We start from the raw sequence: 72,089 nt of genomic DNA, 5'->3' as shown, positions 1-72,089 counted from the left end.
GTTGTAGAGAAGTTTCTGGGTGTGTGACATATAACAAAATGTCGTCTGCAAAGAGACTTAAATACTTTTTTGTTAACTACTATGCCTTGAATTTGGGCATTATTTCGTATAGCTTCAGCTAGTGGCTCTATGGCGATTGCGAAAAGAATTGGTGAAAGGGGACAGCCTTGACGCGTGCCCCGCTTGAGGTCTATATAACCTGATAGCATGTTGTTGATTTTAATTTTGGCTTTTGGCCCCACATATAATGCCATCATGACCTGCATGAAATTGTTGCCAAAGTTCATCCTGCTGAGAAGCGTTTGTAAAAAAGAAATTTCTAACGAATCAAAGGCTTTTTCAATGTCCAGTGATAAAAACACTGCTTGTGAGTGTTGGTTATTGCAAAGAGCTATTATATTTAAAGCCTTATATATATTATCTGACAGGTCTCTATTAGGTATGAAACCTACTTGGTCTGAGTGGATGTAGCTACCTATAAATGAACTAAGACGTCTGGCCAAAATAGATGTGAAGATTTTGTAGTCTACATTCAGTAGAGAGATCGGCCTGTAAGAGCCTGGGTTAGATGTGTTTTTTCCTGGCTTTGGAATTACAGTTATTGCTGCTTCCACCCAGGATGGTGGGAGAGTCCCTGACTCTGAGATGCTGTTACATGCTTCCAAAAGAGGCGGGGTTACAGAGGTGGCAAATTTCTTATAGAATTCCGCTGGGTACCCATCTGGGCCTGATGCCTTATTATTTTTAAGATTTTTAATAGAAGCTGTGATTTCAGAGGTCGTAATTGGGCTGTCCATTAATTGGCGGTGTGCGTCTGTAAGTGTTTTAATTCCTTTATGGTTTTGAATATATTCCAAGATTTTTTGTTTGTCAGGATTGTTGGAGGAATATAGTTTAGAATAGAAGGTTTTAAATGCTTGAAGAATTTCAGCTGTTTTAGTGTAAGTTTTCCCATTTGTATCTTGTATGATTCTGATATGTTTATTAATTTTTTTTTCTTTTACTTTCCAGGAGATATTGCGCAATGTCCTGGGAGAGTGATTCCAATATTTTTGTTTTATAAAAAGGAGATTTTTTTGGATTTTATGGGTTTCTAAAGACTCTAATAATTTACGTTCATTAAGAAGTTGCCTATAGATTTTTTTGCCTCCTTTTTCTTTGTGCTGACGTTCTAAGACTTTGATTTTATCCTGAACACTCTGTTTCTGAGTATTTTTCTGCTTAATTAAAAAAGCTGACAAAGCTATTAACTGGCCCCTTAAGACTGCTTTTAATGCATCCCAAATCATCAAGGTGGAGGTTGACTCTGTTTGATTTTCTGTGAGATATTGTTTGATATGCTGCTCTATAATCTTAACGTTGTTTTCATTAAATAACAGATTCTTATTGAGTGTCCAGTGTCTTTCCTTTAAGCCCTCTGAATCTACTGTTAATGCACATTTAACCCAGGCATGATCCGAATATTCTATATTTCCAATTGTAGCTTGTTGTATGTGATCAATTAAATTGTTGGATACTAAGATGTAATCAATTCTTGTGTATGTGTGATGGCGTGATGAAAAATATGTATAGTCTTTAGTGTTTCCATTTTTCTCTCTCCAGATATCTATTAGGTGAAATTGTTCAAATATTGTTGGTAATTTGGTATCATATTTAGATTTTTTAGCTTTTTTATTGCTGCAGAAATTAGATTTGTCCAATTTGTAATTAGCTATGTAATTCAAATCTCCTCCAATTACCACCGAACCTTCTTGGAATTTTTTAAGTTTTTGCATCACTTCCTCTATAAAGCCCAATTGATTAGAGTTGGGAGCATATAATGAAGCCAAAGTGTACATATTACCGTTAAGATGCCCCTTAACAAATAGATATCTTCCCCTTGGATCTCTCATTACAGCCTTCAGTGAGAATTGCACCTTTTTTGACAGTAAAATTGCCACCCCTCTAGATTTAGAAGACCCTTTTGCATGAAATTGGCCTAACATCCAAGAGGCTTTAAGTTCTGCCTCATGTACTGCATGAAGATGTGTTTCTTGCAGTATTGCAATATCTATATTAAGCTTTGCTAATTTAGACAAAATTCTTTTTCGTTTGATCATATTATTAAGACCACGCACATTTTGGGAAAGTATGTTCACTCCATCTTGAAGAGGCATTGTAACTTAGCACCGATATACTTAATTATATATAGATCAACACTCCAGTATATATAATCAAACAAACTTATAAACCTCCTTCTTCTGCTATATTTATCGATGAATAATACCAACCTTATAATAATATGTATATATTAATCAACTACCACTTAATGATTTGTATATAGAATTATTGAGTATTAAATCACAAAACAGCAATCTTTTTAAAGGTATTATCAATTTTGTTTGTTTGTTTGTTTTTTGTTTGTTTGTTTTTTGTTTGTTTGTTTTTTGTTTTTTTGTTTAGACTAATATGCCAATACTATAATAATACACAAACTTTCGTGATAACCCTATATCAATATCTAACCTGCTTATTATTGCAACTGACTAAGTCAAATTCCTAATACAACTACTTATCAATATTTCTAAGATTTAGTGCAATAAATTCTAAACTTACTAATAGATTATCTTAAGCAACTTTTGTCTAGAGTTCTACCTTACCCTATAATGAGCTGATTTTTTTTATTTAATTTTTTATTTATTTTATATATTTTTTTGTATTTATTTTTGTGTATATAATAAAGTTCACAAATGAACTTAAAACACTACAATTCAAATCTAATACACTTACTAAATTCTATATTGTCTAACTCTTAATAAATTTTACTATCTCTACAATCTACTATTTACTATTGTATATACTAATGATCAACTTGAATATAATTGCTAAACAGTCCTCAGTGGCCCCAATAGATCTTGATCTTGGGACCACCATGAATTTACACTAGAAAGGACTGTCTAAACTATGTAGGGCTGTTGGAGAACCTTTATCGTTCCAACCCCACCCTCCTGCCTTAATTCCTGAAAGACATAAAAGCTTAGTCACATTCCAAAAACATGCTTTAAAGACAGGCAGTAATTAATTTTGTTTCATTGCAAGTAGTTTCCATACGTTTTTCTTTAATTTCGGACGGGAATTTTACTGTTCTTCTGTGGAGAGAATGGTAGGCTTCGTTTCCTGCTTTGTGAGGCTGGGTCTGTTTCCATTTGAGCTGTTATACCTAATGATTGGAGAATTTTAAGTCCGGTGTCCAAATCTGATGCATAGTAGAATTTGCCATTAAAATGAATTTTTAAGGTGCTGAGATTTATCCAACGGTATTCTATCTGCGCTCTTTGTAGTTCCTCAGTTACTTGCTTGTATTGTCTCCGTTTCTCCAAGATCTCCTTCGGGATGTCAGTAAATACGGCGATGTGGGTATTTTCGAGCATAAGAGATTTCTGCTTTCGGGCCAGTTCAAGGACTTTCTTTCGCATTCTCCAGTCTGAGAAAGTTGCTATAATATCTCTTGGGCCTCTCCGTTTATCCAAGTTAGGGGGACCAGCTCTGTACGCCTTCGATATTATCAAGGCTATACTGTCCAGTTGTAATAGCTCAGACAGCCAAGCAGATAAGAAGTTAGGGAGATCTACTTTGTTCGTCGCCTCCTCTTCCACCCCCCTAAATTTCAAATTATTACTGCGTACTTGGAGCTCCAAACTCGTAATTCTGCTTTGCACCCGATCATTTTCAGCTTGTAATGATTTAATGTCGTCCTGCATTACTGTGTTGAGTTCCAAAGCACGATCCGGTTTTTTTGCTACGCTGTCTATAGCCACTTTAAGTCCAGTAACTTGTTCTGTTAAAGGTTTCATCAGGGTAGACATTTGAATTAATATATTTGATTCAAGCTCTTTCAGCATTAGCTTAAGCATTGAGTTTGATACTAGAGCAATCTGTGCATCATCGCTATTTCCCGCGGTCGCCATGTTTGCTCCCGCGTCTGCTTCAGCTTCCAGAGCAGGCTCTTGCTGCGAGGCTGCAAAATACGTTTGTAAACAGTTTGCCGCCTTTTGAGATTGTTTCTTATTATTCTGGTCCTGCTTACCCTTCATAGTAGATGGATCAAAATGTTTTGGAAGGTGAGCTTATAGGCTTCATGGTGGGGTTGGGACGGAGCTCTCTCTTTAGGTGTCCATTCCTGTCGGCGCCGACGCCACGCCCTCCAGTAGCACCTTTAAGACTAACCAATTTTATTGTAGCATAAGCTTTCGAGAGTCACGTTCTCTTCGTCAGAGCTCTGCCAATAGTTTAAGATGCATCCATTTTTCCATTTCTGTAAATAACCGACTCTATTAGCATGAAAGCAAATGCCTTCTAGAAAGTTCATCTTAATTTATTTGCAGCTGAAGTTGTATTATTCTAAATATTACCCCAGGTGGTATAAAGAACTGAGTCATTATAATCAGGGAGAGTTGTCAGTTGCCTGGCCTTAGGGAAGAGGCAGCACAAATTACTTTATACAAACATGTCCCTGTTTCCTAGGAGCAGCAGACACGCTAACTTGTTCTTAGCAAAGAAAAAGAAAAAACAGTAACTCTTCTCATATTTAGTAATCAGTAAGGTCAAATGAAACTGGCAAGCCCCCAAGAGACAATTATCACCAAGTTATCAAAACTTACAGAGAAACTCAACTGATTTCCATTGATACTGAAGTATGTTTGTAGTTCCTTGTTTCTCCTCACTCCTTCCTAGCCCTAGCTGCAACAAAACAATTATGAGAAACTTGCAACATACACAAATTAACACATATTGCAGAATTCTGCTGTTTTAATGAAAAATATTGATGTTTTAAACACTATGTGCATTGCCCTAACTGTACCATGCCTTTTCATACCCCAGCTAAGTGTTCCCCATCATTCTGCTGCCACTCTTGCTATTGAGCTATGCAGAACAGAAGAGTGATTTGGTTCTAGCTTTGGGGGGGGGTAGATTTATAGAACAAATGGGGATGATGTTAAGGGCTAACAATCTGTTGTCTGGGTAGAGAAGGAAGGGAGAAATCAGGAGAGTTGGAGAAAGGTTAAGGATGCATGGGTGAGGGGAACTGAATTGCCTTCTTCGCATTACCTCACCAAACTCTACTCGCTAAATTGTTTTTCCGGCAGGAAAAGGAGCATTTAATCATTTAAAGGGCCCTTTCCTGCCACTTGCAAGGGGCGGGACCCTTTAAATGATCAGCTGACAGGCAGGGGAATCCCCCTCTGCTGCCTGCCACCTGATAGTTTAAAGGGTCCTTCCGCATACAAGGCAGGGCCCTTTAAATGGCCCAAACCTGAGATCCCAGCCCCAGCCCCTCACCCCCCAAGCCCCAGCCCCGCACCTATCTTCCCTCTGATGCTGAGGTGGTGGAGGCCTCCTTCGCTGCCCTGCAGGCCCACGCAGCAGAGGAAAAGGCTGAAAACGCCCTTTCCACCCCTCAAATGGCAGCTGCGGAAAGGGCGTTTTCGGCCTTCTCCTCTGCCCTGCAAGCCTGCAGGGCAGTGAAGGAGGCCTCCACCACCCCAGCTGCTGCCATTTGAGGGGTGGAAAGGCCATTTTCGGCCTCCTCTGCTGCCCTGTGTGACCACAGGGCAGCAGAGGAGGAGGGAAAGGGCCCTCCCACCCCTCAAATGGCAGCCACGGCGTACACCACCCTAGCATCAGATGGAAGGTAAGTGGGGGCCTGGGGCTAGGGCTTGGGAGGGTGTGAGGGGCTGGGGCTGGGGGATGGCGGCTTGGAGCTGGGCCATTTAAAGGGCCCTGCTGCTTGCAGGTCCCTTTAAACTATCAGCTGGCAGGCAGCGAAGGAGGATCCCCCTGCCGCCTGCCAGCTGATATTTTAAAGGGCCCTGACACTTGTAAGTGGCAGGAAAAGTTTAAATGGCCTTTTCTCCTGGGGAAATGGCCATTTAAACTGGCCCTTTAATATGAACCAAACGAACCAGTAGTCCAGTTCGTGGAAGTTCATGGAAACGAGCTTCCATGAACCCTGGTTCGTGAACCACAAACCGGGCTGGTTTGTAGGGTTTTTTGTTTTGTATTGAGGTTCATGCCCATCTCTAGGCAGGAGTCTGAACCCACAAGATGGCTGACTTTGTGGCATTTAATTGGCTCTTTTGTTAGTCAAAAACTGCTTGGCTGAAGAAGTGGGTCTTCAAGAGTGACTGGAAGGAGGGGAGAAAAGACGTAGCTTGATTGATACAAACAGCATGGGAAAACATAACATTTAGTTTGAGCCTTATGTAGGAAGTTCCAAGGGGAAGTGCAAGCTTTACCTTTTGACTATACAGAAAACAGCAGCTAGACTACACCCCATTAAGAAGTGATGGTACTGAATGAAGACATTTCAGATAATATATTGAAGATCCCTCATCCAATTACCTCTTAGGCTGCGTTTCTTTAATCAAGTCTTTAAACAAAGTAGTTCCAACATTTCAGGCAACTGCATCTAAAAATAATTGGCCATGACTCAAGCAGAGCTTTTGGTAGTCTTATGTCACAGCCCATCAGGAACAATTACTGGATCATTCCATCCAACCTACCACACATGTTGGACACCTATTCTCACCCTTGGGCATTAAGCAACCCACTTCTACATGAGGGTAATGCAGCACATTCCAGGAGAATGATCATATACAATACAAGCAGGTTAGTTATGTTAATGACGGACTGTTCAATAGCAGAATTCTGTTGTGCTTGAAGCCCTACCACAGACAGTATATCAATGACAGCAGCTGTGGGATGGGATTCAGGCATATGCTTTTTAGCCTGCAGCAGGAAAAAATTTTGGTGAGTAAGCTCTACAAAGAAGCTGGGAGGGAGGAGAGAGAATAAACACACATCTTAAATAGAGTTTTAGTGTAATATAAAAAAATGGCATTAAAGTTTGTTAAACAGCACAGTGCTTGGGAATTTTGCATTTACATCCTCTGACCAGAAAACTAGGAAGTAAGAACAACTTCGCTACTTACTGAGTTCCTGGGCAAAATCGTCTTGTATGTTTCACCTGAGATCACTACAGCTAAGAAGGATAGACTCCTTCATTAATGCAGAACATTTTAAAGAAGAGGCCTGGAATATTTGGGACGGCCAGGCCCCCAGAAGACCACTTTCAGCACCACTATCAGCCCAGGCTGTCAACCACAGAATTTCTCTGCTTATTGCTCTTGCTTCTCATGCAATTTGGATTGTAGGGACTGGGCCAGAGATAACACTTACTCCAGATGGTGACAGAAGATGTTATATCTGAACTGGGCAGTTTCCACCCCACCCTTCAAGCTGTCTGAGACAAACTGCAGGCACACACTCTGGCTACCCTGTTCCATCCTTTCAGATTAACAGAGTTTATTGGAAACCATTGAGAAAAGGGGAAACAAGCCCAGAATGCAGGCTGTGTACAGTCTCACCTAACTTTCTTCTCATCTAGAAGGGTCACCAGATGCAACTCCCCCACCCACACACATAACTACTTGAAGCCAAATTTATGAATTTATGATGCTGTTACCTTGACTAGAATTCAAGGGGGCTCTCTTCTTAGTAAGTATGCAAAGAATGTCAGCCCTTTTTTAAATCCTACCCTTCCTCTGAAGATCTCAGGGCAGCATACATACCCCTCTGCCTACCATTGGATTACCACAGACCTGTGAGGAATTTTAAGCTGAAACATGAGTAATGACTGGCCCAAGATCATCTTGTGAACATCAAAGCTTTGAAACTGGGTCTTCCACACTAGCACAATTTCTACTGTACTCTTGTTCCAAATAGTTTTCTCATCACAGGTTCAAGAAGGAACTGCCTTATTCTGGCAGCAGCACTCCAAGTCCTCTTCCCCAACCCATTCCCAATATTACACAGTTAATTTTTTTCTTGAGAAGAAGCAGGACATTCAAAAGGGATCAGATGTGAAGAAAAGGAAGGCTCAAATGGACAGGTGTGCCTGCGATAAACAGTGGGGAGACTTTTATACAGCCTAGGCCCAGGAAGAATTCTATTTTAATGGAGAGGAGTGAGTGGGAAATTGTGGAGGCTGGAAATCAGCTGCATCCAGAAGCCGGTAGATTTCATGACAAACTCCAACCAGCCTCTGACTTTGGGCCTCCAACCTATTTGAGTTTCACATGTACAGCTCTTTGATGTTTTTTTGTTAACTACAAGCCCAGCCCCAAGCCGCCACCCCCCAGCCCCAGCCCCTCACACCTATGTGTTATTCATGCAAGGCCATCTATTGTCTGCATACAATGAACAACTCCCCATTGGATATGTGCTTATATTGAAAGAAACCCAGCCCATGAAGCCCTTTCCCCTCAAAACTTGAAACTACATTTTTATTTAAAAACTTGGTTGCTTCACATTAAACACTGCCAACATTTTTTGCAGTGTCTTCATTATCGTGTTAGTAGCAAACAGTGAAGCAACAAATGAAATTGTAGGGAAAGAGGGAAAAGCTTAGAGAGTGGGCACCGGCATATGCTTCTTCAGAATTGTCAAGCCTTCAGTTGCCATGGTAGCATGTTCCTAAAGAAACCAAATTAGGTACTTTGTCACTAGACCGGTCCAGAGAAAGACATTAGCCATGAGGATTAAAAAGCAGGATTTTAAAAGATTGATAAGCATCCTTTTTCTAAGATCCAATTGAGTTGCTGTCATCAGTGGGAAAAAATATTCATACAGATCTAACTGCTGTACATTACTATGTTACTGATGTTTTTTAAAAAGTTTTTGTTGAGCTTTGTTACTCAAGGATGAATTATCTACATTAACGATGCTGAAAGAAAAGAGCCCAAGCAAGAACACACACTGCAGAATTCTTGTACTGCATTATCACAACCTCCAAGATTTACTAGGTTATTTGTTCTATTATCAAGCAACATTAAACATTCTACTGGATGAAGTAAGACAGAGAAAAGTAATACATATCCTGGTGCTATTGCACCAGCATAGCTAAAATCATTAGGGTATGTTCATACATGTGTTTATTTTTACTGACTATTAAGAGACAGTAGGCGCATCACTATGAAAGATGTTTCTTCACATCTGATAACCCCTCTCTCAAGACAAAATAATCAACACATTTCCAGCAAATATCTAAGACCATTTACAGTACCTTATATACTCAGGTCACTCACTTTCAAATTTTTTCTCCCCCCATGTGCAATTAGTATCATCATCATCATTTTTATTACAGTACCAAGACCAATATACAAAAATTATGTTACCAAACCACTTATCAATAAAAAGAAAAACCATCAGTTTTTTTAAAAAAACTTTTAAAATACATTTCACGCTGTTTAAAAATTAATGTACAGAATCTGGCTACTTGCCATGTGATCATGTGGTTTTTATCGGCTAAGAGCCAGCAGAGCATTGCTTTATTATGACTGGGAATGGTTATATGACTGGGAATCCTGTCTAATAGTGGAGTAATAATTTTTAAACAAACCTCTCCATAAAATGGGCAACTGAAGAACATGTGCTCTGCAGACTCCACCTCTCCCAAAGGGCATAGACATAGCCTTTCTGCATAGGGGATTTTGTTGTACCTACCCTCAACAACTGCTGATGGAGAAGCAGAACTCCTGGCCAAAGAAAATGCCCTTCTGAAATTATTTACTTCCACAGAGGCCAGATACTTGGGCTGGCTCAATAGTACCCTTATCATTTATCAGTACCCCCATTTTAGATGCACTAGAGATGTCAGATTGGCGCTCTATGTCTTCTATCCTTTGTTTAATTAACCCTTTGGCTCGTTCAGCCCCCTGAGTTAGGAGCACCTGAGGAGAGAGACCTATTTTTGTAATATACCTACACACCGCCTTAAGCCAGCTGGATTTAAATTCGTCATGGAGAATCAGAGGGAGCAAACCTTGAGGATAGAAAAAAGCTTTCAGCCACATATGAATGGATTGGATGCCCACCCTAGCTTCAAACCTCAGGTTTCCAGACTCCAGCCGAATCCAGGCGTTTGATACACCCTTGGGAACTTGTAGCACAGCTCTCAAAAATCTGGACTGTGCTCTTTCTTGCAGATTGAAACAAGAGGAGGGAGGACCTAAAAATGTTCCATATAGCATCTGTGCTAAAGATTTGGCTTTATACAGCTTTAACGCTTCTGGAACAAAATAGCCGCCCTGGGTACGAAAAAATTTTAATATGGCATTTGCCGATCTTTCCTCTTGTTGAGCAACATATTGGCTGTGCTTAACCCTTGAGCCATTTGCTGGTATAATCACAACCAAGTATTTAAAGCTATCTACTTGTTCAATCTGATGGCCATTGATAGCCCAATGTCTTTGTTTCGATCTACTCCCAAATGCTATGATTTTGGTCTTCTGATAATTGATATCCAGGAGCTCAGTTTTGCAAAACACAGCCATTTTCCCAAGGGCTCTCCTTAAGCCAACTGGGGTTCTAGATAAGAGCACTGCATCATCAACATACAGTAACACAGATATGTGCTGGTTTGCGAGTTTAGGGGGGTGAACAATTGGCATCAGAGATGGCCCTTTTTAAAGGGGGATGGTGCCTATATACACAGTGGAAGGACCAGTGAGAGCAGGAAGAGTTGCAGTGATCCAGCAGGTATACCCAGAGCCAAATTGTAGTTTTGTCAACAATTTGAAAATTGGTCCCGCTTTTGTGCAAATGTTTTTCTTTCTTCTACCTGCTCTGTTTGTAACCACATAGGGAATATCTGAGATGTTCATACACAAAGTCTGCCTCTAAGTGGCCTCGTGCACACACACACACACAATTGCAAGGCACTAGATCAAGATGTTTTGCAGTTAAATTAAGTTCACCAATGTAAAAGTTTCTGAAGAAACACAGTAGAATCATGTGGCACCTTAAAGACTAGCATTTATTGCCACATAAGCTTTTTGTGAGTCAGTGTTAACTTTGTTGGATTCATGAACTCTGTCTGGCGAAAAGGGTACTACATAGCTTTTTCAAATACTATTAACTTTGGGAAATACCCAGTTCCTACTGGATGCCACCTTACTTTGCCACCTCTTTCCTTTCAAAAGAAACAACTTGCTGCATTTTGGACAAAGATCCTAATTATAAAATGTTTGACTAGAGAAAGCAGCAGATCAGGCTCCTTAGTCTAAACTAGACTAGAAGCTGTTAGCCTCTGCAGAGGATTCAATCAGTGCTGTTGTAACAGAGATATGTTGTAATGGCTGTTTGAAAACTATCTGAATGTAGTTATGCAGAATTCAGACTCCTTATTCATTTTCTCAGCTTCCTTCATTAGTGAGGTTTTTTTTTTTTAAGGTTTGTGAGCACTGCTACAATTCCCTTTACATATCTCTACAATATATTCTAAGAGTAAATTCATTTTTGGATCAACAACAGGTCTCAAATGAAGTATGAGTACAACCACCTACAGATTACCAACTCTGCATATGCCCTAAGAATTTTTACCTTCTTAATGGTTGTACAAAGCAAGTTAAGTAATTACCTCATTTAATTTATCAATATTGAATTCCTACATTATGTTTTCTTCCTCACCATTGGAGTTGACACAGTGGCTTAGCCACCCTGTGGAATATTCTTTGCCAAGCACTACAGCACATTTGGGGAAATTTCTGCCCTGCTTTATATCAAAAGAAAATCATACCCCAGATATGACAAAAAAGCACAGGAAGGCAAATATAAATGGACTGTTTCACCCTATCCAGCAGCACTGAAAAAGGCAAACCCCATGCTGGGGATTATCATGAAAAGGACTGAAAATAAAACAGCGAATATTGTCATGTCCCTGTATAGATCTAGGGTGCAGAGTACTGCACACTGTTCTAGTCACTGCATCTCAAAAAGGATATAGAGCTGGAAAAAATACAAAAGAGGGCAACCAAAATGATTAAGGGGTTGGTGCACCCTTTCCTATGAGGAAAGTCTAAAGAATCTGAGACTTTTCAATTTAGAAAAAAAGACAAATGGAGTGGCATGGAAGAGGTCTATAAAATTTTACATCCAGTAGGACAAGTGGATAGAGAATAGTTCTCCCTCTCCCAAATACCAGCACTCAGAGGCACTAAATAAAGATGTGACTCTGTGACCAGTCCGCCTAGCTCTCTGCTGTTTCAATATCTGCTTATGATTGAAAAAAATCATAAAGATTTAACTAATGCACTTCATGTCGCAGTGTCAGCTGCCCAGCTGTTGCTGGCTGTCACCTGGGAGACTGGAACACGCCTACCATGTGAATGGAATGCCCAGTGATTAGGTACCATTGACTCTGACCTGCCCAAGCCCCGGAATGTGCAGCTCTTTTACAAGAAAGGCGCTTGAGACAACTCCCCTTGGACATTCCAATCTCCTTTCTTCCAACTGATTACAACCCCGGATAAAACTGTATCCCTCAATCTAAGACCATCAATCAGCTCTGATAAGTTTAAGTTCTTCCTGGGAACATTTAATCACAGAGCTCTAAATTCATCAGTCGCTAATTAGACAGAGTAAAAACTCACGGGAGAAATCAATCCACAATTTACACATATACCAAATGAATATTATTCAAAGTGCTCATGTGCTTCAAATTATCATATCAATTCATACCCAACTCATACAGTTTCAAGAATATTTCAAATGCCCAAACATAGGGGCTGTACATTCATAAACATAATAGAAAGGAACAAATCCGGGATGAACAGCAAAGTCCAAGAGTTTAGTCTTTCATATAAAGCAAAAATAACACTGTATCTTCTTTCTCTGTGAAGCACTGGAAGAGAGGAAAGATGAAACAAAACTCCATGCCCTATCTGGGGCCGGCTCACAATCTCAGATTTCGTAGAATCTCTTCCTCAGGGGCGTCACCATCCACTGTAAACATTAATATGGCATAAACCGATCAGGTAACCCGGACAAAGGCGGCAGTTCATTCTCTTGCACGCTAAATTCATCAGTCAGCTCCAGAGACATTTAATTAAATTTATAGTTTATCAGGCACCAGTAACAGGCAAGCTAACTCCTTTGTCCCACCCTGGCAGGCCAATCAAAGTTACTCAAACTTTTTGTCCATCCCAGGAGACAACCACTTATGTCTTTGCCTCTAGGGATGAAGTCACTCTCCAGCCTCAGGGCCCATTTTGCACTATAATTACTCGGGCTTTGCCCCAGCCAAATTGTACATGCCTACCTGGATCCAAGTGCTGTGCCCTCAGAACCCCTCTGAGCCGCTGGGGAGGCATGCTGGTCATCCAAGCCTCTCTTCCTCTGCGGACTTCTTTACTCTTCTGATATTACCCAGATCCTGCAACTATTCCCCATTTTCTTGCTGTCTTTCCTAGGACTCTTGTATGCCTGTGATTTTGATATTTTGCCTCTTGCAGTGTGTTTGAGTTGTTTTCCCTTTAAATAAAAATACTCTTTGGTTTGGAAAGCACCCATCTCGTCAGTTTCCTCAGGAGGGAACCTGTTAAAAATTGGTGGCGGATCTTGCTTGTTACCACCTCTCACAGTCTTCTCCTTATTTGCTAATTCCCCCAACTTGCAAGGAGACTCATTCCAGTAACAACTCAGGACAAAATGAAATACTTTATTCAATGAGTAATTAAATTGTGAAATTCACTGCCTCTGGAGGTAGTGATGGCCGTGACAACTGATAGTTTTAAAAGTTTAAATTTGTGGAGGATAATTCCATCAATGGTTACTCAATGTGACAACTCCATAGCCAAAGGCAGCAAACCTCTGAATACCAGTGCTAGGAGGCAACATCAGGGAAGGCCATGGCAGCCTCTATGCAATTTTTTGCCTTTCAGAACAATTGGTTGGCTGTTATGTGAAGACAGATAACAAGATGAACCACTGGTCTGATCCACCAGGACTCTTATATAAGCCTACTTTGCTATGATATTTTTAAAAAGAACACATGAATGCAATTGCATTCTATCTGGATATGAAGATATATATTTAATTGTACATCGTGGCCATCATTTTCCCACTTTATTTCTTAACAGTCTGTTGACTCAGAAGTCTTGGCCAGAACCGATCTTAAAGATCACCCTCTATTACCATCCTTGCATAGAAGCCACTGTTGCAAGAAATTTAGCAACAGCTGAAGTAATATCAGGGTCAGTATCGGCTAGTAGAGAAGATATAGTAACAAGGGAAACCTCAGAAGCTATCACTGGCTGTATTCACAGATCTCTCAAAGCAGCAGTTAACACACAAAGAAAGTGTGAGATAAGGTTTCAGTCACTGCAGACCCATATGCACGTAATCTGAGTAGGTTACTCTTCAGAATATATCTATCAGGATAACAGAAGGGAAAGCATTTAGTCTGACCAAAAGCATTTTCCCCACTGTATCTCTGGAGAATTTTAGAATTAAAAATAGTAATTGCTACATTTAAAAATGTCAGTCACTAGCCCTTTGCACTGCAGATATGAAGAAAGGTGTAGGCAAGTTTTGCCCATACTGCCTGGAAAAGAATCAAGCATGGTGGACACTGCAAGACAGCTGGAGCAAAGAAGAAATTCACTATTCAACCAATCATGTGGTGGTTCAATTTCTGTTGTGAACGTCTCTGCTTTTGCAGCAGAAAGGAGACTGGAGAATTCTCTCCACGTGGATTTAATCATTTATATATTTATACTCTGCTGTTCCCTTGTGGCACAAGGTGGCTGACGATTCAACATTTAAACACAAAGTATAATAAAGCCCCAATTACTAGCACCGCCCCCCCCCCGCAAATGCCTGTAGCTTAGACGCCCATAAAACCCCTAGTAAATAAAAAGGCCTAGCAGCACCTTCTAAGCACAGCACCCTCCCTCCCTTAAGAATCCAATTCATAGGATGGAAGTTTATAGGAAACCAAGGGCTTCAGCAGATTCCAAACAGGCTAACAGCTAGTAGGTGGCACCGTGAAGAACAAGAAGCCTGTAACTAGTAAGTACTATGCAAGCCCCCCACCCCACCCCAAATCAGTGCTCTACTATACCCAACTGTATGCATTTTCTTAATTCCAATATAGAGGGAAGAGTTGTGGAACACAACAAAAACAAGAAATTCAGAAATGAGGTAAATTTAATTTACAGTACACAATAAAATGCATGTTATCAATAACAGTACTTCTTCCTGAGTTTTTCATTGCTTTTAAAAACAGTTAACTATGGAGTGCATTACAACTGTAACAGTTTCAAAGAATTCTTTAAAACCAACATAATGGCAGGATTACATTAACTACCAGTATGTTATAACAACATGTATTTAATATACACATTTTCCACTTAAAGACCAAATGCAGAGCAGTTCTGGCAAGCAGAGTTAGAAGAATTGAGTTTTCCCCCCGGCTTATTCGTTGATCTCCTTCTTGCATAGTGGAGGCATAGGGTAAATATGGATCTTTTAAAAAAGCATTTTCTCTGTTTTTCATAATCCTCTGGCCTAAATTTTCAAAAGTTGCAAACAAATTGAAATACCAACCCTAATTTAAAAGGGAATTCAATTTATTGGGGTTAACAACTTTGGCACTTTCAGTAAAACAAGACTTCCTTGAAGATGGTCATTAGTTTGTGTTAAAAAAGACAATTGTGGAACCATGCATGTTCAGAAGCTACTGTGTTTTGAAAGATACCAGCACCACAATGGTATGATGCATTTTAAAACAATCATTTTGCTCCCGTCAGTTGGTCTTATTTGCACTGTACTGGAGCCTGCATGGCTTGAGATAGCCCAAGATTAGCCCAATCCAATTCTGTTGTGGGAAGGGCAGCCATAGCCAAGCTAAGCAAATGGGGTAGATGATAATGGGACAACATGTGTAATTTCAAACAATGAGATTAGCATATGTCCATTTTGTGGGTGCCCCCTTTCCACCTTCAACTTTAGAATGATAATGGAATGCATGTTCTAAAATCTCATTTTCCTAAACTGACCAAAATAAAAAGGCAGTGTTGGACTGGTTTATCCAGCTGTATTGTGCATCTTTTTTTCTTACTGGAACATTACTGCTTATGACAAAAGTTAAAAACTTTTGCACAACTAGAATTTCAGCACTGAACCTGAAGCAACTCCTACCAAAATAATACAATATCAAATAATTGGGTGCTCTCCAATCGTTTGTTTGTGAGATGGCAAGGACCATATTGATTGCAAATATGCAAGACACCTAGGTTCAACATTTTTGCCTATTGTAACACAATGGCATTATGGAAACAGCAATGGAAATTGCACACAAAACCAGGAAAAAGCTTATGCAAGCGACCAGGAAAAGTAGGGAAGTAGGTGTATTTAAGTGAGAGAGAATAGGTAATATGTATACATTCTGATTACAAAAGATTCGAGAACCATTTGTGTTGACATACAAAGGCCATGAGCAGAATGATAGGCACCCTAGAACTTTTCAATATATTTTCATCAGAAGCTAGCAGCAGACCAGCACATCTGCTGCACTAAGCCCTGAATGCTTTAAGCCACAACCTATTTAAAGTACCACCATGATGTACGCACCATCATAAGCTCTTTCCTATGGTGGGACTGCACTGAAGAACTGTAAAATATAAAATTCTGTCATTGCTGTTTAGACACCTGCAGTTTCCTGCATTTCTCATGTCACATGTGTGCGCCGAAACCCAGAATAAAGAGCTGTCAGATGTTACTATCACAGGGAAGAATTTTCCACAGCACTATATGTAATGGTTGGTGAACGGGTGCATTACAGAAATGTTTCAAAAGTTAAACACCTGAAGTAGAAGCAAGGTAACTGGGTGACTTGGAAATTTTCGCTACAAGAGAGACTTTGCTAAAGACAGGAAATTTGTATATATCAAAAGCCGCTTCAAAAAGTACTTTTTGCCAATGCAGTACTTAAGATGCTTTCTCCACCCGTGATGTGACCTACTCTCCCCTCCTCAAAAAAAGCATGTTCCGAGATCACACATTAGCACTGAAGCAGTTGTTCCCCAATCCATTCTGAAATCATGTTTATATACAAGTTAAGGGTAATATATATTTAATGGGCATTTCCTAACTTGTTTTAGTCACTTCCTATGCCAACCATTTAAACTCTGCTCTTACAGGAAAACTGAAGTATGTGAAGCTTTCTGGAGGATGGGCCACCACAATTGTCTGGTAGATACAAGTAACAGAATTATACAACTACTACTAGCATATTCATTCATATTTCTACTAGTCACAGGGCTGGTCACAGAAGTGTATACTCTAGTTACAGAAACTGGTGTGCAAATAAAGTTTTGTTGTGTCATTAACACAGCAGCAACAAAAAAATTCATATAATTCATCAATTTTTCAAACTTTAAAAGGACATTCCAAGAAAATTGTCCTTTAAATCACTTCATTACAAGTTTTGTTCTACAGAATCTTAACACTAATAAACCCCAGAGTGTTTTAAAATAATTGTACAAAAAGCAACTCCCCCCCTCGACCCCCCCACAAATGCTGACACTTGGAAAATGAGTATCAAAGGGCAGCAGGAGTAGCTGGTTGGAATTCACTGTTTTTTGTGGCCTGACTCATAGCTCTGCGTTTGGCAAGGCGGGACTTCGAGGGGGGAGAAAGCTTCATGGAACATATGGCCTGAGCAATACTTTCTTCCTCTTCATTGAGATGATTCTCGTGCTGGGAGAGCTGGCGGTTTAGAGCAATAGCCTCAGCTGCAAAGAGAGTCAGCTCCTTTGTGCTGCTATTCCTGTAGGTGGTGAAAAGAATGAGCAGAGTAAAAATGAAACTCTTAAAGCTAGAAAAGGGTACAAGGACTCTTCATTGTCTTGCCTAGAAATAACCAAGTGAGGCTCAGTTATTCCCAGTCACCCAAGAAATATATTGGAACAAACTACAGACACTCAAAGAAAATGCTGCTACTCAGTTCTTTCAGCTTATACAGCCCAGTGTTTTTTCCAGATATCCTCTGATAGGATGTATTCACCCTCCAATTATTTTTCCATCTAATTACAATGGGTACTTAAGAAACAGTCACCTTTGAAGAACTTGTGGTGTAGGCAGTCCTCTTTCAGAAGCATTCTATACAGAAGTGAAACATTGAAAAATAAGCTGAGGTTCTTTGCATAATAAATGTTTATCTGAAGAATAAGCAGATGATCATTATATTTCATAGCTTTCTAGTTTGAACAGCATTCCATTAACAGGTTATGCTTCAAATGAATTATAGGGTAAAACATGGAAGAATACAATGTACACTTAAATCTGCACTGACCAAGTAATAAGATAACAAAAGTAAACACAAGACTCTGAATTTCACTCATGTCACTTATACAAAGAATGTCATTGGCAACAATATACAGCCTTCCTGACATTGCTAAAGGCAGCCTTTTGATGATGAATGGGAAAAGGGATACAGAATACACATGAGTTCTTACAGGGAAGAAGAAGTGTTATTTAAAATATTTATTAGCCAACTTTCCTCCAAAGATACTCAAGGCACCTTATAATGTAAAAGAAACAACATAAGTATATTAAAAATATTTAGAAACAGAGTTAAAACACAGTTAAAATACATTCTAAAACTGTCCTAAATAAAACAGCCTTCAGCTGCCTCCTGAAACTAGAGAGGGCCAGGTGCACCTCCCTGGGGAGACTGCTCCACAATCATGGGACTGCCATCAAAAAGGCCCTCTCCTGTGTATTCACCAGTCAAGCTTCTTTGCCTGATGGCACAATCAGGAGGGCCTCTCCCTGTGATCTTAAGCCCCGGGGCAGGAATGTATGGGAGAAGATGTTCCTTCAGTTTCCCTGGTTGTAAGCCATGCAAGGCTTTAAAGGATAGAACCAGCACCTAGAATTGGACTTGGGAGTGGATCAGTAAGTCAGTGTAGTTGCCTTAATATCAGGGTCACGTTTCCAAAAGCTGGCCCTGACCAGCAGTCTAACTGCAGCGTTCTGCACCAGCTGCAGCTTCTGAACCATCTTCAATGGTGGCCCTAAGTAGAGCACACTGCAATAGTCAAGTCAAAATGTAACTAAGGCATGGGATACACTGTGGCTAAATGTGACCGAACCAAGAATGGACGCAGCTGATGCACCAGCTAAAGCAGGGCAAGTGCACTCCAAGCATTCAGGTTCTTGCATGGCATCTAGATAGGTGACCAGTACCTGATATAAGAGGGATTAGGCACTCTGCATTAAGGAATGTAGCCACGGGTGTTTTGACTCCACACAGATCGATTTGTAAAGCAGCCTGCACACTGAACTTATGCTATATAAGTAATGGCTTTGAAAGTACTACTTACCCCTTGTACCCATGGATGCTGCAGAACCTGAGCAGCACTAAGCCTCTCTTTGGCATCTCGAACAAGTAACTTGGAGATCAGATCTTTGGCGTCACTGGAGATATGAGACCAGTCCTTATCGGGAAACTCATAATTGCCTTCCTGGATACTCTCAAAGAGCTTGTTCTAACAACAACAAACATTTGGTTTCTCTTAAGTGCTGAAGGTTACGTTTAAAATTTTATTGTTTAACCAGCCTTGAAGTCCTTAATATCCACCTTCCCTCATTTAGCTGTGTAAATTCTAGAAGACAGTAACCAATTTAATTGTGGGACTGAAATTCTCCAGGTCCTGTGCAGAATATTCATTCAATCAAGCTGCTGTTAAACATGGATCAGATTCTGAGAATCCCAAACCTTTTATTCCTCATGGGCTTGCCTAAACCAACTTTCTGAGCAACTGTGAAGTGTGACAAGTTTTGAGGTCCCTTTCCTCATTACTGCACTTCATAATTTACAATAAAATAGCATAACAATCTATGCTAGTTGTAGTGGTTTCCAGCAAGCCTGCCTTGATCCTCGGGGGGCAGGGGCAGGCTGCCAGTCACCTGCTGGTGTTAAAAGGTACAATTCCAAAAGGAGTGGCAAGTGAAGCCTCACTGCCAGGGTAGAAAGCCACCACCAGCCTCTCTTAATTAAACCTTCAGCTGTGGCACTGAAAGGGAAGTTCCCAGCCCTACCAGGTTTTAAATAGGAGGCCAGCCCTTAGAGGTAGTGCAGATTGAGTTCAGAAAACAAATTTAACATGGTAGCATGTGGCAACATGGCCAAAGAACTGGAATTGGATTGAAGTCATAACTCTCAATAACTCCACACCAAATTAAGAATATGAATTTATTAAACGGCAAAAATAAATAAAATAAACACAGAAGTATGTGGAGACAAACAAAATAACAGACTATTTAAGCTAGGCTATATTCACTAGAAGTCCCTGAACTTGTTCCAGATGTTACATTCAGCAAGTTTCAGAGTCCAAAAGGGAGCTTTAGCTCTTATGTCCAGAGGTCCCGAAGACAAAAGCACAAAGGTTGCTAGCACAGGAATCCACCAGTGGTGTGGCATTCAGGATCAGGAACAAAAGCAAGAACATGTCCCCTTCTCTTCCCTCTTTCCCCTCTTGTTCCCTGATACTAAGAGGCTGGAGAAACAACTCTCTTCAAGATCAGCTACCTGCAGCCAGCTTAAACTCTTAGCCAATCAGAAGGGCCAAAACCTCCAATGACAGGCTCAGCCGTGGCCTGTCCTCACAGGTAAGGGGGGGAACTCATCACCCCACCCCATAAGGCTATGTTCTAACAAGCCAGGAGGCAGGTACCAACCTCCATCAAGCTTTGTCCTCGAAAGCTGTTTCAGCTTTGCACCTGTGGCTCAAGGCCTCTTATCTGGCTAGAATAGACAGTGCTAACCAGCCCCAATATCCTAAAAGGAAAAAGAAAGTCTCAAAAGCCTAACCCAAGGTATTTTAACTTAAAAAAACTGAATTAAGTGAATTTCACTATACTAGTAATGAACATATTGCTAGTCTGTTGTTCCAAGTGCCTATCAGGCTATCTCTAACAGCCTGATCTACCTACCCAGTACTGTTTAATCTGACTGGTGGCAGCACAAGTGTTCAGTGAGCGGTTTTTCCCAGCCCAACTAGGACCCTGTCAAGTGGAGATGGAAAAACTGAACCCAGGACCTGCTGCACACATATGTTTCTTTTAGTGTCAAGTTGTGAATTCTCCCATACCACATAATTTCCCCTTCCTTCTCCTCACCCTCAATTTTCCCAGTTCAGACGTGATTTACATATTTCCCAGCCATCATTCATAGAAGGAGATAGAGACAGCTTGCTTGGTCCCTCGTTGTCTGAAAGGAACCTATTCCGACTGCCATCTACTCAGACTAGAGAAGAGCAAGGAAAGCACATTCTGGCTTGCAGAGGAATAAGGGTCATGGGATAGTGGTGCCACATATTGTCAAAACAAGATGAGCCAGGCACCATCATATTAAACAGCCAAGGGTGTCCCACTATGTGGACCAAAAAACTCACACAATGGGGACACCCAAGAATAGGGTAAATTACGCAACCCCCACGGCATCCTAGTTTTGAAAAGAAACAGATTGCACAAAACAAAAATAGCTTGAAATCTTGCAGTGTTGTTTAGCTAATCCAGAATAACTGCTGAGATATTGCTAGGCTACCCTGTAAGAATATGGGTCATCATTTATTCCCTTTTTCAACTGGAGGTGGTGAGTTTTGTTGGAGTATAAAGAGGAGAACAGAGCCTGGTAAAGATGGAGTTATGAGAAAAATGGGAGATAGACACAGTGGGGGAGGGAAGCACAAGTAGGCAAGAAAGCAGGCAAGAACAGAGGGAGGGAAAATGGGAATCTGAATTCCTCCTCCTCTAGCAGTTCCCAACTTGTATATAAGTTCTGTCAAACTGACCTTGCTCTGTCTTTTCCCTACACTCTACTTCCCTTGTATATCTTTTAGATTGCAAGTCTGGGAAGCAAGATCCTGTATCTCGTAAATCGTATTGATGTAAGCTTCCTTGGGAGACAACTAGTGGAAGAGCAAGAGAAACATACAAATCTTCAAAACGTCAGCCTCTTGTAGGACTGATTTTCAGTAAGGAGCTGGTGTGCAATTAGTGGTGTGACATGCATATATTAGTTTAAGGTAAGAAAAAACAATGGATAAATTTTGTCCAGCTTTAAGAACACACGGAAAACAGATACTGCTCTAATAGGAGGAAGGAAGGGTGGGACTTAAGACATGTTACAAACCAACCCAACTGCAGCCTTCTTTTCAAGTTAGAGTTATATTATAGACGGCTACTAGATGGGCTTATAGAACTTGGCCAGTGCAGTTTTATTAACAAGGACACCACAATAATGTACCTGTACTACATGTCCAAATTTACTTATCTAGTTACCTGGCAAACTTTGCAGACTTCTCCTCTGTCCCAGCCACAGTCTGTGCCACAATTCCCCACAAACGGAGGATAGCCACTTAACATGATGTACAAAATCACACCCAAACTCCACAGATCACAGCGCTTGTCATAGAATGTGGCTTCATCTGTGAATACTTCCACCACCTCAGGGGCCATATACTCTGCAGAACCACACTAGTGTATGTACAAGAGAGAGATCATATTATAAAATTAAATACTCACATTCAAGTGACAAGAAAAATATTCAGTCTTGGCATCTAAGGACATCTAAATCACCGCAACAGCTGGTTTAGAGTGCACATTTATAAGCTTGGTTCTGGAAAGTTCTGTTTAAAGGTATCTATTTTAACAGAGTTTTTCAGAATTCTCAATTCAGATTATAATTATTGATTTGCCCAAAGCCTCAAAATCTCTCTGGAATACCTGTCCTTTCACACAAAATTGGTACAATATAAACTCAACATAGGAAGACCTCTGGATTATTATTTTAAACTCAAAGCCCAGAAAAACTAAGGCAAGACAGTAGGCAAGCGGCAGAGTCAATGCCTAGAATAGAACTTAATCGTCTAATTTTTTGCCTCACAGATGCAAGGCAGTTAAAGCTCTGAAATTACCAATTATTTGCTCCAAGGCTGGCAGATACATATATCAAGCATTAAGAACTGAAAAATCTGCAATGCAAATCTAATTCATACTCATAATACCATAGAAGAGCCTTATTCAAAATATTTAAGCCCACTGATTTTCCACTGATGGCAAGTTTCACACTCCTTGTAAGTAAGCATCAGATTGCCAGGGATGTGGGAGGCAAACTACTCTGCCAGTTGCTGGGCAACAGCTATTGTAAAAGCAAATGAAGGCATGGAGAATTTTAATTCTTATGTATTTCACAATACAGCATTTGAATATGCCCATGTTTTAGGCTATGCCCACATGGAACAAAATAATGTCCTTGGAGTATCATCCTCACTTAAATACAATTTCAATTACTATACTGCATTACAATTCCAAGTCTCTGTAAGTCAACATCAGTGGCTGAAGGGACCATGCAAGACTTGTGCAAGCATAATGTAGACCGTCTTTCAAACCCATGTTTCAAGTTCTGGTGCTGAAGGAACCTGAATTGAGCACCTAATGCAAGTTATCCACATTGAAGTTTAAAGGACTAGACTGCCACCTAGCATTTATTTGTTTGAGGACTCCTTGGTTTTAAGACTAGTGTGTGGTGCTGAATCAGTGAAACACATGCTAGGCATAAAACATGACACTCCAACAAGGGTAAGTGCTGTATTTAATGGGTATACCAGGGTGCTTTGAGGTACAGCATGATGCAGTTCTCCTAGCAGCAAATTAACCAGGGCTTCATATTTTGTTAATGTTAATACTTCTCAAAGTACTCAGTGACCATGCAGGAGTGATGCAAATCAAATTTCTAAAAACTGTCTGCAAAAGGAGTCTACATAATGTGAAAGGGATTTATTAGAGAGAGAAAATGAAGTTGTGCAATAGGTAACTATCTGGAAAACAGTTCAATAAGGCTTGATTTCATTTGACTGCAAGCATCTCTTCTCTCTGACTTACACCTTTGTAACACCACGGCAGAGGTGGTGATCTGGTATCTTAATATCAAGGAGCACTGCAGATATAGCACAGGGCTTCCATAACTGTAGTTAGATGACCAGAAATTGGTTACAAGATTATGTCCTTCTCCACCCTTCCAGAGCAAATATTTCTCTCTCTCTTCTTCCTCTACTGCCCAAGTTTACAACTAAGCTTGGTTTTTCCACACAGACAAAAGAAACTATGTGCAGGAGGCAGATATCTCCAAGATTACTGTTTTGTGGCCAGAATGTGGGTATGTGCAAAACTGGGAGCCACTACTTAAGGTCAGTGGATAAATCATATAATGTAATCCTAAACAGAGTTACTCCAGTCTAAGCCAACTACATAATGTGAAAAGTGTCCAAGATATGCATTAGTTTCATCTGTTAAAAGAATAACACCCTGTAAAGACTGCTAAATTCTGGGTTTTCAGTATGTACCCATTATTTTCAGGAGGAAAACTGTTAGTTGTCAAAGAACCTGGCTACATCATCTATGTAGGAACATGCAAGAGAAATGGAGGATACTTAACCAATATGTCTGAGGATCATCTTCAGAAGACAATTCTTGATAAGGACAAGAGCCCTGACTGTATGAAACTGCAAGATCTACATCATTAATGGTGTTATATGCCCAAAATTTGTGCAATACTTAGGCACAATGTTGTTTATTCCACTGAAACCCTTCCCTCCCCCTGCATTACCATAGTACACTTGGCTACATACTGGAGTAGTCAATTCAGGCGTAGTTATTGGAGTACATGCACTGTTGAGTTTCACTCCACTCCCAAGGTCAAAGTCACAAATTTTCACTGGTGACACCTGAAATGAAGAAAAATGTGCCACAATGATGAAATGTAACCCTGAAGTAAATGGGAATTTTGTAGCCCCTTAAAGACTAAAAAGTTCTTATTTTAGCAAACCTTTTCATTAACTAGAACCTGCATACAATGAAGTGGGTTCTAGTCCAAAGCTTAAGATAGAGTAAAAAAAATTAATCTACAAGGTGCCACAATCTATAAGGTGTTTTACTGTAACACAGTAACAGAGCTAGCCCCTTGCAGTTACCAGTCCAGAAACCAGCTAAACACCAATAAGGAGGAACTAAACAACGCACGAACTACCTTATCTAGAGATTCACATAGTATGTTTTCTGGCTTCAGATCTCGATGAGCAATACCTAAGGAGAAAGAAAGAGGCCCTGTCAAACTAAGGGGGAAAAACTACAACAGCATTTGCTTCCTGATAATCTCATACAAGCAGAATTATAATTAGACTGCTCATCAACTGTACCGTGTACCAAAATAATTCAGGGCACAATGAAAATTATATTAAGTAGAATCAAATACACCAAAAAATTGGGCTAATGCAACAATGTTCCTGTATTTTAAATTTACTTTTATATCCAAAGCTATCAAATTTGGGTTTGGTATTTGGTTAAAAATATCAAATTTTACCTGACTCAATAAAATTCAATATTACCAACCTTACTTTGGAATACCAATTCAGATTTCGTATTGCCAAATTCAATTTTACTGAATTTATTTGGTAAAATTCGATGGACTTTGGAAATCGCAGCTGGGCTCTTCCTTGCTGTTAGAAACACTTTCTCTCACCCTTTTTAACCAGATGGGAGGAAGGAGAAGGGGGATGAAATGAGGTAGAAGGGAGGGGGAAGGGAAGGGGGAGTGAGTGGCTAATTCTTGCAGAAGTTCTTCTTCTCTGGCCAGTGGGATTCTCAAGGAGGAGGAAAATTAGGCAGGCTTGCCTCAGAGCAGGCTCCATTTTCCTCTGGCCTGGAGAATGGGGACATTGCCTGCTTGCTGTTGCAAGGCAGGCTTGCAAAATTCCACCGCCAGCCCCCTGGATAGCCTCCATAGTTTTCCCTATACGAAATAATGGAGATTGGAGGTGGCTGGGGGCACCTTCTTGGGGGAGGGGGGCATAAAATGGCCCTCAGGGTCCAATTTCTATGAAACTTGGGTGGGGGGGGGGTCATTAGAGGACAGTTAGGAGTATGTCCCCTGCAAATCTGGTGAAATTCAGTCAAAAAATGACACACACACACCGATATATCCAAATTGAGTTTCCCATAGGAAACAATGGCCAAATTTTACTGAATCTGCTTTATATTACTGAATTGAACTGGAGAATGACTTGAGTATTCAGGGATACCAATTTTTTTCCCAGTTTGGTTTTATCAAACCTGAATTTACCAAATTTTTTCCTATGCACACCTCACATCTTCATAACAGCAGCAGCTTCAAGTGTGATAAAGCACAAGACTATTCTATACTATGAATCTTTATGGAGCTGTATGACGTTCCCTCATCCTTAGACAGCAGAAATGGCACCAGAAGCATTTTTAAAATTCAAAAATAACTGTTCATTTATTTTAGAGGAGAAAGGTCAGGTGAAATCAGGGTTTTAAAATTTCTGAGGTCCTTCAGTTGTTAACTGAATCTGAAGGTCTCCACAGGCAGTTTCCAACCACACTCGGACAGGGATCTCTTCACTCTCCAGAGCTACCTCCTTGTTTTGACTGGGTAAACAAAATCTCCTCTCCTTAGACAATCTCTCCTCTTTCTTTGGTACATTTTGGAGTCTGCACCTACTTCTCCAACTTCCTTACCAACTTTCCCCATTAGGACTCTGTCTCCCAACTCTTCACACTCGATTTCTCTCTGCTAGGACTGAAAAAAAGGCACTCCTCTTTCCAGCTCATGCTATCAGATCAAAGCTCTCTGATTCTGTGAGGGAGTAACGCTTAATGGTCCTGCAGCTGTGTGTGTACAGCAGTTCTAGGCTTTTTAAAATGTGCAGCCTGTCACAAGCTGTTTGAGGGATCTTTGCAGGCAGTTTATCTAAACATTGCTGCAGTGAAGGCACATATAGCTTACATTCCTTTGGCTACATTCAGCAAGAACACTTTCCCATCCCAATCAGCAAGAACACTTTCCCATTTATAGGCTTCAATCAAGTGGTTCACTAGCACAATTTCTCATTAATAGAAAATGGCTGCTTTCAGGTTTTACTTTCTCAGAAGCCTATAATTTGAAGCAGCAAAATGCTAAAATGTCATCTATAGCAAATGCTTCACCTTCCCGTTAATAGCCTGTGTGATGCCGCTTAATAAAAATTTTAAAACTACAGTGGAACCATAAACTTAATTAGAAATCAGAAATATTACAGAAGATTACTCTGCAAAAATTTCTGTTGTATACCCTATTCAAACAATTTTAGCAGCCACATCTAAACTACTTTCTGCTAGGGATATTTGTCATTGCTTATAATTTCTTCACTTGAGGAAGCAGAACTGAATGCTCCCAATGGACAGTTTTAAAACTAGCAAGCCACTAGATTCCAAAGCAACTACATTAGCAACACTTGCTATTGTTCAGTTATTTCATGGGGCAACACCTCCTTACCTCCAATTTCTTCAAGCTCGCTACACATTCAATAGTCAATATGGGCTATGTCTTCGGAAAATCTTTTTCTATCCCACCCCCCTAACCTGTCCAGATTGTCCTTCACTATAAACCATTCAGTAATGCTTTTTCCACAAATTAATTTCTGTAACAGGCAAGCTAGCTGAGATCCTCAAATTTTATGACCTCAAAAGTAATATTAATTTTGATGTACGCTAAACAGTTGTCGTTAAGAGTGGTAATAATAACATTCAATAACGTTCGATTTATATACCACCCTTTAGGACAACTTAATGCCCACTCAGAGCGGTTTACAAAATATGCTATTATTATCCCCACAACAAACACCCTGTGAGGTGTGTGGGTCTGAGAGAACTCCCAGAAGCTATGACTCACCCAAGGTCACCCAGCTGGCTTCAAGTGGAGGAGTGGGGAATTAAACACAGTTCTCCAGATTAGAGCCCCACACTCTTAACCACTACACTGAACTGGCTCAAATTGGTACCAGAGAACACTACTGAAAGTAAATAAATTATTACAAGGAACAGCTCAGAAGTAAATACCATACCAACTACTCAAAGTGGTAACATGTTTGATCAATAAAGAGTTGTTGCTCATTAAAATGAATTTTCCTTTAGCTTGTACTAGTTAAGTATAAAAATGCCCACAGAACTCAACTTCTGATTATGCAAAATAAAAAAGTTTATGTCTATCTTGGGGGTGACATAACTGCCTTATGGAAATAGGTTTTCCTATAACCCAACGTCAACTAGTTATCTTAGAATCAGCTGCCACAAAATAGAGAATGGCTTTGCGGACTAATCTGTATCTCTAGTTCTAAACATGGCCCTACAGCACAGATCAAAATATCCACACAATGAAGCCAGGATAGACATGGGAAAAGCAGAAAACCTAAATTTTTTAAAAAAAATAATATAGTGGGAGATTAAAAAACAAACTAAAGAAAATAAATGCAACAGAAATCTTGTGAAAATATGTCATTAATCTTAGCTGCCAGTGGGGCATTTGCAAGGCAAGCCTTTATAACACTGCAAGCCAGATGACTGGAAAGGATATTAAAGAAAGGATATTAAAGCTCTGAACCCTCCCCCTGAGTCATCTGGTCAGTAGGGAGAGGTGGACACCCCCATCAGCTCCCACCCTACAGGAAAGGTTGGGGAGAGTCAAAAAACTAAGAGAGGAGGAATCAGGGGCTAGCAGGGGGGTGAGATTTTCCCTCTCTCCTTAGTCCCCACAGGTCTTAACTTCTCTAGCTACCCACAGGTGGTAGAGAGCAGCATCTGTTAGGCCAGTCCCAGCAGGTGCAATTTAACCTCCAAGGCTGGCTGCAAAGTTGAGGATCATTTTAACTTGCTCAAGGATGGCTGCAAAGTTGAAGATTACTTCAACTTGCCTGAGGAGGGCTGCAAAGTTGGAATATTTATGACCTTTATAGTCATCCTTGGACAGGTTATAGTGTTTTGAAACTTTGCTGCAGATTCCAACTTGTTTATTTTTCAAATATTTAACTGAATGGGCAAGCACAGAGAAACATGCTACTGCTAGGTACTAAAATGCAAGCAATTCAAAACCACATCTAAATGTCAGTTGCTTTGGCTCTTATTTTACACAGGGAAAAGATGCCACTTCTGATGGTGCAATAATCATCTGCTAAAGTTGTGCCATTTTAAGTTCTGTACACTGCATAAACTTGCCCCCCGCCCACCTCAGCATTTGCAGAAGCTACTTAAGGTCTTGCATCTATTTAAGAAACAGTACAGTAGAGCCTCTACCACTCTAGAGCTGCATATAGATAGCCTACATCTGTAACTCACCTTGTAATCATGGATCGAACAGTGAAAAGGCCAGTCATAGGATATTATTACCTCAACAAATTTAAGGCATATTAGCCTCAATCTAGAAGTCAGTCCAGCCGTCCCTTATATAACACAGTAAGCGTATTTGACTACCAGCTTCAGGCAAAGAGTCAGTAATATGGTCACCACTAGGCTTTTGCAAGTGACAGATTCATGGCCTGAATCACTGGGTCTGACTCAATTTGCGCACAGGACATGCTCATCTCTACTAATTTCAGTAACTGATGCACAAAGACAGCAATAGTCTCAAAGACCCCGCTCACTACATCTTCCACAAGAAAATAATGAGCCTCTAACATGACTAACAAGAAATGGACCAGGTTTCATGCTGACTTCTTTACATGAATTGACCTTGTCTGACCTGAAAGATAAGCAATGTTAATGAGCTTGCAAACTGGAGAGTTTGCATTTTACCTTTCGTGTGGAGGAAATCTAGAGCACAGGCAATGTCTTTCACTACCCTGCTGGCTTCTCTCTCATTAAAGTGCTTTTGCTTTTGTATATGGGCCAGGATAGAGCCTGTGGAAAAAGAAGGCAAGCAGGTGCTTTTTAAAACAAAGGCATTCGGAAGAAAATGATTCTAGACTCCAGCATTCCACAGATGTTGTCATTTCAACACTGACCTAGCCAAAAGTATTTTTGTAGGTAAATTGGTTGCATTAATGAATAGTTTATGCAAGACATAGCCAGATACTTCCGAAAATAAACAGGAGCCACTACCAAGATCAGTAGAACTTACTCTCAAATAAGCGACTACAGTATTGCCAACTTAATGAACAAGATCTCATTTAACACCTTCAAGGGAAGAATGAAAGACAAGATAAATAAGGGTTTGCAGAAAACAGGGGATCCAAAGAAACACTAAAGCCCCAATTTATAAATTCAGGCAGGTGGTGCTGAAATACTGTCACAAACAAGTTACAAGGGATTCACCTTTACCTTTCAGACAGACTCTAGCATGAATGGAGCCATCCAAGAAGACTGGGGCAAGAACTACATCAACTGTGACTCTGCATGAACTCTGCAACTGTGACTCTGCATGCTCAGCTGAATGACCCAGTTCACATGAGACTATGTTGAGGAGCTCATGCCATTCACTTACTATGCTATTTCACTGCCTGCACTGGTCAAAAACATGTGATAGGGCAAAGAGTGATGTTTAAAGAGAAAAAGGGAAGAAAGTATAAGACAGAAAGAAAAGAGAAACAGAAAAAAGACAGAAGAGAAAATGTGGGGAAAGGCATTAAGAGGGAGGACTACAACAATGAGGAAGAAAAGCAAAGCACAAAGAAGAGCCCAGACAAGAATCCCCTGCTGACATTGTCACAACCAGTTCTATGTTATATATATGCATACAGAGGAAAGAAGGCAGTACCATGTACTTCTAACACAATGCTTCCTTTTCCTTTCTTCCTCACACTACAGAATATAGAAATCCATGTATATCTGGTTGTGATTATAATGGGGTGGGAGATGAGTAGAGATAATTTAATCTTCTATCTTGACATTTCCCTTGGCTAAGTTTAAATCATATATAATAATTATATTAAACAACAGAAGCAAGCAGGCATCTTGCAATTCCTTAATGTTTAACAAGTTATTCTAGCATAAGCTTTGTAGACTGCTTTAACACTGCTGTCCCTCTTGAATAAAACAGCAAGCTGTATTCAGGCACCATAAGAAATTTCTACAAATACTAATTATGCAAATAAGAAGTATCTGTCTAGGTTTTATTATCCCTATTATAGTTGAATGCTTTTTATATCCAAGTGGTAAAAAACAAACAAAAGAGCAGAACAGCTATCATGAAGATGAGTGTTCACAGACTGCAGCATTACCACTCTCATGCTTTCGGCCGTCAGCAGTTACTATCACACATTTTCAAGCTTTTCACTACAACTGAGAAGGCTAAAGTTTGCTGTTACTCCTAACACATACCACTCTAAAATTTCTATTTAACACTCTAACAAGACAGGATTTTAGAATTAAAGTAAAGGCAAATGGCAAATAATAGTCTCAGAAATGGCATTTAAGGCAGAGACAGGCTGTGGACAATACAGCTATATACTTACAAGATTTAGCATTGCTAAAAGAATACTTCATTATAATGCACTGTATGGTATAATGACTACTTCAGTTTGTCAATTACAGCAAGGAAACATGAGTATTTTTCATTTTTGACCCAACCTACCCACTCACCCTCCAATGGATATATGAAAATTCTTTGTATACTCTAATCTTCAGACACTATGACACTTTGATCCTGGATAATCCGTAGATGGCTAGATACATCAATATGTTTCATGTATCTTAAGATGCATTTTACATAGTGAAAGATGAATATCAAGGAAGACCTTGTATTGCATTTTCACCATGCTCATTTCTCTCAGAAGTTTAAAGATACCAAACTTTGTAAAACCAATTTATTATGATAACACACACACACACGATGTATATACAGTACCTCCAAGCAGCTTTTCAAAGACAAGGTAGTACCTTGCATCATCTTCAAAAAATTCTATTAATTCCAAAATGTTCCTTTAAAGAAAGGACAAACTGTGTTCAGTTTCCCCCCTACATATTCTGAGCAGAACATGTCCAAAGAACTCAACAGACATTTAATAATTGCTTGATACTTCAATAAAATTTAACGTCAAGAAGACTAGACACTAGTAAAATACCAATACAAACAAAACAGTTTAAATCTTTTATTTCCATCTTCTGCCAAGTAAGCACCAATGTTTTAGTTTCATAATATGCAATTGTATAGTATATATCTTGATTACAGATTGTGGCATCATTAATTGAATGAATTGCCACCTTAAAAACTCTGTAATGAATTTAAATCCACAAGAGCAGTTTTTCATGTGGGCAGGGGGGAAGATGGGCTGTTTCAAAATGGGTACTGCAGATGCAACCTATACAGTGCAATCCTAAGTAGAGTTACCCCAATGTAAACCCAATGAAATCAGTGGGCTTAGACTGGAGTAACTCTGCTTAGGATTTTACTGACAGTGTTTGGTATGGCTGTTTAAAGGTTGTTTTAAGTATGATTTGTTTTGATTTGGGTTAATATATGTAGATACATTAATTTGGTGGGGAGGACTTCAAGAGTTTTTATATTATAACGTTTATAGTATTCATATGGGGAATTCATTAAAACAGTCCCCCAACTTTCTAGCTGCCATAGAGTGGGACTACACGAGACGCAGGAGTCTGTGTCAGATCCTGCAAGGTTTTCTGGGAAGTGTAGTTTAAAAAAAAAAAAAAAAAAACAGCCGCTCAATGGGATTCTCAGCTGGGCAGATTCGCAACTGGAGGGTCTCTCTCCGCAGCTCAGGATGGGGAGGGGGATATAAAAGGAGGCAGGAAAAAAGCTGAGTTTTTTTGCATGTGAGAAAAAAATCCCAGTTCCTCCTATTGCTTTTCTCCCAGCAGCGAATTGCACCACTGACTTTCTCTCTTGTGTGGCTTTTTTCTTGCTGCCTCCTGTTACATCCCCCTCCTCCCGCCCCGCTGTGTCCGAGCTCCTGAAGGAAACCAAGCTGAGTGGATTTTTTAAAGAGAGAATCTCTCAAGTGGCTGTTATCTCAAATGTGGTAGTGGATGGGTATGAGTTGTTCAAGAAAAAACGGAAGGGTAGAAGAGGAGGTGGGGTGGCATTGTATGTGAGGAGAGGGCTTGATTGTCAGCAAGTTCTGGAGAATGTGGTTGACAGCCTGATGGAAAGTATATGGGTGGAAATAAGGAGAGGAAGGACAAAAGGTATCGTTACAGACCACCTGAACAGGCAGAGGAAATTGATGCTGCCCTCCTTGAACAGACTGGTAGAGTATCCAGATATCAGAACCTTATAATTATGAGTGACTTCAACTTCCCCAATGAGTGCTGGGAGACAAGCTCAGCAAAGCAACATGAATCACGCAACTTCCTGACCTGCCTGGCCAATAACTTCCTTTTTCAAATGGGGGAGGAAGCTATAAGAGGCTCGGCCATACTAGACTTAATATTAACCAACAGGGAAGAATTGGTTGATGGGGTGAAAGTGGTGGGGACCTTAGGGGGAAGTGACCATGTCCTCCTTGAATTCCAGTTGCTGTGCGGGGCCAAGAAAGTTCGTAGCCAGACTCATAGATTAGATTTTTGTAGGGCCAACTTCAATTAATTCAGAGGCTTGATGAGAGTCATTCCGTGGGGGAGTGAGCTGGAAGGGAAAGGAATGAGTGAAGGGTGGGCTCTTCTCAAACATGAGCTTTTGCAAGCTCAAGACCTCACTATTCCAGCAAGATGGAAACATGTTAAGGGCTCCAAGAAACCGATGTGGATGAACAGAGAGCTCCAGAATAAGCTAAGGGAGAAAGAAGAAATGTTCAGGAAATGAAGAGAAGGACAAACCTCTAAAGAGGAATATATAAGGGTTACTAGGTACTGCAGATGAGCCATCAGGGAAGCCAAAGCTCAGTATGAGCTGGGTCTGGACAGGGGGGCTCACCACAATAAGAAAAATTTCTACAGATATGTGAGAAGCAAACACAAGGTAAACGAGGCAATTGGACCGCTGTTGGGAGTAGGAGAAACTCTGATGGGGGGGCAAAGAAAAAGCAGACAGGCTTAATGACTTTTTTTCCTCTGTTTTCTCCCTGAAGAATTTGAGCCCATCTAGAGATGGCAGTAGACACAACAGGACACCTGGGTGGCTAGTTGACATTGACAGAGAGGTTGTGGAGAGGCACCTGGCTGAACTGGATGAATACAAATCCTCTGAGCCTGATGGTGTGCACCCAAGAGAGCTCAAAGAACTTTCTAGAGAACTTGCAGAGCCTCTGTCCATCATCTTCAAGGCCTCCTGGAGGACTGGGGATGTGCCACAAGATTGGAGAAGAGCAAATGTTATCCCAATCTTTAAGAAAGGGAAGAAGGATAGCGCGTGAAACTACAGGCTTCTGTTGCTGGGAAGATATTAGAGCAGATTTTAAAGGGATCAATCTGTAAGCATCTGAAGGACCGCTTAGTGATCCAGGGAAGTCAACATGGTTTTGTCCCCTACGTATCTTGTCAGACTAACCTGGTTTCCTTCTCTGATCAAGTGACGAGCTTACTGGATTGTGGGAAATCTGTCGACATGATTTACCTGGATTTCAGCAAAGCTTTTGATAAGGTTCCACATGACATTCTAATGGGTAAACTGGAAGACTGCGGACTGGACTATAGGACAGTTTAGTGGATAGGGAACTGGTTAGAGGACCGCACCCCAAGTGTGGTGGTCAATGGCGTTTCATCAGATTGGAGGGAGGGGTCCAGTCGGGTGCCGCAGGGCTTGGTTTTGGGCCCAGTATTTTTCAATATTTTTATTAATGATCTGGATTAAGAGGTAAACGGGCCACTTATTAAATTTGCTGATGATACCAAATTTGGAGGAGTGGCAAACACCCAAGAAGATAGAGTTAAAATTCAATAAAATTCAACAAGACTTGAGTACTCTGGAGAAGTGGATGGTTGTGAACAGGATACAATTCAACATAGAAAAGTGCACAGCATTACAGCTAGGCCACAAAAATGTGAAGCACAAATACTGGATGGGGGATACACTTCTGGGTAGTAGTGTATGCGAAAGAGATCTTGGGGTAAGAGTGGACTGTAAACTAAGTATGAGCTGTCAGTGTGATGCAGTGGCAAAAAAGACAGTCTTGGGTTGTATCAAAAAGGCCACTGCATCAAAATTGCAAGAGGTCATAGTCCCTCTTTCTCTACTGCCTTGGTCAGGCCGCATCTGGAGTACTGTGTGCAGTTCTGGAGGCCTCACTTCAAAAAGGATGTGAACAAAACAGAGAGGGTGCAGAAGAGAGCAACAAGAACGATCAGGGGTCTGGAGACTAAGCCCTACGAGGAAAGGCTGAGGGCCCTGGAAATGTTTAGTTTGGAGAAGAGGAGATTGAGGGGGGACATGATTGCTCTCTTTAAATATTTGAAAGGCTGTCATTCGGAGGAGGGCAAAGAGCTGTTCCAGTTGTCAGCAGAGGATAGGACTCGAAGCAATGAGCTTAAATTACATGCAGAAAGATACCGCTGGATATTAGGAAAAACTTTGTTATAGTCAGAGTAGTTCAAAGGTGGAATCAGCTGCCTAGGGAGGTGGTGAGCTCCCTTTTACTGGCAGTTTTCAAGAAGAGGCTGGATGAATATTTGTCAGGGATGCTTTAGGCTCATCCTGCATTGGGCAAGGGGTTGGACTAGAAGGTCTGTACGGCCCCTTCCAACTCTGTGATTCTGTGAACCCAGCACTGTAATCTAAATTAGTATAAAGGGCACGGATACAATTACAGAAGTGCTGATTGGACAGTTTTTCCAACCTATTAACATAAAGTAAACAGAGCTGCACTTACCGTAATGCTATTTATTGATGTCTTCTGCGCAGGCACACATGGGACTGCGCCTGCGAAGGCCTGCCAATCGGCAGGTTTTAAAGCTAAAGTCCATTAGGGAGCGCTTGCCTCCCCAGTGAACAAGCGCTGTTTTTCCATCCTACATTTTCTCCTGAGCCTACTAGTCCCTCAACAGGTAAGTATTGAAGAGCACAGCAGGGTAGGAGGGAGGATATGTGTGCCTGCACAGAAGATGTCGATGAATAGCAGTTACAGTAAGTGCAACTCTGTTTTCATTGTCTGTCTTCTGTGCAGTCCCACATGGGAGACAACCAAGCTTCTTACCTGGAGGTGGGTGTGATCTTTACTGAAATAGCAAATGGAGTATAGCTTGTCCCACAGCTGATTCTCGTCTATCACATCCAAGGCATAGTGCTTCACGAACGTGTCTGTTGATGACCATGTGGATGCACTGCACATCTCTCTTAAGGGGACTTCCTTCAGGAATGAAACAGAGGATGCCTGGGCCCTTGCTCAATGAGCCTTCACTTCTAGAGGACAAGGTAAGTGACCCATAACGTAGCAGTCTCTAATGGTTGATGTCACTCACCGTGCTATCAACTGAGCTGTAGCCCTATTCCCCTTTTTAGGCCCAGCATAACACACAAATAAATGTTTATCCTTTCTAAATGCTGCAGTATGACGCAAATAAAAAAGCAGAGCACTGCGAACATCCAAGGAGTGTAGGGCCTGCTCAGAGTCTGTAGATGGTGTAGGAGAATAAAGTCCTGGGTTAAATGGAATTGGTTCGCTACGTTAGGCTTAAATTTAAGGTCTGGTCTCAAAACCACCTTCCCTTGGTGAATTTTCATAAAGGGAGGGTTAGAGCGCAATGCTGCCAGCTCACCCATTCTTCTACTAGAGGTAATAGCCACTAAGAAGGCAACCTTCAGTGACAAGAATCTAAGATCACAACTAGCTAAAGGTTCGAACAGGGGTCACATCAGATCTACTAGTACTAGTTGTAGAGACCGCTGGGGAATTATTTCCTTAACAGGTGGGAACATATTTTCGAAGACCTTTAAGAAATGACTTGGCAATGCTATGGAAAAAACCTGATGCCAACACTGATGAATCACCTGTGAAACTGTAATGAATAAGGAAATGGCAGAAATCGGCAGATGAATTGTGTGCCCCTGAGGAAGCACAGTGTGAAGATACAGCATGCGAAACGGAAGCGGCCGACTGTCCGTAGGGCGAGGACGTCTAGGATCAGATGTCGGCTGGAGGACTCTATATCACCTGCTGTTTACCTTGCACTCTTTGCACTTTATTGACTATATGAAAAAGTGGTCAGTTATTGATCTTTTTCAATGAGATTGCCAGATGTGGTATGAATTTGTTTATTTATGAATTGTATATTTATGAATTATGTAATTTAGATGGGATTCATGCACTTCACACACTTTGAATTTAAATACTTCTAAGTAATTTGTAGTTGATTGTCTAACTTCATAGAGGGGACTCTATTTAACTTCAGTTGGATTCACATCCCCTGGATTTGGTCTTTTCTATTCTATTAATGCTGTGGAAAAAACGTGTCTTCCAATCAATTCTGGGGTGAAACGCTGAACTGGCAGCAAGCTACACTTTGAAGGATGAATTAGAGAGGCCATCATCCGTGAGAGAGAGTAAGAATTTCAATATGTCTGAAATTTGGCAGTTAAAGGGTTCTAACCCTTTTTGACCCACCCAGCAACTAAAGTGTTCCCATTTAAACGCACAGGACTTCCTAGTATTTTCCCACTTAGCATTGAGCACGTCCTCAGTCACTCTCTTAGAGAGGGTCCCTGTTGCATTACTTGCCATGCTGTTAGCTTCAGTCCAGGTAGATTCAAAATGCAGCAGCGTGTGTCATCACTGGGGTGCCAAGTCCTGCAAATATAACATCGGTATTGTGCCAGCTGCATTGGCTGCCAGTAGAGTACCGAATCAGATTCACGGTTTTGGTAATGACCTGTAAAGCACTATGTGGACTGGGAGCAAAATCTCAGTGCCTTCTGATTCCCCTCTTCCAAAGAGATCTATCTCGGGACGGCCCCAACTCTTGAACACCTATTTCAGGTAAGCATCTGTTAGGGACCATTTGTGGTTCTCTGCATTCAGCCTGCTCAATTCATCTGCTGTCACATTCATGGTGCCAGGTATATGCACAGCCTGTAGGGAGATACTTCTTTCTACTGCCCATTGCCAGATAATCATCACTTCTTTGCACAGGATTCTGGAGGTGGTGCCTCCCTGCTTGTTTAAATAAAACATAGCCGTGCAATTATCTGTCAACACTTGGACCTTCTTTTGACTGATGGTATCTGAAAAGGTAATAAGGGCATAATGGATCGTTCTTACTTCCAAAACATTAATATGTACTTGACTCTCGTGTTTTAGCCATTTTCCATAGGTGCTGAGTGTACCACAATTAGCTCACCATCCCACTGTAGAGGCATCGGTAGTGACAGCCATGTTTATTTGTGGTGAACCGAATTCTACACCCTTCAGTAAATTCCTATAATCTTTCCACCAGTTCAGGGATCTAATCACTGTTCTCAGGATTGAGTATATCTTATTCGGGTGTCGGGACTCAAAAACCACAATTGCAGTTTGCACATGTGTAGCCTAGCTAGAGGAGTGACCGATGTAGTGGCTGCCATCAATCCCAAAAGGGTTTGAATATTCAAAGCAGATTAAAACTTATAGTGGTTAAAATGTTCCACCATCCTCTTGATCCTGTCTGCCCTCTCTTGAGGTAAGAAGCATCTGTTCCTAGTGCTCTCCAAGACATCCCCAATAAACTGCACCTTTCTGAATGGCATAAGGGATGATTTCGTAAAGTTTACAATTAGTCCCAAATTATTACAGGTATTAACCACTAGCTCTACATGTCTCTGTGGGTGTTCAGAGGACGAGGTTGTCAAGAGTCAGTTGTCTAGATAGGAATAGATGGAACATCCCTGTTTCCTCAGGTAAGCTACTACAATGGCCATATATTTCGTAAAGACCCTCAGGACCATAGATAGGCCAAAGAGCAACACCTGGTACTGAAAAATGTTATTATTACAAATAAAATGTAAGAACCTTCTAAGAGATGGGTGAATAGCGATATGGAAATACGCATCTTTTAGGTCCAATACCACAAACCATGCATTGTGGGGTAACAGATGTAAAAGCATATTGAGAGTCACTATCTTAAACTTTTTGGTGTGTGTGCGTGCTTGTTCAATCCCCTGAGGTCTAAGATGGGCCTCACACCCCCATCTTTCTTATCTACCAAAAACATTTTGGAATAGAATCCCCACGGGGGGGCGGGTCTCATGGGGAACTCGTTGTATAGTCCCTTTCTCCACTAGTTCCACTATTTCTGCTTCTAACTTATCAGAAGGGAAGTAAGAGGAGAATCAGGGAGAGTCTGAAATGGGTAACAGGCAAACTCAATTTTATAACCAAATTTAACAATCTGTAAAACCCATTTGTCAGAGGTAACTTCCGAAGCCAACAAGAAATTGGCCAGTCTATTCCCAAACATGACCGGCTGTTCCATTTCAAGTAAGCAGGCAGGCGACAGATCCGTGTCGGCTCCAGAATGCAGCGGTGCGCCTTTTGACTGGGACTCCACTCTAATCACATGTGACACCTGTGCTGAGCCAGTTCTGGGTCAAGAGTTCCGAGTCAGTATCAAGGTTTTGATACTGACCTTTAAAGCCTTAGCAGACTGGGACCAACATACCTTGCAGGACCGCCTCTCACCTTATGTTCCCCAGAGAGCACTGCACTCAGCAGGAAAAAACCTACTGGTGGTCCCTGGCCTCAGGGAGGTTGGACTCGCCTCGACCAGGGCCCGGGCCTTCTCGGCCCAGGCCCCAACCTGCTGGAACTCTATCTGAAACAACCCAGGCCCAGCAGGATTTATTATCATTCCACTGGGCCTGTAAGATAGGCTTTTGGTGGTTGAGGCGAACAGGCCTCCTCTTTAGCTTCCCACTGGGGAGAGGGAGTCTCTCCCCTTCTTGGTTCCTGCCAGTGGTTTGTGGTCATCTGCCACCTGGGACTCAGGATGATAAGGTGCAGGTTGCGCTACAGTGCCACTTGAGAAGGTTGTTGTACTACTACCAGTCCTGGATGCTGTTTTATATTCTATATAAGGTTATTTTACCTGTAGATATTTATATATTGTATTGTTTTTATGCATGTTAGCCACTCTGAGCCTGCCTAGTGAGGAGAGCAGATTACAAATCTAATAAATGCAAATGAAGACTTAGGAATATCTGATGCCTTCATCACCCTCTCCCACAACAGAGCTTTGAGCTTCTTGGCTCTTTCCGTTCTGGCCTTGAGGGTAAAGTTCCGGCAGTGCTCACAACTTTGCACATTATGCCCTTCCCCCAGGCACTCGAGACAGATGGAGTAACCGTCCGTTTTAGTCACCTTCATGGCGCAAGTCACACACATCTTAAAAAGAGCTTTATCAGCCATAATAAAAACCAATCTCACACAATTCATTCTCCTTCCTCCTTGGCACGAGTGGAACAAGCAGAACCTTCCCGGTCAGCAGCAAAGAAGGAACTGGAGGGTGGGGAGTGCTGCCTACCAGTGCCGTTTCGGCAGGAAAAGTCATGCTTGTGCACTGGGGAGATGAGTGCCCCCTAGCAGACTTTATCTTTAAAACCTACCAATTGGCAGGCCTGCACGTACGCAGTCCCATGTGGGACTGCACAGAAGACAATGAAGAAAAATTAGTTTTCTGTCCGAAGCACATTTAATATATCTCGTTGATCTTGATTTTTGCATTAGGAATTCAAGAATTTTGATCTTAAAAAGACTCTTAAATAAATTGAGCAGGAAATAACATCTGCATTGAAGGAAAATATACATAACCAAACTTTAACAGAACCCACCAAAGAAATAAGAAAGCAGCTAATAAGGCCCCAAAGAAGGCTGACTGGAAGCCATGATTTTAAATCTCTGTCCTTCTGAGAGTCTCTCTAAATGCGCAGGTTTTTAAAGAGTTGGGTCCAAGTTCCCCAGACCCAACTCAGGCTCCTGCAGTCACACAGCTACTGTGGGGAATGACTTTTTAAAAAATAAAAAAGAGCCCAAATGGCCTCAGAACACCTCCTCCCTCAAGCTATTTTCCAAAATAGTGAGGGGGGTGTCTCTGGTTTTGCTACTGCATGTAGAGTATTCTGTGCATGTGGAGCAGTGAAAACAGGTGGAGAAACTCCCAGTGATATCTTGACACAGGGAAATGTTTGAAGGGGGGGGGGTCACAGGAGCCCTTCCTTCTTCTGCAATGGCATTCTGAGGCTGTTTGGGCTCTATTGTTTTTTAACAGCCTCTGTGCGATTGTGGGAAACCCAAGCTGAGTCTGAACCCAGACCCAGCTCTTTAAAAAATCTCCATGTCTAGAGAGATATTTAATTTAACAAAGATCATTTGCCATTGGACAACCATTTATCTTTAGTTCCTCACCAAAAAATGTTTCACTTTATAGATTCTGTGTGATGGAAAGATTAATAATTCTTACGATTAGAGACGGGCACGAAACAAAACACAGAACAAAATTCCGAACGGAACGGCTGGTTCGTTTGCAAAGAAATGCGTTCCGTGGCTCCACGTTTTTATAGAACAAACAGATTTACCTACTGTTCTGTTTCTGCTTTTCTGGGAAGCCAGACACTTTGGCACCATTCACTCCATCACCCAGGCAATGGTTGCAGTCTTTAGGCCCCAATCTGAGGCTTCCACGTTTGATTGGCAGCTGTCCTTGCCAAGTAGAGAGCTCCCATTTCTGGCCAATCCAGCCAGGAAAAAGGGTGGGGGAGGGTTAGGATCTCTAAGGCAACTGAGGAGATGGGCCTTCAGCAGCCATGATAACACCAATCTTTTCCTCCCAAACCATATTAGGCAGTTCTTTCTGCCTACCAGAGTGCTCCTGTGTTGTTCAATCTTGGCTTTTTCCATAAATAGGGGAAGCCATGTGACCTGGTTTCATTTTCTCCAGAGTGAGTTAGGGAGTAAAGAGCTTGCTGTCTATATTGCTAGGAGAAGAACTTGGGAGGGATCTTTGGCCTGCAGTGAACTTCTTGCTTCTTGGAAAGACTCTGAAAATCTTCTTTTCTTTTCTCTTTCTGCCTCTTCTTACTGGGGACTGGGGAAGTTTTTAGGAAAGGGTGCTTAATTTCCTTTCTTCCCCCACCCCATCCCAGTCTTAGCTTTGAGTAGAGCTGGGTTCTTGCTTTTCTAAGTGAGTTTTATTTGCTTTTTCTGTTTCTTCCCCTCTACTTTTTGGAACTCCAATCTTCTGGTTTGATTTCTGGGGGTTTGTGCCCCCCCTTCCCCAGGGAGCCCTTCTTTTATTTGCTTTTCTTTCTCTGCTTTTTGAAGGGTCTGTCTTCTGTTTTGGGTGGTTCCCCCCCACCAGGAGCCTCATTTTTCTGTAGGCTGGCTCCATGTGTGTGCACTTGTGTGGTATAGTGCAGTTTTCCTTTTTTCTCCACACTCCTCCAGTGCCCTCTGGTGTGCTGACTCACACCCGCACGGGGCTGTTTGCTCTGTGTGTGAACTTGTGTGGTGCAGTGAAGTCTGACCTCTTTTCTGCACACTCCTCTAATGCCCTTCACTTTTATTTGGAGCGCCTCACCAGCCAGTGCCACTGGGCTCATGCCTCTGGTGCGCTGACTCACATCTGCACAGGGTTGCTCAGCTGTCTCCGCGGCACACACCATCAGGCTCCCCACTTGCATGCTTCTCTAGTGCAGCTCGCTTTTGCTGTGTGCACAAACACCATCAGCGTACACACTGTTTTGTTTTATTTTGAGCCAGTGTCCAGCTGTGGGTAGTGTCTGGGTGAAGGTGGTTTTAGGGGCTGCCCGCTGACTCACAACTGCACGGGTAGCTTTACTGTCTACAGTCTTCCCACTTGCACGCTTCTCTAGTGCAGCTCGCTTTTGCTGTGCACACGCACACCGTCAGCACACACACTGTTTTATTTTATTTTGAGACCCTTTCCAGCTGTGGGCAGTATCTGGGTGGAGGTGGTTTTGGGGGCTGTCTTCTGACTCACAACTGCACGAGTAGCTTTACTGTCTGCAGGTGGGCAGGCACAGGGGGTGGAGGAGAGAGCCTGCTGAAAACTCCCTGCGAGTTTGGGCTCTCTGCACGTGAAGGGGGTTGTCTTGGGCTCAGACGAACCCGAAACCGGTTCAGGAACCAGTTGTGGTTCAGAAGTTCATGTTTCATGTTCCGTGAAAATGAACGAACCACGAACCAAGCGGTTTGGTTTTTTTCCATTCCATGCCCATCTCGACTTAATATGTTTAATGGTAATGTTAAATGCTACCATAATTACTTACTTGTTACCTTGACACTGATACAATGTTTCCACTTCTCGAAATACCCGACTCCGGCTATGCCCAGCACTTTTTTCAATTATCTGTTAAAAAAATAGAACATTGGTTTTCAAAGTGAAAAATTCATCTTGATATCTTCTGGCAGTGTTTCTCCTACATTTTTTTTATATTTTAAAGTAAATAATTTGGGTTTTGTTCTTTGAAAATATAAGATGTTTACTGGCATCAGACAGGCCTAAAATATTCAGACAACCGCAGCATGATTCAACAACTAGGCATGTACATTCTTTTCAATATACATAGCTTAACTTTCTCACTAGACTTCTTGCAGCTCAGATTTGATGGGTGATGGCCATACAGGGAGGCATAATTCTGTTTTGGTCTTTCCAAAGCAAAACACTCCCATTCTCAAGAAAAGTGTCCAAAGATTTAAAAATAGTAATAATAAAATGTTAATGTGCTGTGCTCTATTTTCTTATAAGGAATTCAAGAAGGCACACACCTACAAATCACAAGTTGTTACATTAAACATACTACTAAATGCAAAAATTAACAAATGCTTTTGGCAGCCATACAACATCCACTGCAACTCTTTACAAGATTTGTTCAAGACTTATGATGGAGTAAGTTAGATACAGTTTTGTTTCTAAGAATCTCTGCAGTGATTGAAGTCTTACAGAGACCTGAACTGTAACTGGATTTTTTTGCTGGCAGCATAAATAAAACCTCCAATCATCTTACTGATAAAGGAATATTATTAGGTGCAAAAGATGATTGAGAGCTGTAAGTACAAAGTTAGCATCTAAATTTAAAGCTAACTAAATCAATACTTTTAAAATGTACATTTTATATATATATATATATATATATAGACACACACACACACATATATATGTGTATATATACATTTTATATGTGTGTGTGTACACAAACACACACACACACGTATTTTATACCTTGAGTTTTCTTATATTTTTATTTATTTATTTCATTTATGCCCTGTCTTTCTCCCCAATGGGGAACCAAAGTGGTTTGCATCATTCTCCTCTCCTCCATTTTATCCTCACAACAACCCTGAGAGGTAGGTTAGACTGAGGGACTACAACTAGCCCAAGGAAACCCAATGAGCTTTCATGGCTGAACAGGGATTTGAACCTGGGTCTCCCTGATCCTAGTATGGCACTAAACACTATACCACACTGGCTGTCAATGAATTTAATTTTGTAATCCAGCATGCAAAAGAATACATTCAACAGCTGCAGTGATTATCAATAAGCAGCTATAACAATCCAAAGTACCACTTGCAGATTGCTATGCATGGCTATAGATATAAAAGTTAAGCATTTGCACGAGAAGCTTTTTGAACAATTTAGGCACTAAGTGTAAGATGAAAAGGTACAGGCACCTAAGGCTGGAAAATGAGTTTATTTTTATTTAGTTCACTTCTCTTGCTCAGATTATAGTTCACTTCTCTTGCTCAGATTCAAGGAAGATTACAAATTAAAACCATGTGACAGAATACAGAACCAACAGAGCAGCATATAAGAATGGAGAACAGTGAAGTGAATTTCTATATACCAAATGGATTACAAAATTAAAGGAAAAAAACTAACCCAATACATATAAAAGCAAAAAGAGTCCAGTAGCACCTTTAAGACTAACCAATTTTATTGTAGCATAAGCTTTCGAGAATCACGTTCTCTTCGTCAGATGCATCCTGTAATTGTATTCCCTGCTACAGCTGTCTGTAGCTGTCTACAGACAGCCCCCCAACCTTAAACAACTTCTCACTTACAATCATGAATCGGCTAGCAGAGTCACCAGCACAGGTACCAGGCCCTGCAACAGACCCAGATGTTAGCTCTGCCCCTATATCTACCCAGGGAATACAATTACAGGACCCAATGGCATCAAATACACTGTCTCTGGCTCTTACAGCTGCTCATCCTCCAATCTGATATATGCCCTCATGTGCCAACAATGTCCTTCTGCTCTGTACATTGGACAAACCAGCCAACCTTTACGCAAAACAATAAATGGACACAAATCTGACATTAGAAATGGCAACGTCCAGAAACCAGTGGGAGAACACTTCAATCTACCAGGACATTCCATCAAAGACTTAAAGGTCACTGTAGTTCAACAGAAACCTTTCAAAAACAAAATCCAACAGGAAGCTGCTGAATTGGAATTCATATGCAAATATGACTCTGTCAAGCTGGGACTGAATAGGGACTATAAATGGTTATCTCATTATCACAGGTAACTGATTTCCTTTACAGAGGCGGGGTCAGGGGGAGTCCAGTGGCACCTGGCGTGGGCTTTCGAGGGTTGCGGTTCTCTTTGTCAGATGCATCTGGTGGGGAGGACTGTGGTTATCGAGGGCTTGTTCTGCAGTGCTGCTGAACTCTTTGATTTTGCTACTACAGACTAACACGGCAAACTCCTTTGAATCTTTACACAAGCAAACTGATCCCCACACCAAAAGGAGCTGTCTGCATCTCCATAACAAAGGAGTTGTTTACATCCCCCCTCTCCCCCTTCCCCCCACTCCTCTATATTTGGCCAGTTTCCTTCTGCCCTCCATGCATCTGACGAAGAGAACGTGATTCTCGAAAGCTTATGCTACAATAAAATTGGTTAGTCTTAAAGGTGCTACTGGACTCTTTTGTCAGACTGTGGCTAAATAAGGCACTCACTACAGGGTTCCCTTTAGAAGCAAACACAAGTCCATTGTTTGGAAAAGGAAACTTTACTGCAGAAAAGGTCCATTATAGTCCACTGTCCTGAATAGGAGAATCAGGATGGTACATGATCATTGTTACCAATGAAGAGCAAGCATAAGATACAGAGTAACAATACCCATCTGGATCAGCCTCCCCCCACAGTTCTCAAAACAACATCTTTCAGTCCTGGGAAGCTGCTCTCCTTCAAGGCCAATGCTTGGAGGAACGGTGGTAGACAAAACAGTCTCCTCCGGTGGGAATGCTGCATGGGAACTGGTGCACCTGGGAAGAGAACACTCAAACACTAGAAGCATTAGAAAATGGAGTCAGTACAGTTTAGATATACACTGGACCTGACATTCTGCCCCCCTTAAAACAGATCCCCCCCTGGCTTATATGGGTAGCGAGTATGAAAAGCTTTGGTTAGTCTAGGAGCATGAACATGTGCAGAGTGCACCCATTCATCGTAACCAGAATCAAAGTCCTTCCATCTAATGAGGTAAAAAAGCTGATTTCGTTTGAGTTTAGAGTCCAAGATTTGCTGTACCTCATAGTGTATTTGGTCGTCAATTAAAGTTGGAATGGGTGGAGCTTTGACGTGCCATTTGTTGTCGGTGGGAGCTTTCTTTAGAAGACTGACATGGAACGTGTCATGCACATGGCGCAGGTTCTTGGGCAAAGTTACAGCAACAGTCACTTTATTTATTATCTTGCGCACAGGAAAAGGTCCCAGAAATTTCAGAGCGAGTTTGCGGCTGGTCTGAGCAAGTTTTAGATTTTTTGTGGAAATATACACATGATCACCGGGTTGTAATTCCCATTCGGCCGCACGATGGCGGTCTGCGTATTTTTTGTAATCCAGTTTAGCTTTGTCAAGGTGCTTCTTAATAAGAGTCCATTGCTGCGCCGCCTCCCCCCACCACGAAGATACATCTGGCAATTTAGAGGAATGGAGAGGGGGGGCATCCAACGGGAAGGGATTGAAGTGAGTTCCGTAGACAATTTTGAAGGGGGCCTCCCCCGTTGAAGCGTGTACACTGTTGTTATATGAGAACTCGGCCAGAGGGAGAAGGTCCACCCAATTATCTTGTTGAAAATTAATGTAGCAACGAAGAAACTGTTCTAATATTTGGTTTGTTTTTTCGGATTGCCCGTCGGTTTGTGGGTGGTGGCTTGAACTGAGGCCTTGTTCAATATTCAACATTTTCAAAAGCTCCCGCCAGAAGTTGGCAACGAACTGTCCGCCGCGATCCGAAATCACCTTGGACGGAAAAGAATGTAATTTTACGATGTGTTTTAGAAACAAATCTGCTAGTTTTCGAGCGGAGGGTATAGCAGTACAGGGGATAAAATGAGCTTGTTTGGAGAACAGATCTACCACCACTAAAATGCAATTATGTCCTTTTGAGATAGGTAGATCAGTGATAAAGTCCATAGATATTATTTCCCAGGGTCTGTTTGGCGTTTCCAATGGTTGCAGGAGACCCGGAGGCTTCCCTTTTCTGGTTTTGGCGCTGAGGCAAATAGGACAGGAACTAACGTATTGGGAAATGTCTTTGCGCATGCCCGGCCACCAGAATTGTCTTTGGATGAGGTGCAAAGTTTTCAGATACCCATAATGTCCAGCAGTGGGAGCATCATGACAGCGCTGCAAAACTTCCAGTCGGAGGCTGTCTGGGACATAAAATTTGCTCCCGGCTAACCAATCCCCTTGTGGGGATTGGGTCAGTTTACTTCGCGGAGCCCTATCCCCCTCCTTCTCTACCTCAGTTTTGAGTTTCGATTTCCACTCTTGGTTGGCCGGGAGGGGCTGCTTGGCATGGCTGCGAGTAGTCACCACGCCCCCAAGTTGCGTAGGCGAGAAGACAGTGTCGACAGTCTCCTCCCGTTTGCTCTTATGTTGGGGCATGCGTGATAGGGCGTCTGCCAAAAAGTTAGTTTTGCCCGGGAGATAATTTAGAGTGAAGTTGAATTTGGAAAAGAATTCCGCCCATCGCAATTGCTTGGCATTCAGTCTGCGTGGGCTTCGGAGGGCCTCCAGATTTTTATGATCCGTCCAGACCTCGAAAGGGTATCGCGCCCCCTCCAGCCAATGTCTCCAGTTAGTAAGGGCCGCTTTTACTGCAAAGGCCTCCTTCTCCCACACATTCCAATTTCTTTCCGCCTCCGAAAATTTTCTAGACAAGAAAGCACACGGCCGCAGCCTACCATCCTCCCCCTTCTGCAGTAAAACCCCCCCTATCGCCGCATCGCTGGCGTCAACCTGTACTATGAAAGGGGAGTGTTCGTTGGGGTGGGAGAGGATGGGTTCTGTTACAAATTGCTTTTTTAGACAATCGAAGGCCGTTTGGCAATCGGGGGTCCATTGCAGTTTGGTAGAGGGTTTTTTAGCTTGGTCCCCTTTATCTTTGGTTTTCAGCAAGTCTGTTAAAGGGAGCGTGATTTGGGCGAAATTTGCTATGAAGTCTCTATAGAAGTTGGCAAACCCCAGGAAGGATTGTAGTTCTTTACGGGTGGTGGGTTTTTGCCAATCCTGGATCGCCTGTATTTTGGCTGGATCCATTTTCAGACCTTCTTGGGAGATACAGTAGCCGAGGTAAGTGAGTTCGGTTTTATGGAATTCACATTTGGACAGTTTGATGGGCAGTTTATTCTTCATCAGGGTGGCTAAAACTTTTTGTACCGTTTGAATATGTTCTTCCTCGGTGTTCGAGTAAATTAACACATCATCAAGGTACACTACCACCCCTTTGTACAGAAATTCGTGTAGAACCTCGTTTATCATGGACATGAATACGGACGGGGCTCCCGTCAAACCAAAAGGCATAACTAAGTATTCATATTGTCCGAGGGGCGTATTGAAAGCGGTTTTCCACTCATCCCCTGCCTTGATACGAACGTGGAAGTAAGCATCTTTTAGATCTAATTTCGTAAAGATCTTACCTTGGGCCACGACGTTGAGAAGGTCTCGGATGAGCGGTATAGGATAGGCGTTGTTGGTGGACACTGCATTCAAGCCTCGGAAATCTGTGCACAGTCGAAGTCCCCCATCCTTTTTTTTCACGAAGAGGACTGGGGCGGCGTGGGGGCTAGCGGCTGGGCGGATGAACCCTCGTTGGAGGTTGGTGTCGATGAATTTCCGGAGCTCTTCGCGTTCATGGAGACTCATGGGATAAAGTCGTCCTTTGGGCAGTGAGGCTCCGGGTAAAATTTCTACCGCACAGTCCGTTCGTCGGTGCGGGGGTAGAGTATCTGCTTCCTCTTCAGAGAAAGCATTTAGAAAAGGCCAGTACGGTTCGGGTATTTGGTTGACTTCTTCTTGGGTGAGGAGGGCCTTTTCTTTATGAGTTGGATCTTCGCCCCAGTTTTGATTCCAACGGTGATTTTTGCAGTTGGTATGACTGAAGGTAATACATCCTTGTGCCCAGTCTATGTAGGGATTGTGATCACATAGCCATTTGCTGCCTAGAATTAACGGGTACTTGGCAGTCGAGCTGATGACAAAGGACCTCTTTTCCCAATGTTGTCCCATGCCTGTGATCACTGGGATGGTTTCAGTTGTTACAGGATTCATGTTGGTACCATCCATTTGCTCAAAGATTACTGGATTTTGTAGATCCCGAGTTGGTAGGACTAGTCCATTGACTAGAGCAGGGGCAATGATGTCTCTTGAGCAGCCCGAGTCAATAAGAGCTTGCACCCGAATATGCATCTTCCTCTCTGGGTTGATTAGAGTCACTGGCATGAATAAGATGGACCCAGGCGGCCGGTTCCGTGCAGGGACGGGCTTAGGGCGGATCTGTCGCTTGGGTCCTTTCACGACAGATCCATTTCGTTTCCCGACTGGGGACTTTCTGGATTAGCTTCTGCGGTTGGGGAAGCGGGATCATATTCCATGACTTCTTCCGCTTCCAGCCCTCTCTCCGAGGCTGGCCTTTGGGAAGCGCCGCGGCCTCTATTTGCTCGTGGTGCTGGAGTCGGGCGTTGGAGCGTAGGAAATGGAGCAAGGGTTGGACGCCGTAATTGGAGCGGAGGTCTTTGCACAGGCCGGTAAGGGCATTGCGCTGCAAAGTGGCCAGCCTGTCCGCAATGCAAACACAGCCCTTGTTGCCATCTAGCATCTCTCGCTCCACGGGTGGCGTAGCTAGCTCCCCGTGTTCCCCTCTGTAAGGTCAATGCTCTTCTTTGTCCCGTTTGTTGTTGTTGTTCAACCAAACGGACTTCCAAAATGCGATTTTCTACTTCGCAAACAAGTTGGATCCACCCTAACAACGTGGGGGGATTGTCTTGCATGAGGGCTCTGTCCAAAAGTCTCGGGTTAAGGCCTTGTTTGAACAGGATAATCTTGGTGGACTCCTCACACCTAGGGCACTTGGCTGCTAATTGCCGGAATTTTGTGACATAGTCTCTTGCTGACATGCTGCCTTGTTTGATGGCTTGCAATTCTGTTCGGGCCCGGGTTTCTTCTAAGGGGTCTTCATATTGCGCTCGGATGGCATCCACTAACCCCTGAAGAGTATCGAGTTCTGGGGCCCCGACATTGTATAGTCCTACATACCAGTCTGCTGCTTTGCCCTGTAAACGAGATCCAAGATGTTCGATTTGACTGGCCTCACTGCCGAAGAGGTGCCCCCACCGGTTGAAAAACTGTACCACTTGGACTAAGAAAAATCCCAATTTAGATGGATCCCCATCGAAGGTGGCTTCCAGCTTCACCCAGCCCATCGGGAGTTCCTGTCTCGGAGCAGGCGCTGGGTAAAAGTCCATCGGCAGTCTTAGTTGCGCCTGAGGCACAGGAGGAGGTAACTGGAGTCTCGGTCGGGGCAACGGTGCCGGCTGTACGGGTGGCGGTTGAACCGGCAGTGCCGGCTGGGGTTGGGCTGGTTGTGCGGGCGGAGGTTGCCGTGGTTGCTGTGTCGGGGTTGGTCTTGGTTGGGCCGGAGGCTGTAGTGGCAGGCGAGCTGGAGGCGGCAGTCTCGGTCTGGCCGGTAACACGGGAGGCGTTGGTGGCAGTTGTCGAGGTGGAGGAGGTTGGAGTGTTTGAGTGGAGATCGGCCGCTGAGGAGGGGGTTGAAGGTGTCGTAATGGTGCAGGCCGTCCCGGTTGGTTCGGGGGTGGTAAAACGGGCTGGTCCTGGGACTGCTGCAACAGTATGAGCTGCGGTCGAGGTGAGAGGGGCCGCAGCGGCGAGGGTTGAACAGGTGGAAGGCCGCGCGGGCTTGCCCCTCCGGGTGTTGTTAATCTGGGAAGCAGCGGCTGGCCTCTTGGCGCTGTTAGACCGTCCCCCGTAGGTTGCCCGACGGGGACAAGGTCTCGCGGTTGACGAGGGGCTCCCTCTTCGGATGGAGCCGCGTGTGCTCCCGCTTGGTCCGGCCGGACCGTTATAGGAGAAGTAAGAGGGGGTCTCACCGGTGTATCACTGGGCTTTTCTTCCCCTTCCGTAGGCCTCTCAACGGGAGTTTCGTCTGGCGGCGCAACCCCTGTCTGGTTGGGAAGTTCGGTGGGGGTCTCTCCGGGTGGTTCAACCGGGTCTTCCTTGCTCGGTGGAATTTCCTGCTGTGCTGGAAGTTCCTTGGGTTGCTCTCCCGCTTCGCCCGAATGGGTGTCCCCCTCACCGGTAGGTGACGGCCGCTGCTGGACATCCTCCATCGGATAGGAGATAACACTTTGAAGGGTAGCTATCTGTATCGCCATCTCTTCAGGGGACAGTCTTTCCCCTGCTCCCATTGCCGAAATTAAATGGATGGCATGAGCCAAACTTTCTTCCATATCCATCAGTTTAGCTTCTAACTGTTGCATTCGACTTGCCCCCGGTTGCTCGCTTATTGAAGCTTCATTCGTTGCACTCACCGGGGACAAGGGGCCCCAAGGAGGAGGGTCCCCTTGGACGACTCTCGATCTCGCAGCTAGGATTCCCTTGGCCATACCCGTCACGGCCGAGATGCTGGTATCCACCGCATAGGTGCGACCTTGTATCTGCTCCCAACTTTGTTCAGGGACCTCCGTTGGCTCTTTCCATGAAACAAGTTCGGAGTAATCCCAACTCAGGACGCCGCGGCGAGACGTGTCCCCCTCCGCCTGCTCGGATGTCCTGTTCCAATATCTCCATGGTTGGCTGCTGTCTAGCTCCGGGACGGTTCCTAGGCTTCGGCGCCCTTCCATCGAAACTAGTGGATGGAGTCCACCTGCCCGACGCTCTCTGGTTTCTCGGGGTCTGGCTCCCCACTCCGACGGGGTGGGTACCGAAATCAAAGGGAGAGCAGTCGCTTTTGGCCTTGCCCCGAGGTCAGCTTTGGTCTCGTCCCGAGTACTGAGATCGATGAGAGGCGGGGTGGAAGTGGAGGCTCCGGTTCCGTTCCCGGCTGCTCCCAGCTCCTGGGAGTCTTGGGCTTGCACGGGTTGCACAGGTTGATTGTCGGGAGACGCATACGGATCAAACAAAGGATCCCTGTCCGGGACAACCTTGGATTCCGTTGGGCCCGACTCAGACATGATTGGTAACAAAATGTCAGACTGTGGCTAAATAAGGCACTCACTACAGGGTTCCCTTTAGAAGCAAACACAAGTCCATTGTTTGGAAAAGGAAACTTTACTGCAGAAAAGGTCCATTATAGTCCACTGTCCTGAATAGGAGAATCAGGATGGTACATGATCATTGTTACCAATGAAGAGCAAGCATAAGATACAGAGTAACAATACCCATCTGGATCAGCCTCCCCCCACAGTTCTCAAAACAACATCTTTCAGTCCTGGGAAGCTGCTCTCCTTCAAGGCCAATGCTTGGAGGAACGGTGGTAGACAAAACAGTCTCCTCCGGTGGGAATGCTGCATGGGAACTGGTGCACCTGGGAAGAGAACACTCAAACACTAGAAGCATTAGAAAATGGAGTCAGTACAGTTTAGATATACACTGGACCTGACATCTTTTTGATTTTGCTACTACAGACTAACACGGCTAACTCCTCTGGATCTATGACCAATACATATAGGAAGACTACCTTAAATTTGACATTGACTACAACATTATTTCCTTCATAAGAAACTACATACAGTTTGAGAGATTGCTTAGTGAATGCACTTACCACAGTTTCACCTTTGGAGAACTGTTTTTTGTATTGTTTCAAAATTTCTGTAACCTATTTGACCTAAAGTGACAATAGAGGGAACCATGTGTATTTATTATTCATCCACATATTCATACCTAAAGCAAAAAGAGGGGCCTTTTCTCCAGCCCCTGCTTTAGATAGAAATGTGCATGTGTGCCTACTTATGCTTCCAGTTTATCCTATAGTATCATAAAAGAAATGCATGTTCACCACAGGAAGTGATGATACCCTCAAGCCTTTTAAAACACTTAAAACCTATCACCAACCTATGGATTTTACAGCATATAATTAGATTATCTCAGTTTCTCAAAACACTCCTGGGAATGCTTCACAAACCTGTGCCTGACAATTTCAAGCTATAAAAAGTTTAAACAAATTATACTTACCTTAACTGCATATTCCTTTCCATTTTGCAAGCTAACAGCTCCTTGAACTTTGGCATAGGACCCCTCACCAAGCAACTCTGCAGTAAATTTGTATAAATCTGTCAAAGAAAGTGAGCATATAGATACAGTTAGCAGAAGACACTTTGGAAAACTACAAGAACAGACTACTGAGCTAATGGCTCTTTGTAGAAAAAAAAAAAAACCACCCTTACTAACAGGGTTGATAACAGCCTTAGTTATATAATCAATCTTATTCATTGATAACAAAGTCAAAACAAACAACAATGTGGAAAAAAGTCAAAATCTATTCTGCATAAAAATAGTAGGTTGCGGCCTACCATTGAGTGCTGAACTTCCTCCATGAGAAGAGGATCTTTGCTTAGTAGGAAGGTTCCACACTTGGTTTTAAAAAGTGATAGGATACAATGGAAAAAAAATGATTGCCTACTGTCAACATATTTCAGACCTGAATTTAGAGTTGCAGATTTTTCTCCAGGAGAAATCCAAGACATTACGCCAATTACACAATAATACATCTATGACTTCCACTTATAAATTAACCACGAGACATCATCCAGAGAGCAAACTGTCAAAAATCTTCATGGAAAGCATTCAAATGCGCAGTTAAATGTTCAGGGATCCTTCCCTCAAAATAATTTGAAATACTTCTAAAGAGGAAGCAGAATTCCTTACAAATATATTTAGACAATTCAGATATTTTACTGTGCAATGATAAAAGACACCAGAAGCAACTTATAATGATGCCTATAAGAACACAAAAGTTGAAATTAAAAATCACTAACATATAGGGATCCCATTCCCTCACCTACTTGGCTGGCAGAGGGGAAAGGCAGGGAACGGGCATCCCAGAGCTGGCGTGACAACATCACTGACGTCACTGCACCACCTTGAGAGCTCTCCCGCACTTCACAGCGGGCTCCCCTGCCTTGTGCGATGACATCATTTCCTGGAAGCAACGTCATCACACTGGCCCCAGGAGCTTCCTGGGAGCAACAAGAAGGTAAGCCCTGGGTCCCCCCATTCCCACCAGGACAGTAAGGGGACATGGCAACCCTACTAACATAGCTTAATTGATATTAGGCAGGATTACGTTGACACAAGATATGACTTGGATATGAGACCAACCTTCAAATCTTCCTGGAAAATGATCTGAAGCTCTGGTCCTTTTCTTCTTTTTTCTTTTGCCACTGTCTGAGATAGGATTAGGTTGGCTGCTCACCATTTCTATGGAGCAAAGTATATAGCAAACTAATTGTTTAAAGAGGAAAAATAAAGCAGAATTTTCTACATGACTAAACCTCTCATCTTCTTCCTCCCACATTGCTATATACCGAAGAGGCTTACACCCAAGCAACAGCAATCCATTTTCAAAGTAAACAATGCTTTTTCCAATGTAAAGAAAGTTAATTATGAAAAATCTGCTTGGCAAGTAGCTCTGCCTCCATGTGGACTAAACTAGCCAGTGAATCTCCAAATGGCAGACTGTCAGCTAGTGAATAATGAAGCTGTGCCTTTACCTCTCCAACTGTCAAACAACCCCACTGTTACCCAAATCAGTTCCCAAGTCAATCCTGTCATATGAAGAGCATCCCCTGCAAATGAAGAACTAGAACAAGTCCCAAGGGAGAAGTCTTTTGCACACATTAGTCCAAGTTTGGCCCAATAAATCTCCAAGTGAAGATGGAAGGAAAACACCAGAAAGTAACTTTATTGTCCTAACCAAGATATAGAGTAGAAAATGGTGAGTCGATAAATGCCTCTGTTTGTATACTCTTGTTTACTTGTTTTTTTAAACTAGATGCCCAGTTGAAGTTATATTGCCTCAAATCATGTTCTGCTTAAAAGGCTAATCTACAGAAAACCAATCCAGAGAGAAAAGTGAGAAGTTGCCAAACTGGAACCAGAAGGTGTTGCTAGATTGGTGGAAATGGAGAACTAGCGTAGAAAGGAGAGTTCTCTAACCTAGGTACAATGCTTACCTTCCTCTCCAGCACATATTTCTCCCTTTTGCTGCCTTTAAACATTGTTTAGTAGTACACCCACATCTTCATTAGTATGTTTGAAAGGCCACCTCCTAACTTGCTTCACACCCTGCTTAGCGCAAGTTCAGACAAAACCCTAAACCACAGGTCCCCAACCTTCTTCAGCCTACAGTATCTCTGAATTCTGACACAGGGCAGCGGGCACCACCACAAAATGGCTACTACAGGAGGTGGAGACAACCACAAAATGTCAGTGAGGTTACACATAACTCTGTTTGTAGGTCTTCAGTATTCAAGTAGAAGCTCTGTTTAACCGTATGCCTTTAAAATTAACTTATTTGTAATGTTTTGCATGTAATGTATTTAATTTGGATTTTATTTCTGCTTGTTAACATTTTTTTAAAAAATATTTGTTACTGTTGGTTTAGGTGTAGGACTCTGAAGGGGACTGGATGGATGAATGGAGTGTGCTTTGATTAGCTGCTAACTGTACCTTAGGGGGCAAAGTGAAATGCAGTTTTTAGTCAGTGTGCTGAAAGAGAGTGTTCATTCCAGTCAAAACAGACAAACTGTGTGAAACCTGAGAAAGTAAGTGTCTGTGTGTTTCTGAAAGAAAATATTCATTCTAGTTGAATCAGGCAAACTGTGCAGAAGCCTGAATGGGGCATTATGCTCGCTATATCAGACAAACTGTGTCCATGCCTGGGTTAGTTTATGTATATCTGAGATAGAGCTTTGAAGTTGTTAGTTTTGTGTGTGTGGAAGAAATTCTCCCTTGCCTTGCTGTATTAATGATGTTTTTAATATAATGTAATCGCTACCAGTGTTTTATTTTGTTATGTATATTACTGTGTTGTGCTCTGCTCTAAGCCCGCTTGTGGGGAGAGCGGACTAAAAATATAAATAAATAAATATAAATAGATTAATCTATTTAGGTGAAGCGAGCTGTGAGGGAAAGCCTGAATGAATCTATATCTGTGTGGATGAGAAGAAAGTTTATTCTTCTGTTAGAGAAGATCTGTGTGGAATTGTATGATTGAGTCTGTCAAAATACATTGAAGAAGATATAATTACTCTTGAAACCACCAAGCTTGGCAGCCCAATCCTAAGAAGGGCGTGGAAAGTGAATAGGAACCGAACTAAGGCTTGCGACCGCGTATCTGGGCTTTACGTCCGCGTAAGTCGCCCTCCGCCCGCGCTGGGACGCGGTGCTGGCCCGCCGGCGGGCTTGCACTGGCGGAAGCCTCAGGCGCCCGGGCGACGGCGTAGGAGTGGCGTAGAGCCCTGCGCCGGCGTGGGGGGAGGGTGGGGCCGGAGTTAGTCCGCTCCCTAAGCCCCTCCAGAAGCGGGAATGCCCACAGCGGCGCAAAAAAGCTACGCCACGGAAAAAGAAGGCGTAGCCCATAGGCATCCATGGAACCGCGAAAAATCAGACCCCTCTCTGAGCCCCGCCCCTATGGCCCGAAGGAGCATAGGATGCGAACTATCCCGGGGACCAATCAGCGTGCGCGCCCGGCGTAGACGAGCCCCCCTCTCCACACCCAATCACCTGCGACCGCGCCCTACAAAACATCTGGCCAGCGCCGGCCAAAACCCTCAGGTAAGTGAGCACGTCGCCGGAGGCTCTGTCCGTGTGCTGCGTGGCGTTGCCCCTTTGAACACCGAACGGGGGTGAGGGCATTCACGGTGGCAGGCACAGAATGCACTCGGGGGACTTTGTGAAAAAGTGGGCACACTTCCCATAAAAGGGAAGAAGTGCAAATGTCTGGCTTAACCCCCTTTTTACCCCGACAGGAAGAACAACTCAACATCTAACTGGACTCATGCAAGCTAGTTGCTTCCAACTAAGCACAAACAAATTAACCCTTCCGTGAGAGAAGGGAGTGACACTTGGCGAATTTACAGCAGCCTCTCCCGTTTCCTTGCAGGTACCCTGACTCCGGTATTCCCGCCTGGTGTTGACTGACGGAGCGCTGACAGGTGAGGTGGAGGTAGGGGAGGGGGGATTAGTGCAAACCACCCATTCACCTGACCCCACCCGCTCACTTGCCGCTTCGGGGGAGGCCCAGCAGGGGTGGGGGGCGACCATGGCCGCCCCTGGCCGCCTCAGAGGCAGGCGCCCCAGAAACCACATGCGACCAGGTGTTTGTTATGACCAGCTCACTCCTCCCTTAAAGGTAAAGGCTTGCCAAGGCCGAGTGCATCCTCGCCAGACTGCCGTGCATCAGCTGGTTGCTGTTTCCCTCGATTATGTGCATCCTCCCGGATGGCGGAGTGTGGGGCTTGCCTTGCCAGTGGAACGAGGCAAAGCCCACATGTGTCTTTTCCTCCCGCAGGCACGTCCAGGGCAGGGCTGCTCCCCCGCGTCCCGCCCTCCCCAAACATCTCTGACGGAGGGTTGGCTAAAGCCCAGGAAGCACTTTCGCGCCGCGGCCTGCATCTCAGCCCTGCCCCGCCGAGCGGGAAGGAGGGCTGTGCAGAGCTCCCCGGCTCCCTTGCTAGCCTAAAAACAAGCCCACTTGTTCCAGTGCAATAAAACGAGTCGTAAAACAACTGCTTTCTGTGTCTGCGAGCCTGACTTCGTCCTCTGCCCCTCCCCCAACACTCCCGTCACATCTCCCCACCTGCACATTGCCACAAATGTATCTGACAGACCCCGTTCTGCCTCCCCGCCCCCTCCCTCCCCTCACAGTAACGTCAGGTAGAGGGTTGGGGCAGGGCATGTCAGCGGGGAGGGGGGAGCCACTGAGGGCGCTCGATCCCTGGTAGGGCGAGCAGCTGGCACCCAATAAGCCAGGGAGAGGGTGGCCGGGGGTGCTGCTGCAAGGGGGAGGGAGATGGCATGGGAAACAGTCCGCTCACTGGATCCCTAGCCCTATCAGTGAAGAAACTAGGGTAGCGGCAGACAGATGCCATATCCCAGGCAGGAGGTCTCGTGCGCCTGGGGAGGGTCACTCCCGTTGCAGCCGCAGCCACAGCAACAAAGTCCCATGAGCGGCTGCCTCCCAAAGTGGGTCCAGCCCCTCAGGTGTCTGCAGCAGCCCCATTGGTCATTCCAACACCCTCCACCCCGCGGTGTCCCGCCTCACATCCAATCCTGCGGGGCAGTTGCCAGCCTCCCACGCCAACATGCCATGGTTGTTGGGAGGGGTGGGGTGTGTCCGAGGCTGCGCGTGGCTCCGCCCTGGCCCGGCGCCGTCTCCTGCTTTCAGCATCCGTGGCCGCTTGCGTTGCCTTGCGGGGGGGGGGACCCACTCCTAGGCTGACAGCCCCACCAATCCTGCAGGGCAGGCCGCTGGCCCCGCCCACAGGGGCAGTGGAGGAGTACGCCACCCGCACAAAGTGGCCGAAACGCAGAAGCCCGGGGTCCCCTGGCTGGCTACCACAGTGCTTCCCCCCCGCCCGGGCCATGCAAGCTGAGTGGCCACCCCAGACCCCGGGAGGGGGAGGGGGAGGGCCCACCCAATGGCAAGTTGCGCGAGCACCCCAACTCAGGGCGGCATGCCAGGCAGGGCAGGTGCGTCAGGGCGATATGGAAGACATGCCAGAGCGGCCCCTGGCCAGTCCTTGTGCATCCTTCTCTTTCCCCCCCCCTTTTGGAAGGGATGCGCTGTCAGCGCGGGCCTGGTCATGGGCCCCTGGCTGCCTGTCCTTCCAAATGGGCTCTGCCCAGCCCTGCCTCCCCATGGTCCCTTGACACCCACCCTCTCCTACACGCCTCCCCTTCCTCACGTCTGCTGGGGGAGGTGGGATGGTATAATAATAAAGGCTGATTTCTGTGCAACGGGTGTCTGTGGTCTTTGGCTTGGGACGGGGATGGGGCGGGCCCGCTGTTTCTGCCTCTTGGTGGCGGCCTCAGGCCCACCCTCCCCTTGGGCGTGACTTGGTGGCTGTTCCCTACTGCCGGGACTGGCTGCTGCCCTGGATTCCTCATGGCAGGGCCCCTGCCAGTCCCATGCCAACCTCTCTGGACACAGCCGCCACGGACTTGGCACTGTGTTGGGCAAACGGTGGAAAGGCTCCTCGGACCACGCCCACCCCTCTCCTTCCCGACTGCGAGCCCCGCCCAACGCACGAGCCGGGGTGGTCTGCCGGCATGGGCGCGATTTGCCTGCTGCTCTGGGGCCTGGCCGGGATCGCGTGCTGCCCATTGGCTGCGCCTATCCTGGCCCCTCCCCCTGCTGCTTGTGGGGAACAGCGCCCTTTGGCTGCGCCCGGCAGTGGCCGCGCATCAAGCCCGCCCACAACGCTTTCTGGTTCTCCCAATTTGCATCACTGCGCTGCTGCCGGGGCTGGCGCCGCTGCACTTCGCTGGCACAGGATACGGCCTGGCGGCGCCACTGCTCCGTCTGTGCAGGCACGCCGGCGTTGGGGCCGGCCATAGGATTGCGCTGTAAGAGTTTTGAAAAGTATTTTGAAACTGATACATTTATCCAAATTCTGCAACCATCACACTTATGTTCTTATAAATTCTACTTTTGTTCAAGGAAGAAAGATCCCTTTTTCCCCCTCACAACTACCCACATGTGCTGTCCACTTTGTCAACTATCATCTATATCGAGTCTTCTTATATTAACAGGTAAACTGAGGAGTTCTAACAGAAAAGCCTTTGGTGGCAGCAAAATCCTTTTGAGGGAGTCAGGGAGACAGCAATATAAAGGTCACACAAACACAAAAGGGAAGGTGTTCTTGAGGTAAAAGCTTGGGTAGAGAGCACCTGAATCTCTGTGTGAGTGGAAATAAAGGAGTTTTGGTTATTACTAGGGATGTGCAATTTGGGTTCAGTATTCGGTAAAAATAACTGAATTTTACCTGATTCAGTAAAATTCAGTATTATTGAACTTAAATCTGTATTATTGAATGAATTTCGTAATCCCGAATTTAAGTTTACCAAATTTATTTGGTAAAATCTGGGAAGCGTGGCAGTGCTGTTCCCTGCTGTTCCTTTGTTAAGGAACAGCAAAGAAACACTGCTTCACCAACCAGATGGGAAGGGGGAGAAGGGAGGGGGAGTGAGTCAGAGGCAGAAGGGAAAGGGGGGGAACGGGGGAAGGGACAGTGAAATGTAGGTAGCTAATCCTTGCAGCAGCTCTCTTTCTCTGGCTAATGAGATTTTCAAGAAGGAGAGTGCCTTTTTTAACTACTGCAAGGAGTTAAATTAGGAGGCTTGCCTTAGTCAGCATGTATTTTGCTCTAGCTTGGAGATTGAGAGACATTGCCTGCTTGCTGTTGGTTTTCTCTCCTGGCCTGCTTTGGACTGTGACTGGGTCTTGCTGACCAGTGAGTGGAGTAGATTCCTGGCTGCTGCCTGGTTTGAGAGTCATAGACTCACTGCGTTTTTTAATCCCTTTGGGGGGAATGGGTTGGTCTGGCGTCTGGGAGGGATAGGGGTGGGGGGGGAGACAGAAAAGCTGTTTTTAGCTGGCATTTTAAAAACTGTTTTTTTGCTCTTTGGGGGGGTGCTTTTGTTGGGCTTTTGTGTAGAAGGGCTTTCATTTCTGGCTGTTGAAGTTTGTGATATTTACTGATCATTTTGTTCTTCTGGGGGGAAGGGTTGTTTTATCCTGTTGTGGGTAATTTGTTTGGTACTCGGTTCAGTTTGTTAACTTAACCTAGTGGTGTTTGCATGCACTTTTTAGGTATCCTGAGAGAATTGTGAAGTGTGAACTTTTAAAAAGTGTTTTTCAGATAGGCTAGTTGTAGGTTTTCCCCATGGGGAATAATGGAGATTGGTGGGGGCTAGGGGGAGACCTCCTATGGGAGGGCATAAAAAGGCCCCCATAGTCCAATCTTTTTTTTTCATTTTAAATTTTTATTTTAAAGTTAAGAAAAACAACAAGGACAATAAACAATGGATAAAATAATATACACAAAATATATAACAATACACAAAAATAATAAAAACAGAATATATAACAGCCTATTATACTACAGAACTATTTCTCCTTTCCATCTACTTACTTACATTCAGTCAACATTCATAATCAAAGTTTTTAAATGTTAATTTTACAGTTGGTCTACTTTAATAATAACTATTCTTAGTTTTTCTTAATTTTCAGCTACGTAGTCAAAAAAGTCTGTCCATTTTATCTGAAATTCTAAGATTGGTTTATTATGTATATAAGAAGACACATTCATATAATTTGTTCATTCACTCAGTCATATCGGCAAGATTCTGTCTAACATTTTGCTGCATATACTATTCTTGCTGCCATTACCATATATTTAAAAAGTTCACTTTTTTATAATATTACTCGGTAAAATATTTAACAACATCTTTTTGGGATTCAGCTCAAAGCGAAACTTTAATAGCTTTTGCATCTCTTCATGTATTTTTGTCCAATATTTTCTTGCCTTCTTACATGTCCAGCTCATATGATAGAATGTTGCATCCATATATTGACATTTCTAACCTTTCACGATAATCTTTAATTTTATGTCTTTAGGGGTAAAATACCATCTAAAAAACATTTTATACCAACTCTCTTAACATTTGACTAGCTGTAAATTTAATCTTCCCATTGACTTATAGAAGTATTTTTGCCAAAGTTTTGCATCCACTTTATCATACAATTTTTGACTTGATCCGATTCTGTGGCATATTGCAGTAGATTTTTGATTCTCCACTAATTAGTTGTTCAAACATTGTTTTCTCTCTTAACTGGTCACTTTCTTTGGATAGTTGTTCTTTGAGTTTGGATACCAATTGATAATACATCAGCCATGAAATATTTTTCCTTGTGATTGAATTTCTTGTCATGTTTTTATTTTTCCTTGCTTATCAATCATATATTCATAATTCACATGGTCTGTTTTATTTCTTGTAGCAACATCGTAATATGCATCTATTGGTGATGTCAATGGTGAAGTTGGTGGACTTAATCTGTTTCTAAATTGGAACCATATTCTTTAGCCCCACCCACCTCACAGGGTGTTTTGCTGTGGGGATAATAATGGCATACTTTGTAAACTGCTCTGAGTGGGTGTTAAGTCATCTTGAAGGGAGATATATAAATCTATTATTATATTATTAATAAAAATAATAGTCCATCACTCAAAATATGGGTGCCATCTTGCTTCTGAATAGTTTTTAATGATTTCTTAATCTTGGTAAGATACCTTCCTTGGTATCTATTATCCACAACTCTGTGTGTCTTCTGTTTGAATTTATAATCCAGTCTGATATCCAAACAAGTGCAGATTCTTGGCGGTACAGATTGATATTTGGTACCGCCAGCCCACCGCAGAACTTTTTTCATCTTGTAATATTTTAAATCTTATTCTTGGTTTCTTCCCGCTCCGTAAAGTTATTGAGCCTTTTCTGCCACTTCTTTAAAATCTTTTCATCTATATGTGGGACCACCTCTCACTGTACATACCCCAGAGAGTGCTTAGATCAGCTGATAAACATCTGCTGGTGGTCCCAGGCTCCAGGGAGGCTTGACTGGCCTTCTTGGTCCTGGTTTGGCAGGGCCTTCTTGGTCCTGGCTCCAACCTAGCGGATCTCTCTGTCTGTAGATACTCCGGCCCGCTAAGATCTCTTATCCTTTTGGGGGGTCTGTAAAATACAGATGTTCTGCTAGGCATATGGTTGGGGCCGGTCTCGTATCTATCTGGTGAGCCTCCCTACTGGTCTCCTGTTGGGGAGGGTTGTATAGTCATATCGGCCCCCCACATGAGTGATAGTGTGACCAGAGCAGCTGTTTCCTCCCCCCTCCCTCCTATGTACCACAGGGGTGGATGGTATCGGCCGCTATCTTAGGAACTGTATTATTTTTCCCTATCTCCTCTAGCTCTTCTCTTGTTGTTGATAATAAACATTTTAGTCTTCTTTTTGTTTAATTTATATCCAGAATACAGTCCAAATCTTAATATTTGTTCCATTACATATTTCAAGGAAACATTTGATTTGTCACTGACGTAACATCATCTGCTAACTTTTCATTTTATATTCTTCTGTGTCTTATTTCAACAATTCTGGTGTCCTCCTTGATTTTCACAGTCAGTATCTCCAATGCGATAATAAATAATAGTGGTGATACTGGAATTCCTGCCAAGTTCCTTTTGCTATTTCAATTTTTCCTGTTAAAGAGCCATTTACTAAAATTTTAGCTTGCTGGTAAGTATAGATGCTTTGCATCCAATTTAAAAATTCTATGCCACAGTTCATGGTCCAAGCTTCATGAACATTGGGGGGGGGTCATTAGAGGACAGGTATGAGTAGGTCTACTGCAAATTCGGCGGATTTTGTTTTCAAACCGCCACCATTAGTCTCCTGGATAGCCCCCACAGTTTTTCCCATAGAGAATAATGGAGATTGGAGATGGCTGTGGCACCTTTGGGGGGGGGGGGGACTGTCATAAAATGGCCTCCCATGGTGCAATATTTATGAAACTTAGGGGGTCATTAGAAGACAGTTAGGAGTAGGTTCCCTGCAAATTTGGTGAAATTTGGTCCAAAAATGACACACACTCCCTCACAGGCACTGGAAATTTCCAAATTGAGCTTCCCTAGGAAACAATGGCTGAATTTTACAGAATTTATTAAATTTCTAACCCAACCTCCCCACAAACAGGCTCAGAGCTGGTAACAACATTGTTAGACTACAACAACAATAAAAACAGTATAAAATTAATAATACAATTCAAAGTACACAACACAATTTAAAACCGTAAAACCATATCCAACAGCAGTAAGGAATTTGCTCTGTATTACTGAAGAACGGTACACTCCTATCTGGGATGGTTGTTCTCTTCCACCGAGCGCGCAGCTTCAGGAGGGATGCACATGGAGCAGTGAGGGAGGAAAGGGACACCCGCCTACCCAGCCAGATCAGCCGAATCAACCCTGGCAATCAATGGGGTGACAGATGTTGCAGCCAGATCGCCCTCACATCACCTTAGTCGATGTTTGGTGAATTGTGACAGCCTATGGCTACAGACAATAAACTCTTTTGATTGATTGACTGTATTACTGAACCAAACTGGAGAATGAATTCAGTATTTTCTGAATTTTGAACTTTTCCCCAGTTCAGTATTACTGAACTGAATCAACCAGTTTTTTTCCATGTGCACACCCTTAGTTATAACCAGAGCCCTCCTGAGGTATAGGTTTAATGTAATGCAAGGAGCAGCTAGATTAAAGGTCAAAGGCCAAGGTTTTTAAAAGGTTATAAAAATAAAAAGCAAAATCATTGCACTATTATTTAAAATATTCTTTTGCATACACACACAAAGTAAGTATACATGTTGAGCAAGCTAAAAAACACTCACCTTGCAGTATCTGTCTTTGTTCTGCAGGTATCTAATGCACTCATGCAAAAAAGAAAAAATGCTGCTTCTCTTGGTTGTCTCTTTACATGAGCCCAGCCATTTTAACCTGTACTATAACTTGTACCAATGACAGTTGGTTCTAGTTCTAGTTGAATGCATTAAAGCATTTCAGCTGTGCAACAAAATTATCATTAGTTAGAATCAAGTCCCACATTTTTAGAATAACACTCATTTGCATAGGTAAAGTACTTTACATAAAGCCACTGTCTTCATTATATCATACACATCAAAAACTCAAAAAGCCCCACCCACTTTCTGAAAACACTTGGCAGGCACCAGGAAAGATACCCATCGGCGTCATATTGGGGACCCCCTGCCCCTAAACCATAGATCCAACATGAGGGAGTAGAACTCACATGTACATTATTTACCCCCCAACTTCTTAACTTTGTCAATATTACAACCGCACCTCGCTTTTTTTGAGACAAGGCTAAAGAAACCAAACCTTCAACTTGATGTTTACAGTAAGAGAATGCATCTTTATTATTATCTTTTCGAATTATGGTTTTTAACTGATCATTTGAGACAACTCTGAGCCAATAGTACTATGGGTGTTCTCATTATCATCTGGTACTCTTTAACAGTTATGATTTTTAATTTTCTTCATTTATACCCTGCCTTACAATTTTTAAAAACAGAAGTTTATCACTAAGAACTAAATCAAGCATGGGCATTACTTGTTCACAGAATCAGTGGTGCTCTGCTTGTAGTACTGATAAGGTTCTTAGTCCGTGACCCTTATTCCTATGCTCAATGCAAGGGTACTTTTGGAGAATAAAAGCCAGTGACTTACATTATTAGTTAGCGAACATCTGATTTCTTATTAAAGGTTTCCATCAATCCCTCTTATTCACTCCCCCATGCAGCATAAGAACCATAGCATAAAAAACCTTCCAGTACGCAGATTTAACCACTATGTTTCATTGTTCCCAAATAATCCATTATTCTTCATTTTCCCTTTAAGGCTTATAGGAATATAAAGAAAAATAAAGCTCCAAAATTGTACCAGCTCATGAGTAAATTGTACAGTGATTTTGAACTGTAAGCTGCGTTGTATGCAGTGGCATAAAATGGTATATAAATTAACAACTAACTTAAACAGTTAAGACCCAGAAGCAACTATTAGGTAGAGTATTGGTCCCCATTTTTGGTATGCAATGCAAGCCTTTTTACGCTGCTGCAACATTTTTATTTTTGAAAAACAAGCTTCGTTACTAATAGCCTTCTGAATATATAATTAGAAAGTTTATTGTATGCAGTACTAAGATTCATCGTCATTATTTGCTGAAAAACAGCTTTCCTAAAATGAACCAAACTATTTAAATCAAACAGCTATTCATTAAACCAAAGATCCACTTATAATTAAGTTTCCCAGTGCTTTCTGGTCCTTAAGTAAAAGAGGTAAAAGAGGTAAATTAAGACTTCATTCATCCAATATCATCCCTATGTTAAGCACTACCTCAGTCCAAACAACTAATTTCTTCTCTCTATCTGCACTGGGACAGCTAGCATATTGTTTACCCACTGCCTGGAGAATTGCTCAGAACAGATTTCTATTCTTTTCTTCCCAGTCTGACAACCAGTAGTTAAAGAGCTATGTGCTGCTGTGAAAGAAAACTTCACTCACTGACATCTTCACCAGGCATACAAGAGGTGTTATTTTAGCTGTTTATTCTTCCTGTGGTTTAATCAGAAATGTAAGATATAGCCTTGCATGACCTGTAAGTTTCTCCTCTAGAGCCAACTACCCAATTTTTACTAGGTGCAAATACTGCAAAATTAAAACAACTCTTCTAGTTTTACACTCAATTAAAGTATACGGTAATCGACATACTCAACAAAGAGGGAGGACAGTCCTATGTTGAATTAAATTTTTATTAACTCTGTTATTCTTTTGGATGTAGAATACTAAAGCTTTGAAAGCCAGCTAACCTGAAGGTATCCAGCCCAAGTTTTGTTCATCTAGATTAATGGGTAACCCCTTACACATTGTTCTGCTAAATTTCTTCTTGAGTACCTCATTGTCACACCCTCTCTCTATCTATGCCTTTTACTTTTTATCATATTTGTCAGGGCTTTTTTTCTGGGAAAAGAGGTGGTGGAACTCACTGGTACCAGATGCGTGCACACAAAGCACGCACGCAGACCCGGAACCATGTGATGATGTCACTTCCGGAAGTGATATCGCTTCCTGGAAGTGACATAATCACACAGTCCCGGGAGTCTCTAAAGTCTCTATAACATTTAATAACATAATTGATATTTAATAGTTATGCTAATGAAATTATACAAGATTCAAAATGTTAACAATTCAGAGTTTTCCACTCTGAACATACAGAAGCGAGCATGGAATAATAAAAGCATACGAAATGCTAACATTAAATAGTACGTATCAGAAATACTACTAGAAGAAGAAAAAAGACAAACCTCAATTCTTAATTGCTTTATCCTCCTCGTCCAAAAGCTCAAGTCATGTATCATGGAATTTTTGCCAGCAGGGGTTGCAAAGGGCCCCTTTCCGCAGCTTATGCAGGGGCAGGCCTGTGGGAAGGAAAGCAGGTGGGCGGGAAGCCACTCCCCGCAGCAGGGAACAAGGGGAGGGTTAGGGATCCTCATCTGTCGAGTTTCTCGCTCCTACTCAGATCAGAAAGGGCTCAGGGATGTTAGGCCAAAATAAAGAGGGTTGCCAGGTTCCAACTACCTGGAGGGGGGGGGGGGAAATTCAGCCCCTTTAATGGAAAGTTAGTGTTCTACTATTATTCACCTATTATATTTTGACAGCACACTGGATTCAAACTGTGTGAATTGCTAACTTCACCCAGCACCACCTAGCCTATTTAGCCTGCAGCACATTTGACATAATGTGGACAAGAGACCTTAAGATAAGGCCTTGAAGCATTTTCTCTTCTCCCAACCCCCCCATCCTGATGAAGATTTCTAGGAAACTTGAACATTTGCATGGAATTATTTTGACTAGTCCCATTAAAAGTAATACAGGACTTTAGTTTTAGGATTCTTTTGAGAGTTAACAAAGCTCCTTGCCTGTTAATCATCTATATATGCATAATCAAAAATCCTAGCATTACCCAGTATGCCTAAAGAAATATCCACAGGGACAAGTAATTACACTGATCTTAAAGCATGTGGTGTTATCTACTGGATCAGGCCATCTTGAATATTTTAAGGAAAGGGCATAAATATAAGCACAGTCTAATATTTAAAGCAGATACCCAACTTACATTAGATTGGCTTAACTAAAAACATGGTTGAAATAGCTTGGCAACACATTTAACCTACAAATGTATTTACAGCAGAACTACTTTGTGAATGAAAATGAAAGAGAGAGAAAGATTTGAAGGTAAGTACACTACAGTTATACAGGAATATATAACAAAAAGCAACACCTTGACCAATTCAACTTACCCATTAATAGACACAAACTTATATAACTTTATACTTATAAAACAACTTAAAAATCATACATACTTCTTTATCAAGCTCACAATGGTCAGAATGAACCCTTTCCTTCCCATTTCTAGTCACCATTTGCATTTGCTTAATTTATCCATTCCTATCCTTCTCTTTCATTGTTTTCCCTTGTGTTGTTTAGGCTGTAAGTTCCCTGGACTGACATCCCCCATCCCCGTACACTGATGACACTGTAAATATAATCAGAGTGTGTTGTTTAGGCTGTAAGTTCCCTGGACTGACATCCCCCATCCCCGTACACTGATGACACTGTAAATATAATCAGAGTTGTAATACATCTTCAAGTTCCAGATTCAAATAGCATTTTCTGGAGCTTTAAAAGTGCAGACTGAACTACCTTACCTGGGAGGATTGTATATCCAATTAATTCATGAAGGATACTTGATTTGATAGTGACTATTCATATGGACAAAGATTCAAGAACATTCTTGTCATTTACTGAGCTAGTGTCCAACAATGGAAAATACAATGACTGTATTTGATCCTGCTTAGGCATGCAAAATACTCTGAGAAGTGTTGCTCTAATTTTTTCACACTCAGTTCCCTATGGCCTTACACTTTTCACAAGAACCTACATTGTCCAAATCTGAGGTGAAGAGATGCTTGCATAAGTAGACTCTAGCAGAAAGAGACTGCCTCTTTTTATACATATACAGACACCTGTATAGGCTCCCACAGCATATGGTATTGTCCACATAATTTATTTTTCATTTAACAGAAAAGCAACCATCAAATACGAAGACTTATTTGAAATTACACAAGCAATACTAGATCAAGCCTAAAGCCAGAGCTGTTGAGTAAATGTTCTAGCAGTCAGCTTCAATGCCTACCTTTTTCAAAGTGATAATAGGTGTCTCCATGGGCTATACAAAACTCACTTCACAAGGAACACAATAGCCATTACATTAATGAGACATGAAACATGAAGAAACAACTGTCTCTTCAACCTACTGCTTAAATCACTCTGAATGCACAAACACACTACTGTTCCCACAATCTAGACTAGCACTTTAAGAACCAGGATCCCTCCTGAACTTCCAGCTGTAAAGATTTAACAATGTAGCAGATTTTGGCCCCCTACTGTTATACAGCCAGACAAAATGCCTACTTTTCAAGGGGGTAACGGAAAAGTTTCTATGGCTGTGAAATGAAAGTTGCCTTCCCTCTGATTAGAGTTAGGTGACAAAAGCAACCTGGTTGGTGTAAGGGCAGCAGGAAGGGTAGCAAGTTGCAAGAAAGGGCCTTCTCAGTCATGGAGACAAAACTTTGGAACTCCCTCCCCAGGGAGATTAGTCTGTCTCTATCACTTTTTCCAGTTGGTGAAGACTTCATTTGGTATTCCTTCTCTAACTCTTATTAGCCCTCCTCCCAGTTTGTGTGTTTATATTTTTGTTGGATTCTTTTAAATATTTGATACGTATGGATTGACTGCAACATGTATACAGTCCTAACACTGCCTAGCCTCCAACAGTGGTTGCACAAGTCTAAAGAGCTCAAGGAAAACTTGCCTACTCCTGTGCCAACCTCTTGGTCTTTCTAGACATTATTGTCTCCCACTTGCATCTTCTATTCTCAGCTTTACACAGCAGCCATCACAAGGAACTGGATAAACCTCATCGTGAGTTTCACAGCAAAAGAGGATGACTTATTTTATTGATATGTATTACTAGCTGTTTAGATTTTGAGCCTCGTGTCACAGGACAAGCAATTAAATCGAAAGAAGGAAAGTAATCTGCCTTGAGTCTCAACAAGAAAACAGCACTATGAAGTAAATACATAAATGGCAGCGGAGCTTCGTTTACCGTGCTTATACACCTACATCAAATAAAGGGTGAGGGGCCGGGGGCTTTAACTACTTGCCATAGTTTCTCCTGCTTGCTAAGGCCATTCACTTTTTCCTCCAGGAAGAGGAGCTTACTCCTCACAAATGCCCACAGTAAACTTCACGCTGGCCCGTGAGAGACATCACCCCCTCCGGGCAGCGTGTCCTGTTTTCTGCCATGACCGAAGTGGAACCGACCTCCATCCCCAGGAACATAGCAAGCATTGATAATAAGAAGTACCTCTGAGCGTGTACCGAGTTCCCCACCCCACCCCACCCCAACCAACACAGCACAGCCAGAGCCCAAGAAGTTTAGCCTTGGAGGACCAGGAAGGTTTCGGAGCTGACGCCTGCGTTCTGAGCGCCCTCCCCGCTCAGCAGACAGCAATTAGCCCAGAGGAACCTGCCTCTCCTGTTAGACTGGGCCGCCCCCCGCCCCCATCTCAGCGCCCTGCCACCCCACAAGCGACGGCCCTCCCCCGGTTTCTTGCTGCTCACCCACGGCGGCGGCCAGACCGCGTCCCTCCCCCCTCAGCGCCGGTTCTCGGCCTGCCAAAGACGCTCCCGCTGCGGAGGGAGGAGCGTGGCTCAGCACAAAGGCTCCTCCCCCTGAAGGTTTTTTTACGGAAGATCGCGCATGCTCAACAAACCCGGGCCCGCGGGGATTGGAACAACGCAGGCGTATTAGAGCTCATCGGGGCGGCCAGGTTGGAGGAAGGTACTCGGTATCATGCAGGTTACCACAAATTTTTCTCTGGTTCCGATTATAGCACGAGTGCGAAGAAGCTGGAATGTAGGAGAGACTCGAAGTCTGCGGTGTGTCCGCCGAGCTGTATAAGAACGGGAAGCGTCATCAGAGTCTGGTCACAACCTGACTTAGTCTTCCTAATTTAGGGTAGGGAATAAGAGATCATATAACAGGGCTGATGCAGTCAATGCAAGTGACCTCATTCGGTCCCGATTAAAGGTCCCTTTATGGAGTCGCTCGCGCGAGCGGTGTAATTCAAATAGTACAAGGACAGTTTTTCCGCCGCTCTTTCCAGAATAGGTAGGGATTCTAAACAGCATTCATGATTATTGTTGTCTGTTGCAATACAATCAATAACGGATCTACCAGCGCTTCAAAGGTCACAGATTTACAGTGCAATCCTAAACAAGAGTTTTAGGGTTTACTTCATTTGCAGTCCGTTTGTCTCACTAAGATTCAAGGCAGATCACACAATGAAAAACAATGTAATAATAAGAGTATACTAAGAAACAATGCAATAGAGCTGTTGATGCAATAAAAACAATATAATACATAAAACCAACTGTGCAGTAAAGCTGAATTACAAAGTTGTATGCAGTAAGCACAAAATTGTAAAACAGTGTAGTGAGAGCTGGTGTGGTGAAGTAGCATCTGGTCAACCTATGATTGATTTTCTGCTCTACCATGGAAATTTGCTGGGCAATTTTGGGCTAGTCACAAACTCTTATCAGTCTAACTTACCTCCCAGGGTGGTTGTGAGGAAAAAATGGAGGAGACAAGAATGATATAAGCTGCTTTGAGTCCCCATTGGGGAGAAAGGTGGGGTATAAATTAAGTAAAATACAAATTAAAAGTACAGTGTTGTCATTTATATTCCGCCTTTCTCACTGAGACTCAAGGCAGATTATATAGTGTGCGATTAGTACAATCAGTGGCAAGGGCAAGCATTTCCATACAAAATCAAGAACATTTCCATAAACAATGTCATGAGGTAAATGAATATAAGTTTACAAAGACATAGTATTAGCAAGGATCCAGTATGGGGTTGAGGAATTGCTGAAACAGAACATAATTCTAGGACTTACATTAAACGACATAAAGCACAGGTAGTATATAGGAGTACATATTTAAAGCGACAGATAATATGTAAGGCAACATAATAGTGAAATCTATGGTTTCTAACTCATTAGCGAAACATCAGGGACCCCTTTCCTACAATACCGTCCTCTTAACTGAGAAAAAGGCTGTTTTGAATAATTCAGTTTTTGCATTGTTTGCAGAAAGCCAGGAGAGTGAGGGCTCTCCTCTGACTTCCACAGGCAGGCCGTTCCATAGGGTAGGGGCCACCACAGAGAAAGCCCGTATACGGGCTGCTGTTGATTTCACCCATACAGACATACATACAAACTCTCTATTATACATAGTATAATACAAACAAACAATACAATGAAAACTTCCTAAAATTTCAAAAATATTAAAACTACAACCTTGTTTCCTTTATAACAATGTCATCCTGAACAGTTATGTGAAGCCCTAAAAGTGTGACAGTCTTCTTCAATGGATTTAGAAGGGTGCAACTCTCTTTTAAGATTGCACAATTAAGATGGATCCACAC

At 42.8% G+C, this 72,089-nt stretch overlaps 1 protein-coding gene across 3 annotated transcripts; it reads right to left on the bottom strand.

Moving 5' to 3' along the window:
• Positions 1-15,009: 15,009 nt before the first annotated feature.
• MKNK1 (MAPK interacting serine/threonine kinase 1) lies at positions 15,010-70,480 on the bottom strand. Of its 3 annotated transcripts, none has more exons than XM_054981105.1 (12): positions 70,377-70,480; positions 54,227-54,325; positions 53,081-53,178; positions 42,866-42,945; positions 31,562-31,635; positions 29,512-29,616; positions 24,917-24,972; positions 24,519-24,614; positions 22,171-22,365; positions 19,209-19,373; positions 17,939-17,982; positions 15,010-17,650 (listed from the first exon to the last, which is right to left on the bottom strand). In XM_054981105.1, exons 2-12 carry the CDS (start codon positions 54,321-54,323, stop codon positions 17,422-17,424), a joined length of 1,239 nt encoding a protein of 412 aa, XP_054837080.1. In that variant the 5' UTR covers positions 54,324-54,325; positions 70,377-70,480; the 3' UTR covers positions 15,010-17,421. The 3 variants fall into 3 exon arrangements, with proteins under 3 accessions (XP_054837080.1, XP_054837079.1, XP_054837078.1); XM_054981104.1 differs by lacking the exon at positions 70,377-70,480 and adding an exon at positions 70,225-70,288; XM_054981103.1 differs by lacking the exon at positions 70,377-70,480 and adding an exon at positions 64,356-64,466.
• Positions 70,481-72,089: the final 1,609 nt, after the last annotated feature.

This window comes from Eublepharis macularius, chromosome 5 (genome assembly GCF_028583425.1).
Source record: "Eublepharis macularius isolate TG4126 chromosome 5, MPM_Emac_v1.0, whole genome shotgun sequence".
Classification (NCBI taxonomy): domain Eukaryota; kingdom Metazoa; phylum Chordata; class Lepidosauria; order Squamata; family Eublepharidae; genus Eublepharis; species Eublepharis macularius.
Note: the sequence above shows the minus strand (reverse complement) of the source record. Positions and strands in the feature narration are given on the sequence as shown.

Excerpts from the sequence above, each read along its gene's own strand:
- MKNK1 (XM_054981105.1), bottom strand. The coding sequence starts at position 54,323 with ATGGTGAGCAGCCAACCTAATCCTATCTCAGACAGTGGCAAAAGAAAA. Across the intron at positions 31,636-42,865 it reads TATCAGTGTCAAGGTAACAA|GAACATTTTGGAATTAATAG; the intron begins GTAAGTAATTAT and ends CTTTCTTTAAAG. Across the intron at positions 17,651-17,938 it reads ACACCACAAGTTCTTCAAAG|GAATAGCAGCACAAAGGAGC; the intron begins GTGACTGTTTCT and ends CACCACCTACAG.